Raw genomic sequence first — 72,089 nt, 5'->3', positions numbered from 1 at the left:
TAATGTCCTTTCCAACGGTATATGGAAAGGTGACACTCTCACCCGTTTTCACAGTGGGCCCCAACATTTGACTATGCATTTTTTTCGTATAAATTTTACTAAAAGGACCGTATATGGATATTTCTAATATATTTAGGGCTATACCCAATACATTTTCTGAAAGTCCTTTTAATGTCCTTTCCAACTCTCACCCGTTTTCGTGGTGGACCTCGACTTTTTACTTCCAGATTCTTTATTTCTTTCCACACTTACTGCATCACCTTTACATTTTTCTGTGATTGTAGCTAGTTGAATACTCCAATTAAAATTTATAAAAATAATATTTTTTATCATTTTTTCTCAAACATACATCAATTTATTAACATTTATGTGTTCTAAATACGAATTTAATTATGTTATACTGTGTACCAAAACTGTTATACTGGCCGCAACACCAAAGGTGGTGTGCGTCTTCGCTAAAAAAAATTCGAATTTATTTTCACACACATTTGTGACAGATCATTTGTTCCATAAGCCGAGCCCAAAAAGACTTCCAGACGCGTCGGTCTTGCGTGCAGCTCTTCCAATTTGAAATACCATGTGCCAAAATGTTCTCTTCCACTTGATATTTCCATGTAATTCATGGCCTTCCCTTCTGCGCGAGTTATCAGTTGGGTCGCTTTTATATGTCTTTTGTGCTGGGGTATCCTCGTCCTTTCTCACAACATAACCTAGCCCACGTAGTCGCTGCTGCTTGATACGTTTGACACTGCCGATGTCGGAGAATATATGGTATATTCGACGGCGATATTCACCGTCAACGCAGTTCGGCCCACGGATATTTCGGATAATTTTTCTCTCAAACACTCCAAGAGCTGATTCTTCAGCTTGCGCAAGTACCAATGCTTCAGATCCACATAACAACATGGGTAGTATCAGCGTCTTGTAGAGTGTGAGTTTGGTATGGCGGTAGGTGGCCTTGTTTCATAACTGCTTACTTTTACCATAGTAGCATCTGTTGGAAAATACTATCCTTCTCCGAATTTCAAAACTGATGTCATTAGTTCTATTTATGGCGGTACCAAGGTATATAAAATCTTTAATTACCTTGAAGTTGTAATTCTCAAGTTCCACAGTTGGTCGGAGTCTACTGGACGTCTTGCGCGTTGATACCATCAGATTGGTCTTCTCGCCTTTTACTGCCAGACGCACTTTGGCAGACTCCTTCTCAATTTGTTCAAAGGTGGCTGTTACCGCTCGCAATGTTCGACCCATTATATCGATGTCATCGGCGAGGGGCGAGTAACATGTGTTGTTTGGTGTACAGAGTGCCATTTCTGTTCACTTTGGCTCCCGTATTACCTTTCACAGCAGGATGTTAAAAAGATTACACGACAAACTGTCACCTTGTCTGAATCCTCGTTCGGTTTTAAAGGGCTCAGATAGGTCCTTTCCGACATTAACTGCCGTGTGGCAGTTAAAGTTATCCTACATAGCCGTATTAATTTAACAGGAATGTCGAAAGTAGACATGGCTCTAAACACTTTTGAACGGATATGGCGGCTTTGTAGTTGACAAATAGGTGGAATGTGTCTATGTGTTTTTCGTGTTTTTCGTGTTTTTTTTCCAGGGTTTGGCGCAGAGTGAAAATCTGGTCTATGGTGGATTTGCCAGGTACTACGCCGCATTGGTATGGTCCAATAATGTCATTGACCATTGGCACCTGCGGCTTTATTATTCTTTAGCCGATGATTACTATTCTAACCTCAAATAATGCATTCTAAATACTTCTTTATATCCATAAGGTGTAGTGTATGTTCCGTTTGCAACGCCTCGATATATTCATTTCCGACCCATAAAGCATATATTACTGATCAGAATAATAATAATTCGGACGGGGCTTACTTAACGACGTTTTAATTGGTTTTTTAACATAATATTCTTCAAGGGTTACACTGCTCGACAATTCTCTGTGAGATCATCATCAAAAATGTCTGATGAAGAGAAAAAAGAGAATACGTCTTTAGCCATAACCGCTATCGTACTATTTTGAGCATTCGTGGTCTAGGCAACCGCTTCTCCTCTACTACTATGGATGGTGGGTGGTCTCCGAGTATATCATTTATACAGTATTATTCTACTGCCTGGGCGATTGCATTGGAATCTTATTTGGGCCTACCTGTTGGTCTAAATAAATATCGGTTCTTTTTTAATTTATTCGTGTGTAAAAATGCAACGTAGAATGTTTCTCTGTATATTCCTGATCTACAGGTTCAATCATGTACCGTTGGACCTTTCACTCTCTCTAGAAGATCTCTCCTGAGGTGCCTCGGCAGACGAAGTCTGGCCATAAGGCTATGACAGTGATGTTCCCGACAATAACACCCAAGCAGGTACTGCATCTACAGCATTTGATTGTACCGATTGACGATTATGATCTTCGTCTCCCAATGAGGATTGTCCACTGGTGTCATGAGGAGATACCTTGTTGCAGTTCTCAGAGCGCCAGCACTGTATATACTTCCGCTGTGTATCATTTACATTCGCAAACCACAATGTCGATAAATAGTCATATTGCATATTGCTTCATAAGAGGTGAACAAGGTATCCTTGGCAGCAGTTAAAATCCCGCCAGCTAGGGGCTTGAGGACCTTGTTTCTAACTCCTCATCTTATCGAAGTGGCTGCACGGACAATTTGAAAAGGCGGTTGAAAGTTACACGCAAAATATTGGGTTGGTGGTCGGAATATTCCCACGGAGATACAATCCCATGGCAGAGGGTTATATGCACAGGCTTGACTCGTGGGGAAATTTCGACCAGAGGCTACTACCTCATCCATTTCAAGGACATGGATTTCATAGAACTTTGTAGTTCGATTTGCTTAAATGTAGACCACGGTTTTAGTAATCTTGTCTTCATTTAATACTTAACTAAGTAATTAATGTACTGGTAGCAGTAAACTTTCTTCAGATAAAGCTTCACTTCCAATTTGCTCTGCCACTATATTTCAGTGTGGCTCCATGCGTTGAATACTTCGGAAAATTTTGCGCGTTTCCTCCCCACATGAGACGATGTGTAGGAGAGAGCTCGCATTTGTTAGAGTTCCTTTTTTCGGATTTCTCAAACAAATTGGTATGCAAATCCAACTCTCGTTGTACGTCTTCGAAATTCCACGTGAGGACTATATATCACTGTGAGGACTAATTATGGTATAAATCCAAGTGGAGCCCCTAAACCTGAGTTGTTCCCAATCTAGGACGGGTGACTTTATATCAAGTCGCGTACTATAAATTCAAAAGCGGTTCATGTAAATTTCATGACTTACGACAAGACTTTATTGGGTTCCAGATTATAGTAAAATAAATGGGAATGAAATGGCTGATACGTCTGGCCATTGTTAGTACAATTTTTTTATTTCTCCGGAGACTCCAGCTAAACAAATTGTGGTGTATCACTGAGAAATTACACTCTTACCTTGCATACGCAGGTACATTCGCTACATGACTAGTTTGGCGACCCACGTGATCGATTTGCTTTTTTTCGTGCTCATACTGTGGTGATTTTATAAACCTCTTTCAAAGTCCCGTGTTGGTATCATTTTCAAAAGTTCAAATTGTGATTATCCCTAATATAAATTTGGTATTTTTATATCCTACACAACTATGATTTCAGGGTATTATAGCTTTGTGCAGCCCCAAAAGTTTGTAACGCCGCGAAATATTGGTCCTAAGTATACCGATCGTCATATCTCGACTAGCTGAGTCGATCTAGACATGTGTGTCCGTCCGTCTGTCCATTATAATTTGTAAACACGATGCAGGTCACAGTTATTGACCAATCTTCACGAAATTTTGCATGTAGGATGGGTTCTGGCCAATGAAGACCCCTATTGCTTTTGGGAAAGATCGGTTAATATTTAGGGGATGAAATGGACCAAATACTAAATTTTTGTCGGTTTTTCTGGTCGCTCCACAGGCCGCAATAATGGCCCGAACATCGTGAAATTTTGCATGGAGAAGGTGGTCGGGCCAAAGAATACGCATGCTTGTTTTGATAAAGATCGGTCAATATTTAGCGGGTCAAATGGACCCTGACTTTTGTGTGAAAAATTACAAAATTTGTATTCTATAGCGTATATATTTACCCCTGAAGGACATAGACCCGAAAAGTTTATATTATATCCAAGAGGAGTGGTTGACCTTTAAATTAAGACCAATTATATTGTTGCATGTGCTCTGATGTGGGAGTTACACCTAAATATTTACAGGTATCTCCGTATTTGTATGTTATTTAGTAACCCATTATCACTCTAGAGAGCCGAACATAGCGCTGATCGCTTTGAAATGTTTCATGAAGTTCCAGTTATGGTCAAGGACAACGCCAATAATCTTCGGTGATGATCAGATAATAATTTTGGAATTATGTGGACCGAAAACTTAATTTTTTGTGTTATTTTCGAGTCGATCTACAACAACACAACCCACGTACTCGTAATATTCGGAAAATATGTCAGTGTGAGGAAGAGGTGCTGTTTACCTCTAATCGGGCAAGAGTGTGCAAATATCACGAAATATTGCCAAGGCTCGGAATACAGTGGCAGTTGTGTAGGGTATCGTATGGTCGGCCCCGTCCGACTATACTGCTCCGCTCACTGGTTAAAACTTGGAAAAGGCTTTTTTTAATTTTTCTAATAAAATTTAAAAACTTATGACAACATAAAATTTCAAAGAAAATGATTCTGTTTTGCTTTGTAATTAATTACCAGGTGAAATTTTATTTTCTATTAAATATTTATTTTTCAATGAAAATGCCGCTCTTGTCTGGTATATTTTATTTCCTCATGAATTTCCAAAAGATACGCGTGGCATACACCGCCTGAATGCCGGCAAGCGAGTGTGTGTAATATTCGCACATGTTTTATTTTCGCTTTAGATAACATTTTAAATGTTTTCCGTCATACTTAACACATTTCAAGTGTTTCTCATAATTCGCAAAGAATTTTGATTTGCCCACTTTTGGAATAAGGCAATGAAAATTATGTATATCACTAGGTCAATAGTCGTAAGAGGAGGAATTTTAATGGGATTCAATTGATTCCTTAGAACTGTTCACTTCGCACTATATTTCAGACTATTGCCTTCTGACAAGGGGAAGACTAAAGGGGAAACACATAAGAGGTCTTCAGGCTTGGCATGTTAAGTTTGCTTCTTTTATTGTAAATTAACAAAGAAGAATGGCGCCCAAATGCAAGTTTGACTCTGATATTCCTTTATAAATTGACATTTCATACAAAGGACAGGCCTAAATCCTCGAATGTGTGTCCCACTTAAGAAGTGGACCTATACTAAAATCTCCGAAAATTTGCTTGTTTAGACATTCTACATACGTATTAGCAAACTTCCGATATGTTCTATAAAAAAGCTAAAATTTCCCGATAACATAATTCGTTGAATAATATTGATACACACATTAATAGAGAGACAAACAAATATACATAAATAGAATTTCATTTGAAGATTTTTTATTTATTTTTATTTTTTTCTAAAAACGAACACAAAACAGCTTTGTGAACAGGTAGTATCTAATGTCAATACTGCTGCTGCTATGTGTTGTACAACATGACAGTAGTAAACATATCCGATCTGTATCTCCAAGAATCTAGAAATTCTAATGAATTTCAATGATATACGCATACATATCGTATATATGCGGGTATGTAGATCGATAAATAAACAAAACAAACAAGGGGGGTCTAAGAAATAAATATTGCAAATAGGCAGCAAATGAACAATAAAACGACCCTGTCATTCTGTAAATACATAACAACAAATAGGCAGAACGACAGAGAATCGATTTTATATATCTAAGCAACCAACAAATAACTCATCCGGTGTAATTTGAATAAATGCGTCGTCGCATTGTCGACAGACAATGACCCAGTTTCGATCTGACCGTATTAGTTGTATCGCTTCCACTTGGTGACAATTGAGAAAATATGCAAATAATTGTAAAAATGGTGTAGAGCATGATCGTATTTCCCTATACTTGTATGTTTGGAGTAACTTAAGTGGACTTCGAGAAAAGTTTTATGTTAGAAAAAAACTTTAAAAATTTGATTTCTAGAAACCTTCTCCACAACTCAAAATAAATGAAATCAGTCGGTTCTTAAATGGGTGCTACGTCAAAACATGGACCAACATTGTCTGTCTGAAGCTGGAACTTTCATATGAGGGCTATATGAAAACATTGGCCTAGATTGAAAATGCTCTGTAAATATGTTTCACGCTTCAAGAAACCGGAATGCTAAATTACAAGCACTTCGATAAAAAATTAGCTTAGGACCATGAAAATACCAAAATAATATAGGATTTTTATATGTGCGCCAAGTCAAAATATGGACCTATATGGAATATTTTCCGCCTCCTGACTAAACATCCCAGGGTAGTAGCACTACATGTGCAAAATTTCAGAACTCTATACAAATCCTTGATTATAATCCTGAAAGTTCCTAATAAGAACCCTTATATGAACATTTTCTTAAGAATCGATTATAGTCCTACAATAGTTGTGCAAAAATATTCTTCAAATAAGTAATGAGAGTCAGTCGTATTGCTGAAAGATATATACTCTCAGCCTATGGTTTGACAGAGAGAGAGAGAGATATGATGGACCTAACAAGCCGATAATTAAATCTATATTTAGTATAGATATTAAGGTTTGCCATCTTTAGGCCACATAGGATTCGCTATTCGCTTAGTATGTGGGTTGGTAGCAATTTCAACAAAACGCAATAACGTCATTCAAGTCTCAATTTGATACGTGTTACTCGGACCAAAATTAGGAGTTATGCAAAATCGGGCGAATATATATGTATATGTGGGAGCTATATTGGAATCTGAACCGATTTTTCCGAAACTTACCACATATCGTTCTCGACTTAATTCAGTGCGATATGCCAAATTTCCTGCAAATCGAAAGTTATATAGGGACTTTGGTGCACCATTTACATAAAATCGAACGAAAATATATATGGGAGCTATATCTAAATCTGAAACGATGTTCGCGAAATTTAACACACATCGTTCTATACTTAATTCAGTACGTTATACCAAATTTCGTGCAAATCGAAAGATATATAGGGACTTTGGTGCCCCACTTACCTTAAATCGAACGAAAATATATATGGGAGTAATATATAAATCTGACCTGATTTTTTTCGAAACTTGGCACACGTTATTCTAAACTCAATTCAGTATACTATGCAAAATTTCGTGCAGATCGAAATATATATAGGGACTTTGGTACACCATTTACATAAAATCGGACAAAACTATATATGAGAGCTATATCTAAATCTGAACCGATTTTCACGAAAGTTAGCATACATCATTCTAGACTCAGTTCAGTACCCTATGTCAAATTTCTTACAAATCGAAAGGTATATAGGGATTTTGGTGCCCCTTTTACCTTAAATCGGAGGAAACTATATACGGAACCTATATCTAAATCTGAACCGATTTTCACGAAACTTGGCACACATCATTCTGGAACTAATTCAGTACTCTGTGTATCGGAATCTGAACCGATTTTTCCGAAACTTACTCACATTGTTCTAGACTTTATTCATTACGATATGCCAAATTTCGTGCAAATCGAAAGATATATAGGGACTTTGGTGCCCCTTTTACCTTAAAACGGACGAAACTATATACGGGAGCTATATCTAAATCTGAACCAATTTTCTTAAATTTCAATAGGGTACATAAATATCTATGGTATCCTTTCCAATTAAGATAAACACCATTGACGCACGAGATAATTATTATAAGACCTAAAATTAATGTTGGCTATCAAATAACATTTGTGACATATAAATTTGTTTTTTTTTGTACAATCAAATGACATAGCATAAAGTCCATTTAAAATTGCAAAGTATAACAAAAGAAGAATCTTCCAAATGTACGTCAAGTCTGTCAAAACAAATACTAAAAAAAAAACTTAATAAAAACACTTTTGTTATTTGTTGTTGTTATTATTAAAATTTATTTTATCAAAGCCACGCGTTTATAAACAAAAATAAAAATGAATAAACATAGAACATACATAGTAATGGACCACACTGAAGTACAGAAGTATGGAGACAGCAAGATCACTCACATTCTAAATAATAAAACAAACAACAATGGGGAGGGGTGAGCAGGGTAATTTTATTAAAATACTACGTACAACTTTATTGATGGCAGACATTTGAAAATCAAAACAAATCATCACATGAGTTGGAAGGAAATCACCACGACATTGCCTTTTGTGTGCTTCCCAAATAAATTATGTACGTACATGCATATCATGAATAGGAGGAGGTGGAGGACCAAAAGCAATCCCAAAACAAAATTTGATTTTGTTTACAATAAAATTTAAGTTACGGCCAAACCGCTTTAAAATCGTCTAAAAAAGGCCAAGGCAATGGTTTCCTGTTGGTGGTTGTAACGTAATCTATCAAAAATGGGAAATGAACACGGGGAAATTATTAATAACAACAAACGACCATCACAAGAAATGTTGTATCAAATAAACACAGAGAAATAAAATATGAAAATTAGAAAATAAATCACCTTGTGACCTAGTCTCGAAATATGTTATTTTTAAATTAAAAATATACAAATTTAGAATAAGACCTTGGAAAAAATATTCGTTTGCACTTCAAGGATATGAAAAATATATAAAAAAAATTGAAAAACTATTCTTTAAAAATCCAAGACCATGTCCTTGAAAAAATATCCTTCAGAAATCCTCACTTATATTTGTAATAGTCTTTGAAAATATTCCTTTTAAAATCCACGTCTTTATTGTGATAGTCCTTAAAATACAAACTTTAAAAATCCACGGCTATATTTGTGATAGTCCTTAAAAAATAAACTTCAAAAATTCACACTTTTATTTGTGATAGTCCTTGAAAAAATAACCTTTAAAAATCCACGCCTCATATCTGTGGTAGTCCTTTAAATACTTCAAAATCGTCGCTTATATCTGTGGTGGACCTTGAAAAAAAAAATCTTCAATTTTTTTGTCTATGGTAGCCCTTTTAAAAACCAGGCTTATGTTATTATACCCTACACAACTATGTTGTCAGGGTATTATAGCTTTGTGCAGCCTCAAGAGTTTTTAACGCCGCGAAATATTGGTCCTAGACCCTCCTTTAAGTATACCGATCGTCATATCACGACTAGCTGAGTCGATCTAGACATGTGTGTCCATCCGTCTGTCCATTATAATTTGTAAACATGATACAGGCCACATTTATGGACCAATCTTCACGAAATTTTGCATGTAGAATGGGTTTAATATTTGTTTTTGGAAAAGATCGAATATTTAGAAATGAAATGAACCAATAACTTTATTTTTGTCTGATTTTCTGGTCGCTCCAGAGGCCGCAATTATGGCCCGAACATCGTGAAATTTTACATGGAGAAGAGGATCGGGCCAAAGAATAAGCATGCCAGTTTTGATAAAGATCAGTAAATATTTAGCGGGTCAAATGGACTTTTGTGTGAAAAATTACAAAATTTGTATTCTATTTATTTGGACATAGACCGGAGAAGTTGATAGTATGCCCAAGAGGAGTGGTTGACCTTTCAATTGATACCATTTATATTGTCGTATGTAATCGGATGTGGGAGTTACACTTAAATATTTACAGGTGCTTACGTACTCATATATTATTTAGTAATCCATTACCACACTAGAGGGCGGAAATATAGCGCTGATCGCTTTAAAATTTTCCATGAGGTTCCCCTTATGGTCAAGGACAACGCCTATAATATTCGGTGGCGATCAGATTATAATTATGGGATGAAGTGGACAGAATACTTATTTTTAATAAGCCGAACATCACAACACAACCGACGGTGAAGGAAATCTGAGCAATTAATTACGAGGGCAGTACTGAATATAAATAGTAATATTCGGAAAATACGTCAGTGTAAGGAAGAGGTGCTGTTGACCTGAAGAAATATTGCACAGGCTCGGAATAAACATCCGCAGAAAGTTAGAGTTCCGTGGTAGTTGTGTAGGGTATAGTATGGTCGGCCCATCCGACTATACTGCTCCGCACACTGGTTAAACAGTTAGGCTTTTATATGTGTCCTCAGAAAATTATCCTTTAATAATACACGCTTTATAACGATGATAGCCCTTGAAAAAATAGCCTTTAAAACAATCAGTCCTTCAAAAAAAAAAAAAAAAAAAAAAAAAAAAATGAAATGAAAAATTTTCACAGTAAATTTATGTCTGCAACAGCGAATTTTTTCATTTTGTACTACCGGGCCTCCCCCCCGAAATGAAATCCTGTGTACGTTGCTGCTTTGTACATATGTTTGTAACCGGCAAAAGTCGGTTCAGATTTAGATATAGCTCCCATATATAGTTTCGGCCGAGTTTGTCCGATTGGGACAAAATTTTGCACAGAGTACTAATTTAGGTGAAGACTGATGTCTGCGAAGTTTTGTTAAAATCGGTTCAGATTTAGTTATAGCTCCCATATATAGTTTCGTCCGATTTTATGTGAATGATGCACGAAACTCCCAATATTTGTCCAATTGGGACAACATTTTTTTCGGCTAAGTTTTTTTTTAATCGGTTCAGATTTAGATATAGATTTTAAAATAAATTTTCAAGGCGTGGACTTTTAAAATATTTTTTTTTCAAGGCGTGGACTTTTAAATTTTTTTTTTCAAGGCGTGGACTTTTAAATTTTTTTTTCAAGGCGTGGACTTTTAAAATAATTTTTTCAAGGCGTGGACTTTTAAAATAATTTTTTCAAGGCGTGGACTTTTAAAATATTTTTTTCAAGGCGGGGACTTTTAAAATAATTTTTTCAAGGCGTGGACTTTTAAAAAAATTTTTTCAAGGCGTGGACTTTTAAAAAAATTTTTTCAAGGCGTGGACTTTTAAAATAATTTTTTCAAGGCGTGGACTTTTAAAATAATTTTTCCAAGGCGGGGACTTTTAAAATAATTTTTTCAAGGCGTGGACTTTTAAAGTATTTTTTTCAAGACGTGGACTTTTAAAATAATTTTTTCAAGGCGTGGACTTTTAAAGTATTTTTTTCAAGGCGTGGACTTTTAAAGTATTTTTTTCAAGACGTGGACTTTTAAAATAATTTTTTCAAGGCGTGGACTTTTAAAATAATTTTTTCAAGGCGTGGACTTTTAAAATAATTTTTTCAAGGCGTGGACTTTTAAAATAATTTTTTCAAGGCGTGGACTTTTAAAATAATTTTTTCAAGGCGTGGACTTTTAAAATATTTTTTTTCGAAAAATTTATATTTTTTTAATACGCGTGGGCGTGATCTGGATTTTTATGAGAAATAATAAAAGTGATCTGGATCACTTTTTCATTATTCCATCATGCCAAAAAATCACAACCTTTGTTTTAAACAAATAAGCAATCATTGGAAAAGGAACATAAAATGTTTCAACAATTTTCAATAATAAAAAAACTCTGAAATTTTTCTTTCGCCATAAAGAGAAATAGAGAAAAAGAAACACCTGCAAAAAAGACACGAATTGTTGTAAAATATTACCTACCAAGAATTTTAACAATAAAAAAAATAAAAGTCTATCCCAAATATTATTCGCGAATGAGAAAAAAAAAACGAAAACGATAAACTTTTTTTTAGAGAAAACAATTGCTGGTGATTCCATTTTTTATTTTTTTTTTTTTTAAAGAGATCAATGGGTAATGAGAGTAATGAAATGGTCAAGTTCATTATAAACATAAAAACACAATGTACCACCAACCAAACGACCACACATAGTTTTCTTCTGATTCTGCCGAAGAAGCAGACGACGAAAAGGAAGGAAACCCCCACATGTTTTGCATGAGAGACGGTTGCTATTGTGGTGGTGGTGGTGGTGGCCACAATAAAATACTCTCCAAATGGGGACCCCTAAATGCCGAATAATATTCGGTTTTCCTTTCAGCGAGAGATGATCATGTGTGTGGGATCAATCAAATAGATGGCCTGGTGGTGGTAAAGAGCGAATGCTGAGAAGATCCCACCCAATAGCCATCAAAGTTGCTGGCGAATCACAGACATTTAGCAAGGAACTGTTTTGAACATTTTTAGTATGCCGGGGCTTTTCACAATGTGCGGTTCATTGCAAGCTAATAAAGTGAAATAGAACAATTTTGAAATACATTTTTTTGGTAACAACAAAACAAAAACGAAAAAAAACATATACGGAAGGAAGTGGCAAAAAACAAAAAGTGCATATAAAAAATACGACAAAAATTTCAAATATAAAAACAAGTGATTAAATAATCGAATTTCTATTAAGCCAAGATTCGAAAAAAAACGCCAACACAGCATTAATTAATTTATACAGAATTAAATCTCATTAGCATACCTATCTACAAGTGTTAATAAATAAAAAAATACAACAAAAATAATTGTTGTTGTGAGGAAAACAGAAACCAATCTTCATAAATTGTATAATTGTGAATTATTTAAATTTATAAATTTTTTTCATTTGCATTTGAAATCAATTATGAAAGGTATGTATTAATTACAAACAACAATAACAACAAGTTGATATAATTTAATTATAATTTGCGGTAAACTATATCGAGAACAACAAAACTGGGAATCTGAAAGCTGAAAATTATAACACAACCTGTCTAGACAATTATCGGATAATTTGCATAAAAATGGCCAAGTGTTAATGACAGTTTGATTATTTTTATTTCATTGATAGAAATAGTTGAAATACTGATAGCATTATTTGGACTAAATACCAGAAACATATATCTATAACTGGATTGGTTCTGATTACTCTTAATGATATTGTTCGGATAATTTTAGCCTCAATGGCAGAATTGTATTAATTGAAACATCCTCCATATTTTCCAAAAACGTATGATTAACGACACTACTCATACGCCTAGAAGGTATTCGCCAGCGAATATTACAAGACTAATTTATGTTTTTAAATACTTTTTCCAAGCGTTTCAATAAGTCGTGGATTTTTTAAAGAATATTTTTTTTTCAAGTTCTCTGTAAAACTTGAATTTTACACATACCTTTTAAGGATTAATAAAATTGAGGATTTGTAAACTATTATTTATTACAAGGCGTGAATTTTGTAAATTTTTTCCAAGTCCTCGATATGATAGGAGATTTTAAAGAATTTTTCCCAGGGTGAAGATTTTAAGATATTTTTTCCAAGATCTGTAGGAGGTGTGGGTTTGTTAAATAAGGTTTTGCATATCTAAAGGCTTGAATTAAAAAAAATGTTTTAAGTCCCATTCCAAGGCGTGGAATTTAAAAATGTTTAATGCCAATAGGAAGTCGTTTTTAAGTGAGGACTTTTTTAATTTTTTTTTCCAAATTTACATTTTTAATAATTTGTTTAACACCCACAGTAAGGCGTGAATATTTTAATTATTTTTCAAGACCTATTTGGAGGTGAGGATTTTTTTAATAATTTTTTTTCAAAACCTATTTGAAGGCGTGGATTTTTTTTAATAATTTTTTTCAAAACTTGTTTGAAGGCGTGCATTTCTTAAATATTTTTTTCAAAACCTATTTGATGGCGTGGATTTCTTAAATAATTTTTTTCCAAGACCTTTTTGAAAGCGAGGATTTTGCTTTTTAATAATTTGTTAACACCCATCGTAAGGCGTGAACATTTTAATAATTTTTTTTCAAGACCTGTTTGGAGGCGTGGATTTTTTAAATCATTTTTTTCAAGACCTATTTGAAGGCATGGATTTTTTAATATTTTTTTTAAAACCTATTTGAAGGCGGGATTTTTTAAATCATTTTTTTCAAGACCTATTTGAAGGCATGGATTTTTTTAAATATTTTTTTTAAAACCTATTTGAAGGCGGGATTTTTTAAATCATTTTTTTCAAGACCTATTTGAAGGCATGGATTTTTTTAAACCTATTTGAAAGCGATTGTGGATTTTTTTTTTTTATATTTTATCAAAAGCCTACCTACAGGCGTGGATTTTACGATGTTGTGGGTTTTATAAATATTTTTTTCAAGATGCAGGCGTGGTTTTTACGATGTTTTGGATTTTATAAATATTTTTTTCAAGATGTAGGCGTGGATTTTACGATGTTGTGGATTTTATAAATATTTTTTTTTTCAAGATGTATCTGAAGGTGTAAATTTTTTAAATAACTTTTTAGGGCCTATCCCTAAGCGTAGTTTTTTTTAAATATTTTTTTTTATTGCCTATCCGATGTTGTAGGATTATTATACCCTACACAACTATGTTGTCAGGGTATTATAACTTTGTGCAGCCCCAAGAGTTTGTAACGCCGCGAAATATTGATCCTAGACCCAACGATCGTCATATCTCGACTAGCTGAGTCGATCTAGATATGTGTGTCCGTCCGTCTGTCCATTATAATTTGTAAACACGATACAGGCTACAGTTATGGACCAATCTTCACGGAATTTTGCATGTAGGATGGGTTAGGGTCAATGAAGATCGCTATTGTTTTTAATAAAGATCGGTTAATATTTAGGGGATGATATGGACCTAAAACAAAATTTTTGTTCGATTTTCTTGTCGCTCTAGAGACCGCAATTATGGCCCAAACATCGCGAATTTGTATTCCATGGCGTATATATTTACTCCTGAAGGACATAGACCCGAGAAGTTGATAGTATATCCAAGAGGAGTGGATGGCCTTTAAATTTATACCAATTATATTTTCGTATGTACTCGGATGTGGGAGTTACATATAAATATTTACAGGTGCTTACGTACTCATATATTATTTAGTAACCCATTACCACACTAGAGGGCGGAAATATAGCGCTGATCGCTTTTAAACTATGCATTGTGCATGAGGTTCCAATTATGGTCAAGGATAACGCCTATAATTTTCGGTAATGATCAGATAATAATATTGGGATGCAGTGGACCGAAAACATAATTTTTACTTTTTTTTCGAGTCGATCTATAGGCCACAATTGAAAGCCGAACATCACAACACAACCCACGGTGAAGGGAATCTGGACAAGTAATTAAAAGGGCTGTACTGGATATTAGTAATATTGGCTGAACTCTAGAGGTCAAGAGGTTTCATATATCGCGAAATATTGGCCAAGCTCAGACTAAAGACCCACACAAATTTACATTTCCGTGGATGTTGTGTAGGGTATCATATGGTCGGCCCCGTTCGACTATACTGCTCCGCTCACTGGTTTTTATAATTTTTTCTGTGCCTATCCGAAGTTGTAGATTTTTTAAATATTTTTTTTTAAAGCTATCAGTCTATCAGATATATCCGATTTTATTTTTTTTAAGATCTATTTTTTTTTAATTTTCAATTTTATTTTCGATGCTTTTCCAAAGACGTGGATTTTTTTAATTGTATTTTTTATTTTTTTTAATGCCTGTCCAAATGCGAGATTTTTTTTTAATATTTTTCAAGTCCACATCCTGTGGGCGTATGGCTAACGACGCTACTCATACGCCAAGAAGGTATTTGCCACAGAGAAATATAAGAATTGCTCAAAAATACAAAAAGGCAAGTTTTTAAACATTTTTCAATGCCTTCAAAAATGCAGGTTTTTCAACTGTTTCTGATTTTTTGCAGATTTTTAAAATATTTTTTCAAGAACTTTTCAAGATGGGCATTTTTAAATATTCACATATTATGTTAAGGAATTTTTTCCGTGGTTTCTGCAAAGCGTGGAGTTTTAAAGGTTTTTCAAAAACTTCTTCAAATTGTGGGGATTTTAGGGAATTTTTTTCAAGGCCACTACAAGGCTGGGAAGTTTAAAAATATTTCTTCAAAGGCCTCTATAAGGCCTGGAGACTTTAATTTTTTTTTATAATTTTTCCAGGGCTTCCACAAGGCGTGGAAATTGTAAGGCGTGGGTTATTTAAATAATTGTTTTCAACACAGCAAGGCTTCAAAAGGTTAAGGAATTAATTTCCAAAGACTCTGCAATAGTTATCATCATTATGACCCTTTTTGAATAGTTATGATCATTTTGAAATCTCTGCTCAGCTTTACCCGAATTTAATTAACTAATACGAACATATTTCAAATTGTATAAGGTACCATATAGTCGGCTCTACATGACATTGATCCTTTTCTTAATTATTTTTACGTTATTTGAATTAATTGATACTGATATAGAGGTCACGCCACAAGTGAAATTAGATCAAAACGTAATGGAATATTTTCACTTAAAATTTATTTTGTTTTCAATGCAAATTTTATTCCATCTTCTATTGTTGTTGTTGTTTTTTTTTTTTGTCATTAATTGGCAATTCAAAAACTTTCCATATATACAACGTAGCAGAGAATTTTTTTATAATATAATTAAATAAAATATTTTATTCATGAAACAATTAAGGAGATTAGTATCACGTTTTAACAAAACCCAAATAAAACATGGCTATTGTTTCATTGTGATATTTTTAGTTTTGTATATAAATGTATTTATTCTTTGTACATATGTATGTATATAAAATAAAAAAAGTATTACATAAAGGCATTTCATTCAATAATTGAATTGTTCCCTTAGAAAAAAAAAAGCAAATCGTAATTTTGAATATGACCAATTACGTTGTTTCGTGTCTACTCATTGTGTGATTATTTGGTTGTTATTATTACAATGAAAATAATTTCGAAATAAATAAATAGAATTTTTTAAATTTGCATTGGCGGAAACATGTGAGAGAAAGTGAATAAAAAAAATACAAATTATAAGCTCTAAAAGGGGATTATTCCCAGTCAATTATATTTATGTATGTAATGGTAGTTATTCTGAAATACTATATACAGGAGTCTTGGCGAATATTGTTCGCGAAACTTTGCCCAGACTCGGGAATTAGGCCTGCAGAAATCAGTGTTTTGCCTTATGGATTTTCTTAGATTTGTCTAAGAGGTTTTTATTTACTTTTTTTTATTACAAAGTCGCAACTTTAACTTTTCCCAATTGCATTCTTTTTTCGTTGTATTCGCTGTATTTGCAATTAAATCTAAAATTACTTAAACGCCACCTGCATTTTTTCTTTTGCACTTAGAGTTCAAGGTATTTCAATTGAATGATCTTTTCGTTTATAGTTTTTTTTGCCTGTTGTCTGGTCTTTTTTTCAACTTGGACACTTGTCAAAAAATAAGAAGAATCGTGTATCGACAAGTAAATCACTTGAATGCCATATTTCACTAACAACGCATATGTCTTACACTGAAGAATGTGTATTGAATTCATCTAAATGAAATGTGTACTCGTATGCATGACGTAGTGTGGCGTTCCGAAACATGTTTCTGGTTATTGAAATCCACCAAAAAATTATTGCTTTGAACTTGGCATATATATTCTCTGGGTCAAAAATGGTTCATGGTTTTGTTGGTTTTAGAGGTTAATAACACTATGCGACATATGGAAAACTTTAAAAAACTTAATGAGAAAAAGATGAAACCTCTTGTGATTTTGCAATACAAATGCGAAATAGTTTAAACCAGTGATAAGTATAGTCGGACGGGGCCGACCATATGATACCATACACAACTTCCACGAAAATCTAACTTTCTGTGGTTCTATATTCTGAACTTGGGCAATATTTCGCGATATTTGCACCCTCTAACATTACAAGTTAAATGTTAACATATATTTCTAATATTCAGTAGACGGGGGCTGTAATTGTCCTGATTCTCTTTACCATAGTTATGTTGTGATGTTGGGCTTTCAATTGTAGCCTATAGATCGGCTCAAAAAAAAAAAAAAAAAAAAAAAAAACACAGAAAATTAATTTTTTGGTCCATTCATCCCAAAATTATTATCTGATCATCACCGAAAATTAAAGGCGTTCCTGGATCCTCATGAAAAATGTCAAAGTGATCAAAGCTATGTTTCCGCCCTCCAGTGTGGTGAATACGTAAGCACCAGTAAATATTTAAGTGTAACTCCCACATCTGAGTACATCTGAGACAATGTAATTGGTATCAATTTAAAGGTCAACCACTCCTCTTGGGCTATCAACTTCTCGGGTCTATGCCCTTCAGTGGTAAATCTATACGCTATAGAATACAAATTTGTATGCATGCTTATTCTTTGGCTCGATCCCCTTCTCCATGTAAAAATTCGGATCATAATTGCGGCCTCTGGAGCGACCAGAAAAACAGACAAAAATTAAGTATTTGGTCCATCTCATCCCCTAATTATTAACCGATCTTTACCAAAAACAATAGGGGTCTTCATTGACCAGAACCCATCCTACAAGCAAAATTTCGTGAAGAATGGTCCATAACTGTGGCCTGTATCGTGTTTACAAATTATAATGGACAGAATTCGGATTTTTTGACACACATTATAGATCGATAGCTAAAATATGTCCAAGGTCTACAAAAGTGGTAGATTTATTTTACGGCTTTTACAAACTCTTGGGGCTGCACAAAGCTATAATACCCTGACAACATAGTTGTGTAGGTATAAAAACATATATAACTCCGGAAAAGATTTGAAAATTTTACTTAACGTTATTATGTTCGGACTTGACTGTCTTTTAACAAATATACAAAATACCTAAAATTGGAACCTTATTTCGAGACACTTAAGTTGGACAAATCCTAAAAGTCCTAGCATTCAACATACCTTAAATTGAATGTGGCTTTATGAAGGGGCCATGTCAAAAATCGGATCTATATTGAAATTTTTTTCGACGTTTTTTTACTCACCAAGAGCCTTGTATGCCAAATGATTGCTACTACCATTGTAAATTGAGTTGTAAACCTTAAAAATAAACCAAATTTGGTCGTATAATTAATTGGGCGCCATATAAACAGGTAGTCCTAAATTTAAGTTTTTCTGTGAAGAAGATTTTTTAAGCTCCCAAAAATCCTGGACTGACAAATTGCCGGTACTTTGGTTGGAAAATGAGGATAAAATTTTAAAATTAACGAAAATTCGACTGGTCATTCATATGTTAAAATTAGGCAATGATATTTTTACCCTCCAACAGTCGGTAATGAAAATTACATTTCCTTGGGTTGTGAAAATGAGACTAAGAGCCTTCAAAGTCCTTAAATAGCGGTACATCCTTAATATAGACAATATGTAAAAACATGGATCTATATTTAAAATTTGCTTCCTACAAATATTAAAAGGTCCTCAATTTCGCGGAATTGACTGTTATTTGGATTTTTTTTGGGTTCATATTGGAGAGAACATTTTTTCAAGGTCTATAAAAATTGTGGATTTTTAAACTATTTGCTATTATGCAAGGTCTAGACAAAGTGTGAATTTTTAAAAAATTTCTTCCGAGTTATCTATAAGACGAGCAAATTACAAGAACAAAATCGCCGATTTTTTGACCAAAAACCAAATAAGGAAGATCTTCATCGATTGACTTTTACATAGTTCATACGATAGCTATACACTCACAGAGAAACGTGTAAAAATTTGAATCGATTGGGTTATTAGTTTTTGAGTTATCGTGCCCGCCATTCGCAAATGAGAAAAACGCGTTTAAAGTTTGAGAAGCCCTTTAGCCGTCACTTGATGCTGACACAGTAAATCGGCTATATCTTCAAGAGTTCTTGAGATTTTCACTTGAAATATTGTAGGGACATTCTTGAATTAGTGTAGATTAAAAGGCGTGTGAATTTTAAATATTTTTTTTCAATGCTTCTATAAGACATGGAGATTTGCCTACCAAAAATAATCAATATCGGTCCACGTTTTAGTATACCTCCCATACAGTATAGCTCCCATTTTTTGGTATTTTTAGGATTTCAGTCATGTTCTTTATATGAAATCTGAAGTTCTTACAGGGCCGAAAATCTTCCTATTAAAAATTATAAATATTAGTCGATTCTTGAGTTTAATCCCCATATAAATGTATAGCCCTCTGTTGGGGTATTTTGATGATTTTTGGTACAATTTCTAACCTAAGTGAATACATGTTAGCATTACGAAGTGGCTGTAATATGTAATTTTTAAGTCCATATTTCTACATATATTTAAGGGAGTCCTGAGAACTGGTGTCCTTGTTTACATTTATCAATAAGCCCGTTCTCTACGTACTCTTTTAGTAAGACATTTCATATGGCGGGTTCTTATTTACTCTCCGAGCATTTTCTCTCTTCATATCTCTATTTTATGGTCTTAGCCCGCTTTTCGGACCAGAGTGTCTGTAGTTTGGTATTTCGATTTCTCCTGGCAGCAATTTACCATTGCATAGCCCCTATATAAAAATTTGGATCACAGTTTCAGAGCCCACATTATAGTGGAGGGTATAGGATGCACGGCCCGACCGAACATAATGTTTTATAGCCACTTATGAAAAAAATGTATCAAAGTTTTTTAGAAAATATTTTGTGTTGCATCTAAAAGGCCACTCCGTGAATTTTTTTGTAGAAAAATATTGAACAATTTCCTCTACGAAGCACGGTTTTTATTATAACACTGCAGGTCGAAAACGTATAAACCGACCAGCATTTATTTTTATTCTACATTTATTTTATTCTACATTCTACAAAAAACATATACATATTTAAGAAAATTGTATGAATTTGGATTTTAACGAAAAATTCAAAATTTTATTTTAAAGTCTACCGCTTTAGGAAAAGATTTTTATGTGTATAATAATCCCACTAAAACGTATTGAAATCGATTCATCCGTTTTTGAGCTATAGTGGGCACCGCTACCAAAAACCCCATTTAGAAAGAAAACACGAAAAGTCTTATAAGTCCGAAAATCCAATTTTCGTTATCATTATTTTAAAAATACAACAACCAATTTCCAGATGCAATGCACTCTTTGGGAAATATTCATCTGCTTCTACGAAATAAAAATACAAATGTTATTCAACCCATTGAAAAAACTATCAATTGAATTATTAGTATTAACCACAAGGCGGCGATAAATATATTTTTATTAACATTGTCGACAATCTAATACCAAAAATAATTCCAATTAAACATTTCAAATATTTACGTAAATTTTCTTCTTTTTTCCTTTTTTCTTCAAATGCCAGTGCGATCGGCGATGATCATGATTTGCAGAAAAGAAAAACAACAACAAATTCACTTGAACTTCATGCCGAGTGTAATGAACTCTTCAAGTGGTTTTTCTTTTTTTTGCTTTTTTCCATTACACAAGGAAACCCAACCGGCCGGTACACCACTTCAAATTTATTTTTAGAAATTATTTTGAAGAAGAAAAAAAAAAAAACGCTTTACAAATGTTTTGGAAAATGTTTGTACTTTTTGTTTTCTTCAAAACAAATGATAATGGGACAAGGTTAAGGTTGGTTAGTGGCACTCTATGGAATAATTAACATAATTTATTAAATTCCGCATTCCACATGGATGTAATTACAACATCATTATCATCGCCCTCTAATGTAATATATCACTTAGTATTTGCGTTTATTTTTTTTTTGTTGACTGTTGTTGCAAACTACCTTGAATTTGCTTTTAACGGTAGTTTTGCACAAAAAATCTAAACAAATTATTTGTTTTTAATTTATTTTTGTTGAACATCGTCAACAACATCAACTTATATATGCATTTTCGATTCATTAAACAGCTGTTTTGAAATCGAATTCTGTATTCCATTTTCAGTTATTTCAACAGGGCGTTTTGAATAGCGGTTTGTTTTGATAATTCTCAAAGCGTATCATTGTCAAGACAAAGTAGCGTATCAAACAATGCCAAAAATAATAATGAATAGACAATCTCATTGTATTCCGAACTGCGAATTTGTTAGCATGTAGTTGTTAACAATCGATAACAATGATGCGCCATGTATGGTGTGGAGGAGGCAGTTTGAATATGATAGGGGGAACAAGGAAAAATAAAAATCAATCTCTCTTTTAAAGCTTCTCTTTGGGAGACAATATCTCAGTTCGAAAATTGGTTTTAGTTTAAATCGATGTTGTCAATTTGGCGCTTATAAAAAAGTCAATTTAGCGGAAATTAAATCTATGCTTAATTACAAAATTAAAAAATACCCAAGGTAAGGTATAACCTAGGATAAACAGGAAAAAATATTTTCAGTTCCGAAATGCTTAAGCGGCTTCTCTTTTCCACTGATGAACGTGACATTTTTTGCAAAGGATACAAAAGTAATTTTTGGGGCGAATTGTCATCGTTAAGTATTATGTTTATTTGTAACAAGTTCGTTATAACCGAATTAAAATAAATGAAAACTGAAAGTTGGGACCGAATAAATAGCTCGTTATAAAGAAAGTTCGCTATATCCATAATTCGCTATAAAAGTAAAGATTTGTATGAAAAATCGGTCTTAAAACTTCGGGACCAGAAAATTTGTTCGCTACAAGGAAAGTTCGTTATAACTGGTGTTCGTTATAAGCGCACTCGACTGTATTTGAAAACTAGCAACAACTTTGGTAAATTCGACTAGGCTGAGCTATTTTTATTTCACCATGTGATGGACATTCAACATTACTAAGAGCGATCGAGACTTTTTATATGACGGGCATGGCAAATTGCATGGCATAATTATGAAAGATAGTCTCATTTGAAAAAAATGATAATTGCAAACCTTTTTATATTTTTTATATTTCCTGAAGATTTAACCATTATTGTTACAACTTCTATTTATAAGTTTTAGAGACAAGGAACTTCAACATATTTATAAATATAAACCAGTGAGAGGAGCAGTATAGTCGGACGGGGCCGACCATATGATACCCTACACAACTTCCTCGAAAGTCTAACTTCCTGTGGCTTTATGTTCTGAGTATGGGCAATATTTCACGATATTTGCACCCTCTTGGCGGGCTAGAGGTAAAAAAAAATTACTAATATTCAGTACAGCCTTTCTAATTACTTGTCCAGATTCCCTTCACCCTTTGTGTTGTGAAGTACGGCTATCAATTGTGGCCTATAGATCGACTCCAAATTACACAAAAAATCAAATTTTCGGTCCACTTATCCCAAAACTATTTTCTGATCAATGCCTTGACCATACCTGGATCCTCATGGAATATTTCAAAGCGAACAACTCTATATTTCCGCCCTCTAGTGTGGTAATGGGTTACTAAATAATATATTAATACGTAACCACCTGTAAAAATTTATGTGTAACCCCCACATCCCGGTACATACGGTACAACCACTCATCTTCGATATACTATCAACATTATGGGTCAATGTCCTTCAAGAGTAAATATATACGTTATAGAAGACAAATTTTGACATTTTTCACACAAAAGTCAGGGTCCGATCATTATCAAAACAGGCATGCTTATTCTTTGGCCCTATTCCCTTCTCCCGGTAAAATTCGCGATGTTTGGGCCATAATTGCGGCCTCTGGAGCGACCAGAAAAACCGACAAAAATTTAGTATTTGGTCCATTTCATCCCCTAAATATTAACCGATCTTTACCAAAAAATATAGGGGTCTTCATTGGCCAGAACCCATTCTACATTAAAAATTTCGTGAAGATTGGTCCATAACTGTGGCCTGTATCGTGTTTACAAATTATAATGGACAGATGGACGGACGGACACACATGTCTAGATCAACTCAACTAGTCGAGATATAACGATCGGTATACTTAAAGGTGGTCTAGGACCAATATTTCGCGGCGTTACAAACTCTTGGGGCTGCACAAAGCTATAATACCCTGGCAACATAGTTGTGTAGGGTATAATGATTTTGCCACTAAACACATGTTATGCGTACATTTCGAAAGAAGATATTTTCATTTAAATTTTGAAAGCTGAATACAGTCAAAGGCAGATTTATGATAAAATTGGAAAAATATAACTGCATGAGACTACCTTGTATAATTAATTATGCCATGACCAAACTTTTGCCAGGAGAAAACAAAATATCAAAGTATAGACACTCAGGTTGGAAGAACAGACCAAGGGCCTTGAACATACTGCAAATTACAGATACTTCAACTGGAACATACAACTCGAACTATCAAAATCCCTAGATAAGGAAGGGAGGTATACCTAAAGATCGACAGAAATTTATAAGTTTTGATAAGAAAATATGAGAACACAAAATATCAGTTTAGAGCCAAGTTGGATGAAAAACGTATCTGAAATCCTCAAAATAACGAAAATTAGGTGGTATTTAAGGAGTATATCTTATCATGGACCGATATTGATAGTAAGGATTATTTGCCAAGACTTGCTATCCAATGAGAAACCAAAATATTAAATTACAGTCAATTCAGTTGAAAAACGTGTGCAAACATCCCAAAATTCCGAAATTGGGGAGGTACTGTTGTATGGGGCCTAAGCTAAAAATTTGAACCAGTGTTGATCATTTGAGATTTTAAGATTTGATACCCAATGTGAACCCAAATTGAAAAACGAGCGCAAACACATAAAAATACCGAAATTGTGGAGATGCCGGCATATGGGCCCTAATAGAAATTTCCTTTCGTGGACCGGTATTGCTAATTTTTCCAAAACGTGGACCGGTATTGCTAATTTTTGGTAAGGAGATTTGACAACCAATATGAACCCAAAATATCAAATTACACCAATTCGTTTTGAATAAAATGCCTAAAATACCGAAATTTGGAAAGTACCATTATATGGGATCTACCCTAAAAATAAAATCAATATTTCGAATTTTTAGTAGGAAGATTTGCTATCCAATGATAATCCAAAATACCGAATTACATCCAATTTGGTTGAATAATATTTCCAAACTATCAAAAATTTTCGGAGGTTCCTTTATATGGTTGCTATCGTGAGAAGTAGATTAATACTGGTAATTTTTGGTGGGTAGATTAGCCACTTTATGAGAACCCACAATTCCAAACAAATATTTTGCTTAGAAAATGTTCCCAAAATACGGAATAATGGGGATACAGGTATATGGGTTACATTCAGGATTTTCAAAACACCGAAAAGACCACGGAAATTTATATGGGAGTTATGTAAAAATATGAATCTATCGGGCATGTTCTGGCATTCACTACAACGGCAGAAGTGTATCGAACACACGCCGAGGTGTTCTGTAACACACTTTACACCCATTTGAGGTGTATTCTTAAACTTACATTTTCATAGTGAGAGTCGGGCGTATTCATGTTTTTCTATATAAAAGAAAATTATTTTTGAAATAAAAAATGCACATGATGATAGATTAACATGTTTAAAATCATAAAATTAAGATGAAACGTCATAAAAACCCAATTTTAATAACATACTTAGGTTTGTGTTGTATTTATTCTGAATGAATCTCTCGCTTGACACAAACAGCTGATTTGCAAAAAGATCGTACAAGATAGGGTTACCAAATGTTCCCCTTAAATCAATCAACAAATTAATGATATTAAAGAATCTTTCGTACATATATTTTATGTTGCAAATAATAAAATATTAAAAAATAATAAAATTATCGTTAGAATTTACGAAATTACTAAAAATAACAGAAACAATGTTAAAAACGAATACAGTGTATATTGTATGGCAACACTTTTTTTGCAAAGTACCATGTCGGCGTTTATTTTTGTCGCAGTTCGAAAATTTCAATTCACGTGAGATTCAGAACAGGAGGTAACTTCTGAGGTGAAGTGTATGTGAGTTCCAGAACACACCCGTATATTGAAAATGTTCTAAGAACAAGTTGTTTACCGACAAAGTACAGTGGTAGTCCGGCACTTCGGTTGCAATATTGCATCTAGAACCATAAAAATGCTTAAAATGGGATGGATCTATATTGATTCCTTTTCTGTGAAGAAGTTGTTTACTTACTACACAGAAAAACATCTTTAATGAATATTTTCATTCATAATTGTTTTTTGATATTGTACATGTACCTTGCCTAGAATATAAGTAAAAATGTTTAAAATCATAAGAAGCCACTACTTTTTTTTCAAAAAATGTAAACATTTCATTAATATCACAACTGTTTTTCTACTTCGCTCAACTTTACTACTATTTGCGCTCATTTTCTCTCTCTCTCTCACACACTTTTGACAAAAACAAATGTATTCTTTTCACTCGATTGTGGTTAGTTTTGCCTTCCATTGTTTCTTTATTTCACACACTCTTACCGTGTTGCAAAATTCTCATATGCATATTCCAAATTATTTCGATATAAATTCCAAATACAATACATAAAAAACAAGTGTTAATCCGAAAAATTTTTTGTGTAAGATGGGTTTTCTGTGTATGATGGGTCCTTTATATTGTACCATGTTTTGACAGGATTTTTTTCTTCTATTCTATTCCATTGATAGAATACAAAGTACAGGTCTTCTATAGATAAAAAGGCTAAGGTTTTCTATAAATATTCTATATTTGTTAGTTCTTCTATGCATAAATGACCTTATTTAGGTCTTCTATAGATTGAATATCCACTGTAGATCTCTCAAAGACCTTGTCAACATGTTGAAATCAAACGTTTCCACAAAAAACTCAAAAATTTCGTTCAAAGCTTTATTAAAAAGTATTTTTTAATATTTCTTTAAGTTTTTTTTTTTTAATTTGAAAACATTTAAGAAGAAATGTCACCAAGTTGTCAACATCGTTTCCACACTCAACTCAATTCAATGTGAGATAGTCTGTCTGTGGGATCTACGCTACACTTCGCTCTGCTCCGCAACTTAGCTTCTCAACAACTTGTGTTGTACAGCGTTTATATGGTTTATGGACTCAGTTCGGTTCGTCGTTCAATTTGAATGAAAATGTTTCAGTTCAGTACGTGCTCTCTTGACGTCGAAACGTGTGCGTGTGTGTCCGGTTGAGGATCGATTCGATCGGTTGTATTCAACTTCTGAAGTTCTGAGGTAAAAAGTGGCTAAAGAGATGCACAAAAACAACAACAATGTGAATGCATTTATTTGTAAATTGTAGAAAATTAAAACACCTTCGCGGAAAATATGCAAATATTAGCAAAAATGTTTTATAACACGTGTAAAAAATTTTGCCAACACTTTTTTTGAAGCACGTGGTAAATGTGTGTGTGTATGTCTGTTTGGTGGTTTTGTTGCCATAAATGCGAAATTAAATGGTGGTATACGAGTGAGTGTGACTGTGGCTGTGAAGTGGGATTTTTAATCTGGAATTTCCGCATTTCTAATTTGTTTTATACAATAGCAAACATGTCTCTTTATATACATAAATATATACAATTGATATACATATTTATATAGCAAAATAATGTTGGTGTAATGTGAAAATTATAATATTTTATTTAAAAAAATTAAATGGTGTTAATTTTCTTGTAAAATTTACACGTTCTGCAACATCTCTCGTTTGTTTTTGGAATTCATGTCAACGAAGTATTTAAAAAGAATTTTGAATTTGTGTGCTCTTTTTGTGTATTTATATTTGCGATTGGGGTCAAACTAAAAAATTGCAATATGATTTTTTTTATATATATATATATATAAAGTGAATATCATTTATAACAAATAAAAAATTTGCTCTTTGCGGGAAAATCCGCTGAGAGCAAAATTTGGTTTTCCCACATTTCTTTAACATTTATCATCTTATAATTTTCCTGCATTGTGAAAAGTTTTATGTTTTTTTTTTTTTTTGTGAAATTCTTTCACAAATTTTTATTCATCGTATCGTGTTTTGTGTTTGTTGTTGTCAGCTTGTATCTTCTATTAAATATTCATCGATCATGTCGTTAGCAGCCTCTCGCCTACCCTGTCTCCCTCCGCCTTTTTATCTTGTGAATCAACAATTGACTCATCCTACATTGGGTTATACCGCGGCGATGTTTGTTGTGTCTTCTTCTTGGGCCTTTTATGAGCGAGCCGACATTCCGATCGATGTCTCTTCTGCTGTGTGCAATCAAAGAAGCAAATGAAAAAAACAATCATTAATACCAAAAATAAACTTGTGTAGTGTGTATGTGTGCATATTTCATGAATGACAACAAAAATAATATTTGAAACTTGTACATACCATACATATCTAAAGAAAATTCAGTTCAATAACCGATTATTTTTTGTACATTTATTTAAAAACTGATTTGTACTGATTTGATTCTTTCGATAAATGTCTATTCGGGCATTTTCAGAAATTTCTTACTTACTGAATACATGCAAAAATGACGTTCTGTGATTCGGCAGCAGAGATTTTCAGAATGAAAATCGTTAAGTTCGATCAAGCCGAAATTTGATACTTTACACATAAGGTGCAAATACCTAAAATCGTAGGAAAGTTTTATATGTGGACTATATAATTGTAAATTATCTGTTAGTAGATTGTTTATAATCGGGAAAAAATAAATACGAAATTACAGAGAAACTTGCCTCAAAATATTGAAAAGCCAAGATATATAAAACAACTAAAAGTGGATTAGAAGAAACCCATCTACAATTACAGAATACTTCGAGAGGGGTTTCAGATTTTTTTTCGGAAAAGGACAATTCGTACTTCCATTTAATGGAATGTGTACATAAAAGAGCCGTATCGAATATCTACCAAAAAACTAATGTTAGTGAGTGTTCTTATTTAGAAAAAAAATATCTAAATATGTTAATATGAGACGAAACCTTTTATAGATATGCTTTTCATACAGATAATCCTTAGAATGCATGACCTATATAGCCATTCAAAAAAATCTTTTGTGAACAAACTACCTTCTTAAGTTCCTCTATACATATTGTAGATAAAAGAGATTTGCTATGTGTTACAGATTTCTACTGATCTTCTATGAATTCGAGATTATTTGACTAATAATATTATGGCTATCAACCGCGGACCGCAACCACTCACCCGATTGCGGTTACTTTTGCATTCTATTGTTTGTTTATTTCAGACACTCTTAGCGTGTAATTAAAATTCGCATATGTATATTGCAAATTATTTCGATATAAATCGAAAAATTCAATATATAAAACCAGTGAGCGGAGCAGTATAGTCGGACGGGGCCGACCATATGATACCCTACACAACTTCCACGAAAATCTAACTTTCTGTGGTTCTATATTCTGAGCATGGAAAATATTTCCCGATATTTGCACTCTTGACCGACTAGAGGTCAACAAATATTACTAATATTCATTCATATTCTAATTACTTGTCCAAATTCCCTTCACCGTGGATTTTGTTGTGGTGTTTTTTTGGTCTATAGATCGACTCGAAAAAACCACAAAAAATTAAGTTTTCAATCCACTTCATCCCAATGTTATTATCTGATAATCACCGAAAGTTATAGGCATTGTCCTTGACCATACCTGGATTATCATGCAAAATTTCAAAGCGACCAGCGGTAGTGTGATAATGGTTTACTAAATAATATCTGAATACGTAAGCACCTATAAATATTTACGTGTAACTCCCACATCCGAGTACATACGACAATATAATTGGTATCAATTTAAAGGTCAACCACTCCTCTTGGATGTACTATCAACTTCTCTGGTCTATGTCATTCAGGTGTAAATATATATGCCATAGAATACAAATTTTGTAATTTTTCACACAAAAGTCAGGGTCCATTTTACCCACTGAATATTGGCCGATCTTTAGCAAAACTGGTATGCTTATTCTTTGGCCCGATCCTCTTCTCCATGTAACAATTCGCTATGTTTGGGCCATAATTGCGGCCTCTGTAGCGTTCAGAAAAACCGAAAAAATTAAGTATTTGGTCCATTTCATGCACTAAATATTAACCGATCTTTACGAAAAGCAATAGGGGTCTTCATTGGCCAGAACCCATCCTACATGCAAAATTTCGCGAAGATTGGTCCATAACTGTGGACTGTATCGTGTTTACAAATTATAATGGACGGACGGAGGGACGGACGGACGGCGTTACAAACTCCTGTGGCAACACAAAGCTATAATACCCTGACAACATTGTTGTGTAGGGTATAATAAAAATTCTTTTAATGTTTTGTATTACAAATGGAATTATTTTAATGTTTTTTTACAAATGGAATTATTTGAATTACAAATGGAATCATTTGAATTACAAATGGGATTATTTGAATTACAAATGAAATCATTTGAATTACAAATGGAATTATTTGAATAACAAATGGAATTATTTGAATAACCAATGGAATTATTTAAATTACTTCCGAATTTTAAATAGAATAATTTTGAATTGCAAATTAAATTCTCGAATTACAATTGTAAAAGAATTTACCAATTACAAATAAATTGTGATGTTTTGAGTTATATTTGAAAATGATGTGGGTAGTAATAATGTCAAATTTAGATGTACGGAAGATGACATTCCTAGGTAACTCTATACAATATTGTATTTTTTACTAGACTCATTAGTGTTGCAAGTTTCGAATCAGAACTAATATAATTGAGATGTTAGACGATATTGAGTGTTGATTTTTTATTAACATACACAATATTAACATACACATTAGTGGGAGTTTATAAATAGACCGGAAGTGTACACATATTTTAAATGGTGGCTAATTCATAATTCCAAGAAATTCAAATATATTTATTTTAAATAATTTTAAAGACAATTTCCATGAAAATTCTTTCATATGACAGGTGGGTATATTACCTTTAAATTAAACTACAAATTACACTAAATTGTTTATATTCTCATTAACAAAAATAAAAAGAAAAACACATCTCGATATTCGCCATGTCATTGTCTATTTTTGTATCAGGCGCCTAACTTCATTTAAATGCAATTAGATATGTGATCATGAGGCTATATAGCATTGGCTCCTAATGGCTAAAATCGAATTGATTATGTTTATTGTTATGTCTTATTGTTGTTGCTGTGCCTTTTGTATATTTACTTAAGACAGCAACAACAACAACAAATACTAGCAAGTTCATGTATAATTAAAAGAAATTACTGCAAAAATATTTATTTAAATCATTTTCATGGTATTTCTTGTTGTTGTTGTTGTAGTATAATTTAAGTACCAAAACAAGGCAATCGGTTAGTGGGCGTTTAGAAGCCCACAAACAGGAGCAAATGCAAAAACATTTAAAAATGTTTAAAGAAATTTATTTACTAAATTTTTTGGATAAAATAAAATTTTGCAAATTGAGAAGTGTTAAAATTTTCAAATGAAGAAAAAAATGCTTATTTTGTATCAGAAGAGTTTAATTCAAAAATTGTAATTTAGCACCTTATCTATTGGAAAATATTATTTAGAATTTTAATTAACCATTAAGTAGGCATGCAATTGAAATGTATATTATGGCATGTGCGGTAAATTGTTTTGAATTCCTATATTTTTGACAATAAACAGAAACCACAATTTGTCGATGGAGTGAAAAAATGAAACACACCAAATTTCAACTAGACCTGCTGGAATACATTCACCTTTGGATGGTTAATTGTATACACCAACTAAATACTATATTTTTTCTTCTGTTTCTTTTTTGGAAGATTATAAACAATTTAAATAATAATTTACTAAAAATAGATAATTATTTTGTTATGAAAATATGCATTTCCTTTCTCTGTTTTTTTTGCTCTTCTTCGCATAGAAAGTTGCAAAAATATAAACACAAATTCTTGGTTTTTATTTATATGACGTTAAAAAAATCATTATAAACACCTAATAAAAAATAATTTATGAAGAAGTATACGGGTATGTTATAGTACGTTTACATTTAACCGGATTTCGTTAACCCAGTGGGTTTCAATTGTCATTTTCTTTGCATATATGTCAAATAAATCCTCATAAAGTAGGTTAACCCGGTAAAAAGTTCTAATGTACAAGGAGTTTTATGGAACAGACGGTTAGTTTTTTACACTTCACCTCGGAAGTTACCTACTGTACTGCTGCCTCTCACGTGAATTGATATTTCGAACTGCGACCAAAATAAACGTCAACATGGTACTTTGCAGAAATAGTGTTGCCATACAATATAAACTGTATTCGTTTTTAACATTGTTTCTGTCATTGTTTAGTTATTTCGTTATTTCTAATGATAATTTTATTATTATTTTTTAAATATTTTATTATTCACAACATAAAATGCATGTATAAAAGACTCTGTACTATCATTAATTTGTTGATTTAAGGGAACCATTTGGTAACCCCATCTTCTTCGGCTTTACTTCAAACAGCTGTTTGTGTCAATCGAGAAATTCCGTTGAAGAAAATGCAACACAAACCTCAGAATCTATTTAAAATTAGTTTTTAATTGTGTTTCATGTTAATTTTGTGATTTTAAACAAATTATACACAATAATAATATATTAATCTGCATTCAAAAAATAATCTTTTATATATGAAATTATGAATACACCCGACTCTAACTCTAATTTAAAACCCTATATCGACCATTATTAAAATTTTAGAACCATATATTACATATGTTCTCCTATAGTACGTTTTTCAAATCTACCTCTATATCTCAACCCTACACACCCATTCCGACCAAAACAGAAATCTACCTCTATACTAAATTTGGTGCCATTTTTTACCCTTTGTACTCTTGTAATACTTATTTTGAAAAAAATCAAATATAGCTTCACCCAAATCCAAATTGAGTATCAGTTAGTGCACATTAATATAAATGTCTATAACTACCTACTTTAACAATCATAAGTACGAATTTCCAACACTTACCACATACCCTAATCTAAATTCTAAATTTCAGGATTCTATCGGTTCACCTAAATCCAATTTGTATCAATTGAAATCATGAATTAGATAAAATCTTAATTATAATCCAAATAGTATCAAATTTAGTACACAGTAGTACGAGTTTCCAAAACTTCCTACTTAACCCAAACATACACTCCCACAGTGATGCTAAATCTATGTTTCAGGATTCCAGCTCTATTGGTTCACCCGCAATTCAAATTGTACCAAATTAAGTACAAAGTAGTACGAATTTCCAAAACTTCCTACATACCCCAATCCTACACCTCCACAGTAATACTGAATCAAAATTTCAGGATTCAAACTTTATCGCTTCACCCACAATTTAAATTGTACCGAATTTAGTACACTTAGTACAAATTTCTAAAACTTCCTACATATCTCAATCTTACACCTCAACAGTGATCCTGACTCCAAATTTCATGATTCTAGCTCTATTGGTTCACCTAAAATTCAAATTGTACCAAATTTAGTACCAATTAGTGCCCATAAGTATTAATTTGTTAAACTGAATCCTGACCCTAATCCTAAATCCCTACAATGATCCTAACTCCAAACTGCATTGTTTCAGCTCTATCGGTTCACCCAAATCCAAATTGTACCAAATCCAAATTGTAAACAATTTCCAAAACTACGTACATATCCCAATCCTACACTCCGACGGTAATGCTAATTTCATTTTCAGGATTCCAGCTCGATTTGTACCTCCAAATCAAATGTGTACCAAATATAGTACCATATTGTACTTTTCGTACACATGAGTACACGCTTTTCAAACTCTCCTCATATCGACCCTACTTCTAAACGTTAATTTACATTCCAAATTTCAATTTTTAGCTCAATCCATTCACATGCTACGAAATTGTACCAAATTTAGTACATTTCAGTACTTTTCGGATACTTATAGTTCGAATTTCCAAAAAGCCCTTTGCTGCATCTATTCTACACTCCATCAGTGACCCTCAATCCAAATTTCAGAGTTCTTGCTCTACTGGTTCGCCAAATACAAATCATACCATATTTAGTTCTTGCTAGTACTTTTCGTACCGTTCTAGTACGAATTTCTAAAAACCCAGCCTTATCTGACACCTTTGGACCAAGAGTGAACCTCACCTAAAATTTCAAGATTCTAGTTTCAGCCGTTTCGTCTGGGCGTTGATGAATCGTTACATCAGTCAGTCAATCACTTTACTCTTTTATTTGTATAGATACAAAGCTGTATAAACCTCCAAAGTCCTCTTCTGCAGATAGGAAATTTTATGTACCTTCCGACGATCTCTAAAAATTGGTGTCATTCTATATATGAGCCGTTTATTTTGAAAGTGTTTTTTAGAAAAGTTTATAAAACATATTACGTTATATATTCCATTTTTTGAAAATTAGCAGATTCAATCTCAAGCTAATATTTTTAGTAAACCAAGATCAAATCCGAATATTGAACTCATCGGTCCACTTATACTGGGAAATCCTCCACAAAGGATCAATATTTTGAAAAAATCCCATATCAAACAAAGGGATTGTCCAATTGGATCCAAATTGTGCAGATTGTAACATTTAGGCCAAGACTAGACCTTTCCTAAAGATGGGACCCATCAATCCACCACAAAATTTCAACATTTTGAACTAAAGCACTGCACCTAGTTCCTTTATCGGAATAGTTCGAATGAACTAGTTCGTTCTGAAACTAGCCAATTCTAGTGGTTATATCCTTTCGATTACTTATTTACATAGGTGACTTGTTACAGAACATTTGTTCCATAAGCCGAGCTTAAAAAAAAAGGTTTTCAGTCATGTCGGTCTTGCGCGTAGTTCTTCCAGTTTGAAAGACCATGTCTCGACTACATTTATTGTAAACTGAACATAGATTTATCAAATTTAATGAAATTTTCACACCAAGGCCACAATATCTACATGTCTCAGGGATCTATTTCAATTTTTAGCATAGAAAACCACAAATGACCTATGAATTCCAAGGTATGACAACTCAACTTGCCGCTATCTGTTGACTTTACATGTTTCTTTAGAGCCTACACAAATCGAAATGATTTCTTGACCTTCAATGGAATGCGCCATAAAACAAAAAACCGAAATCATATGAATATTTTCTCGTTTTCCGCAAACCCATAAAGCATATTTTGATGAAAACCAAATTGTATATGAATATTAATTTTCAATATTTATTTATAAAACAGACACAAGAAAATATAATTTATTTTATAACACATGAATGAAATGGAATGATGGACGACTTCTGTTCTTTTGTGGCAAAGAAAACATGAATATTGACCATCATCAACATTATTGAGTAACGAGCGAATGGTGAATAAGCAAAAAAAAAAAAAAAACATGCTACAACTGCTTAAAAAACTTCAAGAACCACAAAATAGATAAATGTGTTGATATATTAAATCAATTTCTTTTTTTTTTGGTATTTAAAAAGGCAGAAAAATAACAGCTACACAAAGATCAGACAGACGGACAGCCACCCATCCATCATTCAGTTGTTATATGGCTGTTTCATTCTTTTGACCATGTGAATGTCAGATTTTGATTCGTGTTTTTATTTTTTAAATAAATTATTAATGAAAAAAAAAACACTTGAATGGAATTTTGCGGAGGGAAATTGTAATTGTATTATTATTTTTTTAACACAATTATGCCAAGTGGAAATTTTGTTTTGTTTTCAATTAAGGAACAAGTTCATAAACATTTTTGTAAAAAATTAAATTTAGAGAAGCCACGAAATATAAAAAAGTAAATTTAAATTGTAATACAAATTTACAAAAAAAAATGGTTCTATATTCAGCTTGGGCAATATTTCGCGATATTTGCACCCTCTAGACCGACTAGATGTCAACAAATATTTCTAATATTCAGTAGACGAGGGCCGCACTTGTCCAGATTCTCTTTACCTTGAGTTATGTTGTGATGTTGAGCTTTCCATTGTGGCCTGTAGACCTGTTTGAAAAAAAACCACAAAAAATTAAGTTTTCGGTCCACTTCATTCCAATATTATTATCTGATCATCCCCGAAAATTTATATTGTCCTTGACCATAACTAGAACCTCATGGAATATTTCAAAGCGATCAGCGCTATATTTCCGCCCTCTAGTGGGGTAATGGGTTACTAAATAATATCTGAATATGTAAGCACCCGTAAATATTTAAGTGCAACTCCCGCATCCGAGTACATACGACAATATAATTGGCATCAATTTAAAGGTCAACAACTCCTTTTGGATATGCTATCAACATCTGGGTTCTATGTCATTCAGGAGTAAATATACACACAAAAGTCATGGTCCATTTGACCCGCTAAATATTGACCGATCTTTATCAAAATAGGCATGCTTATTATTTTCCAGATGTTTGGGTCATAATTGCGGCCTCTGGAGCGACCAGAAAAACCGACAAAAATTAACTTTTTGGTCCATTTCATCCCCTAAATATTAACCGATCTTTACCAAAAACAATAGGGGTCTTCATTGGGCCGAACCCATCCTACATGCATTATTTCGTGAAGATTTGTCCATAACTGTGGCCTGTATCGTGTTTACAACGGACGGACACACATGTCTAGATCGACTCAGCTAGTCGAGATATGACGATCGGTATACTTAAAGGTGGGTCTAGGACCAATACAAACTCTTGGGGCTGCACAAAGCTATAATATCCTGACAACATAGTTGTGTAGGGTATAAAAATATATATTGTATATATTGAGAATCAGAATAAAATATAGATATAAAGAAAATCCATTCGAAACTATATACGACAGATGTCATCTAAGACTAGACCTCCAAATTTCTGTAGAAATTACTTCTCACTTGATGTTATTAGCGATGTCAATAAAATCGATTTCAAATATAAAATACAATAATTCTTCTCCTAAACACTAGGAACTTTGTGGCTTTCAAACTTCATTACAAAATTTAATTTCGCATTTGGTTTTAAAAATCTTCCACTCATCTTCTTATCTTCCACTCATCTTAAATATCTCCTGCCTCATTAAAAATAAAGTAAATTTGAAGTCAATATCATTTCAATATAGTCTTTCAAATAAACATAAACATTTACATATTTATAATAAAGAGCTCGTGCGCATGCCCTGGCCTCATGATACATTGTATATATCAAAATTCAGATCAGACAATATTTCAAGTAAGATAAATTTCAATATTTATTTTTCGACAAAAAAATTGTCAAATAAACATTCTGTTCAAAACGTGTGCGCATCCAAACTGCCTCAAAGCATAGCCTGGTCATTCTCCAAGCATATGCAAGAAATTTGAGCTGCTTGAAGCGAGAAGAGACATAACACAGCAAAGAAGAAAATGATTTATTGAAATTTGACTAAAATTTATTTAAGACAAGATGATAATCAGTTCAGACTACGGTCCACTTGTTTTTTTAAATGAAATGAACGTTTGTGTGTGTGAGTTTCTTGCAATTGAAGTTTGTAGATTTCAGTATTTACATCTTAATTAAAATTAATCCTTTAAATTAATTATTAATTAATTAATTTTGATTTTTTCCTATCATTTCAGTATTTCAATGGGGTGACTTGTGAAATTTAGTTTTACTCCTGAACCCGGGACAAAAAAGGTAATGTATCTTTATTTAGATTTTTTTAAGACAGGAGAGGTATAACTGCGTCTATAATAGCTCAGAAAACGCATTGAAAGTATTTTATTGATAAAATATTTATAAAAGAATCTCTAACTAAAAAGGCATTTAAAAAATCATCTATTTTGTAGATGAACAGATTTTGTCGATGCAGAAAGTATTTTGTCGATGGGGAAATTTCATTGTTGAAAAATCTATCGACAATTTTCGTACTTGTAGTCATCAATGAAATATATAGAAACTCAATTAAATTTTTCAATTTCGTCGAAATTATGTGAGCTGTGGGAGTTACCAGAAGAAGTGGACGAATAGATCCCATAATCGACCATAAAAAGTTTATGCAAATTATGGTATTACAGTTATACAATTATTCCTAATTTTGACTAATTTATGTTAAACCAATTTATATCCCGTTAAGTCGGCTGGGCCGAAGTTTTTATACCCTCCACTATAAGGTGGACATTTAAAAAAACTGTTAATATGGCAAGTTATGTCATGGTAAATTCTTGGTAGCATAATTTGACACCTAATTAGAACCAATTTGGTCCATAAACCCCAAAATACGGGATAATACAGGGTACCTTTTAAGCGGAAAAATCTAATCTTTCTAAAGGGTGGACCAATATTAAGAATTTTTTCAGTCAATTCAGATGAAAAATATGTCCAAACTCCCCAAAAAACAGAAATTTGGGAGGTGCCGTTATATAAGGACTATCTTGAAAAGGGGCTAAAATTGGAAAGAAACTTGCCAAAAATCGCAAAAATACAAAAAAATTGGGGTACCGTCATATAGGGGCTATACTAAATTGGTAATTTTTTTAGGAAGTTGGATTACCAGAAATGCAATTTCAGAACATTTTTCGATTTATATTTTATCTCCTAAATCTTTAGATAAACGCTTGCGGTGTCTTCAGTTTTGAGTAGAGCTAAAAAACAGCGAGGTTCAAGTCGGGTGAATAGGGTTGAAGCATCATAACGGTTTTGTTTTGGACCAACAACTTACGCACAAGCATTGATGTGTGAGCTGGTGCTCTTCTGGACGTTTACATTGGTATGATTGAGTTTTGATTTCAATGGCATAGCCATAGACCCTGATTCATCACCAGTTGTGACCTTTTTGAGGAAATCTGAATCGTCGGTGACGCACGTAAAAATTGCATGGTATGAGCCGAACTATATGCCAATATCGACAATTATCCAAACCAACTAGTTCACCACTTTAATTTTTTCATCGGTTGTTGAAGTGTTCGGTCGACCAGGTCATTGATGTCTTCTCGACCTTCCGTAAACCGGTTATGTCCCAATTGGACTTGTATCCTGTTCATAGTAGACTCGCCAAGCGCCAAATATGCTTGAGAAATTAATTTCTTTGATCGAACATTAAATCAGTAAGCGAAGCTGTATAGTCGGACGGGGCCGTCCATATGATACCCTATACAACTACGACGATAATCTAACTTTCTGCGGTTCTACATTCTGAGTCTGGGCTAATTTCGCGATATTAGCACCCTCTTGGCCGATTATAGGTCAACATCTCCACTCTCTAACCCTGACATATTTTCCAAATATTATGTGCCGAGGTGAATTTTAAATTTCACCATCACCGTGCAAAATATTTGACGTTCTGCATATAATAATGGCCTCATGAGCGACTAGAAAATCTGACAAAAATAAAGTTTTCAGAACATTGCATTACCGCACTATCAGCACAACATCACCGAAAATTATAGGCGTCGTCCTTGGCCATAATCGGAATTTCATGTAAAATTTCAAAGCGATCAGAGCGACATGTCCGATTGTTATGAAACGAGCCATGATAGTGCCTTGGTCAAATCACTTTCCCCATGTAAAATTTTGTAATGCTCGGCCAGAAAAACATACAGAAATTAAGTTTTTGGTCTATTTCATCCCCTAAACATTAACGGATCATTATCGAAAACAATGGGGGTCTTCTTTAGCCAGAATCCATCCTACATGGAAAATTTCGTGTCGATTGTTCCATAACTTTGGTCCGTATCGTGTTTACAAATTATAATGATCAGACGGACGGATTGGCACACTTGTCTAGATCGACTCACGGTATACTTAAAAGTGGGTCTGGGATCAATATTTATCGGCGTTACAAACTCTTGGGGCTGCACAAAGCTATAATACCCTGAAAACATAGAAACACTTTTTATCTGTAAAAAAAAACTGGCAATCCAAAATAACAGAAATAAATTCGAAAATCGAACATACTTAACTCACGAAATTTGAAATTAATGGTTATTTGTAATCAAATCCAAACCCTATGGATTGATTCCATGGCATTTCATACAAATGTTCCTCTTTTGTGCCTGATTCCAATTAAAGTGCATTCTTTTTTGGACCGAGATCAGGATTTTCATCATATTCACCTTCATTCAATATTGACCCTTAAATTTCAATCTAAATAATCCACTCTGTAATCCAGTGTAATATTAGCTAACAATATAAATAAACCGCAATTGTCAGTACACCTTGAACTTGAACATTACGACGAACAACAGCAACAGCAATCAAATTCCGCATATCTAGAAGTCATTTTTAATTTGTTTACAATTCCAATCACTTTTAGTCTCATGATAGCCATTTTCAAATTTTTTTACAGCACATCTCGTGTTCAGAAAAGAAACTGACGATGGCGATGATAATAACGATGTACAGATTGCTGTTTTAGCTGAAAATGAAATGAAATGAAAAACGCAATAATTTTTCTCATTTCACGAGCTTAATTGATTTTAATGATCGTTAATTCAATATCGTCTATTCAATATTGATTTGTTTGTTTAATATCCATAAGTAATTGTTGTAATCTTTTCAAATCGATTTTCAATGTTGTTTTTGAAATACAACAACAACAAAACATTATTTAAACAAAAAACAAAACAACTAGAGCAAATAGGAATACCAACACGAGCGTTTACTTTTTCCCACCGGCCAGCCAGCCAGCCAAAACGGCCAACAACAACAACTCAATTTGAAATTTGGATTTGTTTACATGTTTTTAATGTCTGGGAAAAAAAAACATTTTAATATCCCGAGATTTTTCAAATTTTCTTGTTTTTGGCAAATTCCTGTTTGTGTTTCCGGCGGGAGGGTGGCGGCAGTAAGCTTTGTAGGCATTTAGTGTCTCTGTCTGAATTTTGATGCCTTTTGATGTATGAAAAAAAATTACAAATCATATCAATACTATAATTTTTTCGGAATCAATATTTACATTTGATGCAATCCACGGACACATACGAGTATTTCCACATATGCAGATTTTATGGACCGTCATAAATTTCAACAATATCCCCAATTTTTGGCATAAAGACATTAATTACTGTTTCGAAAGTTTACGATACCATTCAGATAAACTGGAAAACTTCGCACTATATTTTATTCAAATTTGAAAATCTAATAAGAAAGTGTGGATATATCTAAAAAAATAAAATAAGAGAAATTGGAAGAAAATTCCTTCATTCATTCTTATCATTCTTGTTGTGGTTAGGGAGGACCTCCCACTGTTTAACTTCTCTTTTGAAAAAGAAAAAAGAAAACAAAAAATGTTCTTCTCTAAAAAGTCATTATATGTGGAACAATAAAATAAATCGCTTTTAATTATAAACAAATGAGCAGCAGCATTTAATTCAATTGGGCCAGAATTGTTATTAAAAATTAACAAAAATGAAGAGAGAGAAAAAACAAGCAAAAAAAAAAACAATAAACAAAGAAGAAATGAAAAATGTTTATTATTCTTTTTTTTTCAAATAAACTAAAACACTTTTTTTTTATAATCTCCAAAATGCAGGAAACTGGAGACGTGATGGACCCTATATAATTTGTATACCCTTCACCAAACAGTGGTACAGGGTATAATTTCTTTGTGCATATATTTGCATCAAGGTACAGGTCGCATTTATAATCCGAATTGCCTAAAATTTAACACAGCTCATTTATTTGCCCCAAGGACGAATCCTATTGAAATGGGTAAAATCGGTTCAGATTTAGATATACCTCTCATATATATATTTTCGTACGATTTTATGTTAATGGAGCACCAAAGTATCTACCTTACTTTCGATTTGCACGAATAGCGTACTTAATTATGTCTGAATTGATGTGTGTTAAGTTTCGTGAAAATCGGTTTAGATTTAGATATATCTCCCATATATTTTTTCGTCCGATTCTATGTTAATGGAGCATCAAAGCCTGTATGAAGTCTAGAAAGATGTTTGCAAATTTTGATATAGTTTCCATATTTTTTAATAAATTGTGCAACAAACTCCTAATGTTTGTCAGATTGACGCGCTTCCATATATATTTCGAACGAGTCCTTTTGGGTTCCTAATAAACTCGCCAAGTGCTTTCATCCACCTCGATTTTGTGTCAGTGAAGCAGAATTCCATGCTCTCAGACTATTTGCAAAATTTAAAAAAAATTAACAATTTTATTAAAAAAAAAAAGTGAGCGGAACATTAGTCAATCGGGGTCGATCATACTATACCCTACGCAACTACTACAGATCTCTAATTTTCTGCGGATGTTTATTCCGAGCCTGGGCAATATTTCGTTATATTTGCACCCTCTTGCCTGATTAGAGGTCAACATCACGTCTTCCTTACACTGGCACATTTTTCGAATATTACTAATATTGAGTAAAGCCATTTTGATCACTTATGCAGATTCCGCTAATAATTGTGACCAACTCAAAAAAAAAACGCACACACACATCCCAAAATTATTATCGGATCATCACCGAAAATTAAAGGCATTGTCCTTGAGCATATCTAGAACCTCATGGAAAATTTCAAAGCGATAAGCGCTAAATTTCCGTCCTCTAGAGTGGTAATGGGTTACAAAATAGTATTGTAATACGTTACGTTGGCATAAAGACATTAATTACTGTTTCGAAAGTTTACGATACCATTCAGATAAACTGGAAAACTTCGCACTATATTTTATTCAAATTTGAAAATCTAATAAGAAAGTGTGGATATATCTAAAAAAATAAAATAAGAGAAATTGGAAGAAAATTCCTTCATTCATTCTTATCATTCTTGTTGTGGTTAGGGAGGACCTCCCACTGTTTAACTTCTCTTTTGAAAAAGAAAAAAGAAAACAAAAAATGTTCTTCTCTAAAAAGTCATTATATGTGGAACAATAAAATAAATCGCTTTTAATTATAAACAAATGAGCAGCAGCATTTAATTCAATTGGGCCAGAATTGTTATTAAAAATTAACAAAAATGAAGAGAGAGAAAAAACAAGCAAAAAAAAAAACAATAAACAAAGAAGAAATGAAAAATGTTTATTATTCTTTTTTTTTCAAATAAACTAAAACACTTTTTTTTTATAATCTCCAAAATGCAGGAAACTGGAGACGTGATGGACCCTATATAATTTGTATACCCTTCACCAAACAGTGGTACAGGGTATAATTTCTTTGTGCATATATTTGCATCAAGGTACAGGTCGCATTTATAATCCGAATTGCCTAAAATTTAACACAGCTCATTTATTTGCCCCAAGGACGAATCCTATTGAAATGGGTAAAATCGGTTCAGATTTAGATATACCTCTCATATATATATTTTCGTACGATTTTATGTTAATGGAGCACCAAAGTATCTACCTTACTTTCGATTTGCACGAATAGCGTACTTAATTATGTCTGAATTGATGTGTGTTAAGTTTCGTGAAAATCGGTTTAGATTTAGATATATCTCCCATATATTTTTTCGTCCGATTCTATGTTAATGGAGCATCAAAGCCTGTATGAAGTCTAGAAAGATGTTTGCAAATTTTGATATAGTTTCCATATTTTTTAATAAATTGTGCAACAAACTCCTAATGTTTGTCAGATTGACGCGCTTCCATATATATTTCGAACGAGTCCTTTTGGGTTCCTAATAAACTCGCCAAGTGCTTTCATCCACCTCGATTTTGTGTCAGTGAAGCAGAATTCCATGCTCTCAGACTATTTGCAAAATTTAAAAAAAAATTAACAATTTTATTAAAAAAAAACATTAGTCAATCGGGGTCGATCATACTATACCCTACGCAACTACTACAGATCTCTAATTTTCTGCGGATGTTTATTCCGAGCCTGGGCAATATTTCGTTATATTTGCACCCTCTTGCCTGATTAGAGGTCAACATCACGTCTTCCTTACACTGGCACATTTTTCGAATATTACTAATATTGAGTAAAGCCATTTTGATCACTTATGCAGATTCCGCTAATAATTGCGGCCAACATAAAAAAAGAAAAACACACACACACATCCCAAAATTATTATCTGATCATCACCGAAAATTATAGGCGTTGTCCTTGAGCATAACTAGAACCTCATGGAAAATTTCAAAGCGATAAGCGCTATATGTCCGTCCTCTAGAGTGGTAATGGGTTACAAAATAATATTGTAATACGTTACGTTGCAACTCACACATCTGAGTAGAATATAATTGGTATAAATTTAAAGGCCAATCACTCAGCCGGATATACTATCAACTTCCCGGGTCTATGTCCTTAAGGAGTAAATTTATACGCCATAGAATACAAATTTTATCAATTTTCACACATAAGTCAGGGTTAATTTCATAAGTCCCGGGTCTATGTCCTTCAGGAGTAAATTTATACGCCATAGAATAACAATTTTGTCAATTTTCACACACAAGTGAGGGTTCATTTCACCTTCTAAATATTGACCGATCTTTATCACAACAGGCATGCTTATTCTTTGGCACGATCCCCTTCTCCATTTAAAATTTCGGGGCGACCAGAAAAATCGTCAGAAATTAAGTATTTGGTCCATTTCATCCCCTAATATTTAACAACAACAATAGGGGTCTTCATTGTTCAGAACCCATCCCTACATTCAAAATTTAATTAAAATTTGTCCATAACTGTGGCCTGTAAACACAATACAAAATATAGTGGACAAACGGACGGACGGACGGACACAAATGTCTAGGACGACTCAAAGGTGGGTCTAGGGCCAATATTTCGCGGCGTTACAAACTCTTGGAACTACACAATGCTATAATACTCTGACAACATCGATGTGTAGGGTATAAAAAAATAGTTATAAAATCTCTATTTTCTTTCTCCTTGAAATGTGGCAATGACTTTTCCAAAAAACAACCATTTACTTAAGGATTATTTAATAGCTAAAGAAGTAAATAAAAAAATCATCCTAAGTTTTGTCTATTTTCTTAAAACTAATTAACGATTTTAGACTATGAACCTAGAGAAATGTTATGATTAAAAAATGTTCTGTTATGATTTCAAATAAATAATCACTACAATATGTTTTTTTTTTTTTTAATTTTCTGGAAATTCTTTCCTGCCATAGACGAAGAAAAATTTGAATTAAAATTGTTTTCACTTTTTTTTTGCCCCCCTTTCATTTATTCTTTATTCGTTAAGCATTATAACAATTGGCATAAACAAATAAATTCTGATTGGCTCGTAAATTTTTCAAAATTTTGATGTTGTTTTGAAAAAAAAAAAATCATCGAAAGAAATTCATATTTGTTTGTGGTATTTTTCCTATCGGCTTCTCTAAAACTTTTTAAGCGCGTAGCATTTTTTTGCCACAAAATATTTGTTTTTATTTATTGGTACACGAGTACTTAATTGTCTACACAATTATTTATCATATCTTTTTTCGTTTAAAGGGAGCGGTGGTGCGGTAAAAGTTGAATTAACCATAAATTCCCATATTTTTTTTTAATTTATTTCATGTTTCATATGTACATACATATATCAAAATTTTATTATCACTTCAAATCAGGAAATTGTATCATTAAATAACAATTTATTATATTTTTTTTATAATTCTGGATAGAAATCCTCAATTTTCTTTGGCAAAATAAAATTTTTAAAAGAATGTTGCTAAAAAGAAATATTTCTCTTAAGTATTAACAATTAAAAATGAATTAAATTATTCAACAAGAACTGATGGAAATTCCGGGAATCACCTCTGCAAATTTCCATTTAATATTTATTATTATTTTTTGCGATTATTGGCTCCACCAGGAATTTTAAATATCTAAAAAGTATTAAGTTATTTATTAATACAATTGAATAAATTATTATTATTATTTATTTTAATAAACATTTTTATGAAATACTTCTATTAAAAAAAACTAAATCGTTCGAATGTATGTGTAAACATTTACACCATCCTTTGTGTATAATTTAATACACAGGATTGTGGAGTCAAAGCAGTCCTGATTTTTATTATGAATGTCAAAGATAAGGTTTATGAAAAAATCCAATATTTTTACTTTCATATATAAATTATAGAAAATTTTTATTAAGGGAACCCCCCCCCCATTCTCGATTTTATTTTTTCAAGATTTTCAATGGGCTGGTAAATCAATACCAATGCTTGTTAAGGTTTATAACTTTGCACATATATAATTGAAGATTTAAAAGAGAAGAAAAATAATTTACAAAAAAATTTTGTTATTGTTTTGTTGTTGTTTTTTGTAATTAAAGAAAAGTCCTTATTTTTGATGGCGGGCATGATAACTCCTCACTGGAACATCGGAATCCGAAAATTCCAACGGTGTTAGAAAGAGTACATGTCTGACTCTCGTATGAACTAGGATTATTGACTTCGCTCTAAAATTAAGAAAATGGTGGCCCTTTAAAAAATATTTTTGAAAAATCGCGGATTTTTTACCAAAAAACCAAGTTAAAAAATAAGGAAGATCTTCACCGATTGGCTTTATCCTAGTTCATACGAGAGCTATACACTCCCAGAGAAACGTTGCAAAATTTGGAACCGATTGGATTATTAGTTTTTGAGTTATCGTGCCCGCCATTCGCAAAAAAATGTTTAGAGAAAAACGCGTTTAAAGTTTGAGAAGCCCTTCAGCCGTCACTTGATGCTGACACAATAAATCGGATATATCTTCAACAGTTCATGAGATTTTCACTTGAAATTTTGTAGAGACATTCTTTAATCAGTGTAGATTCGAATTATATCAACAAAAATTTTGACCCCGAGAATGGGGGGGGGGGGGTCCCCTTAAATGTATTATTACTCAAAATTTATATATTGTGGATAAGTTACTATAAGACGTGGATTTAGCAAATAAATACATTTAGGTCGATTAGGACCTGCAAAATACCAAAAAAAAAAAAAAAAACTCTACACAACTACACCTTTTTCAAATGTTATTCAAAACATTTCAATTGCAATTCGAGAATTTCATTTGTAATTCGAAAAATCAATTTGCAATTCATAACATTTACTTGTAATTCGAGTATGTTATTTGTAATTCACAACATTTCATTTGTAATTTTAAACTTTTCGTATGAAATTCAAAAAATGACATTTGAAATTTAAAAAATTTCATTCGTAATTCGAATATTTCAATTTGAATTTCATAGAGTTTCATTTGAAATTCAAAGAAATCCATTTGAAATTCAAAGAATCCAATTTGTAATTCATAAAATTTCAGTTGTAATTCATAACAATTCATTTCAAATTCATACATATTCCTTTTGTGTTACCAATAACGTTTTTCGAATTTAAAATTAAATGTTATGAAAAATAAATGGAATGTTATGTATTTCAAATCAAATGTTAAGAATTTCAAAATGAATTATTTAAATTTCAAATGAAATTTTATTAATTTCAAGTTGAATTTTATGAATTTCAAACGCAAATACTTGGAATTTCAAATGGAAGTTTATGAATTTCAAATGGAGTTCTATGAATTTCGAAAGGTATTCTCGGAATTACAAATGAAATTCTCGAATTGCAGCTGATATGTTGTGAATTGCAAATGGAATTCTCGAATTGCAAATTATATGTTGTGAATTACAAATGGAATTCTCGAATTACATTTGATATATTTTTAATAACATGTGAAAAAGGTGTATTTTGTCAGGGTATTACAGCTTTGTGCAGCCCCAAGCATTTGTAACGCCGCGAAATATTGGTCACAGACCCACCTTTTAGTATACCGATCGTCATATCTCGACTAGCTGAGTCGATCTAGACATGTGTGTCCGCCCGTCCGTCTACCCATTACAATTTGTAAACACGATACAGTCCAGAGATTTGGACCAATCGTTACGAAATTTTGCATGTAGGATGGGTTCTGGCCAAAGAAGACCATATTGTGTTTGGTAATGATCCGTTAATATTTAGGATATGCTTTTCTGGTCGGTTAGAGGCCACAATTATGACCCGAATACCACGAGGAAGGGAATCTGACCAAAGAATATGCATGATGGTTTTGATGAAGGTCGGTCAATATTTACCGGGTCAAATGGACCCAGACTTTTGTGTGAATGAGAAAAAAATGACAACATTTTTATTCTGGGGCGTATATAGTTATTCCTGAAGGACATGGACCCCACAGATGTTGATAGTATATCCAAGAGGAGTTGTTGACCATTAAATTGATACCACATCTGAGTACATATAGCCATATAGTATGTACTCGGATGTGGGAGTTATACTTAAATATTTACAGGGGTCTATGTGTTGTGATATGGTTTAGTATTACTATTATCACTCTAGAGGGAGGGAATGTCGCGCCGAAAGCTTTGCATGAAGTTTCGGTTATGGTCAAAGATGACACCTATAATTTTCGGCGATGTAAAAATTATATTTAGGGGGTGCAATGAACCGAACACTTTATTTTTGTCAGATTTTTCTCTTCGCTCTAGAGGGCATTATTATATTCAGAACATCACATATTTTACACGGTGAAGGGGATCCGAACAATTACTTCGAAAAGCCGTCATATGATACGGAACGATCAATATTCCGTGGGTTAAATTAGGGATAAGTAAATCGACTTTCGACCAAGCTATTATCCGACTTTTTGTGTTGAAAAGTCTAAAAATCAAGGTCGATACTTGCTTAACAATCTCAAAGACCAAATTTCTCAAAAATTACACATTCTAGAACTTTATTTTATCTGTTGACAATAATTAATTTTAAAAAATCAATTTTTAGTCGATTTGGAATTAGTCGGAAAAAGTTGAATATAGTTTTTGAACAGGTTTGACAAAATTCAAAGATCGAAAAGTCGACTTTTTAGTGAAGTCTAAATATCGACTTTTTGTTCAGCGGCAAAAATCGAAATGCCTAAAAGTCGAATCAGCTAAATCAAAGCTCGAATCAGCCAAAACCTAGGTCAAATCAGCCAAAAGCTAAACTGAGCCAATTTTTATTTTATGGCGTAGAAAGTAGTGCTGTTGACCTATAATCGGTAAAAAGGGTGCAATAATCGCGAAATATTGCCCAGGCTCAGAATATAGATCTGCAGAAAGTTCCATTTACATGGTAGTTGTGTAGGATATCATATGATCGGCCCCATCTGACTATACTGCACCGCTCACTGGTTTTTAATAATCCATCCTGGGTGTCAGGTTGCAGTATGGAATTTTCTTGTCTCCTGGCAGCAGTTCATCATGACATCCACCTAATAATAGTTCCGATCGAATTAATATGTATTGAATGGCTATTTGCTGTCATTAATTCCCATTTAAATATCTCAAAATTATATCCTCAGCAGCAGTTCACCATGACATCCACCTAATAATAGTCCCGATCGAATTTATATGTATTGAATGGCTATTTTTTGTCATTAATTCCCATTTAAATATCTCAAAATTATATCCTATTTGCCTATAAGACAACTATTCCAAAATACAGTATCTCATAGCATTACTGATAACATTATTTTATTTAATTGTTAAACATATTTCGTGATGCGTTGATTTTACTCTCTTTCTTTGGCGCCTTTTTTGTTGTTTTTGGTCTTCTGTTACTGTTGATGGTACCACAAAAGAAATTGGTGGAATTTGCAAGAATTCTCTTAGCTATCAACTGATAAGGACTGTTTCGAGTCGCATACCTCAGAAACGCTCTCTAGCAAAATATTTCGTATTTCTATTTTGCTCACAAAAAAAGAGATCCATTGTTATATTTTGTTGTTGTTGTTATTTCACTAATAATAACAATAATTTCTGATAGGTCGGATCGCTTGTTTCTTCTAAGTAGAAAATATTTTAAAACATAAGACAGTCTGTCACAGAATACAGTGAAGATAAACACGTCAAAGTCAAAGCAAGTCAACGCGTTGTGAAATTAAAAAAAAATTCATTTATTAACTGAAATTTGATACTAAACCTTTGAATTCCATCAAGACGGAATACTTTTTATATAATTAATTACAAAAAATTGGTACAAATTTTATAAAAAAAATCCGCTACAAAGGTGAGTGTTTAAAAATGAAAAAATAGTCTCTTTTTCTGTGAAAAGTGAAAGGGATTTGAATACATTTCCCGCAGTTTTCAAATATTAATTAAAAAAGCTCGCATGTGAAAATTCGTTATAATTGCGGATCTCTTAAAAAGTGTCAAGTTTTGTTTTTTGACAAAATATCCACGTGTCTAATATCAAAAAAGAAAAACTTTCTTCTTCTAATTTTTTGAAAATATTCTCACCATTAAATAGTTTATAGATAAAAATCGGGATTCCTATTACGGCAACAGAAATTTGAAAACAGAAAACTTATCTTTATGAATACTTACATACTACCCACAACATTTGATTTGTATGACAAATTAGCAGCAGTAGTAGTATAATTAAATTGTATATAATTTCTAATCTCGTTATCATTGAAAATAAAATACACATTGCGGTGATTCATTACAAAAAAAATCCCCATGGATTTTAAAATTTGACTAATTTAATCTCTTGGCGCATTTTTATCAGAAACTTTTTTTAAAACGTAAAACGTGACCACAATTTATATATAGAACACGCGAAAATGGATCAAAGATCCCGAATACGTCCTTGATCAATTATATATGAACCGATTTGAATAGGATTTAGTTCGAGATTAAATTCAGTTATACATTTCATATTAATTTGATGCATTAAATTTTGAACTGTACTAACTACATTAGGAGCTAAGCGAAAATCCGAATACATAAAATGGCTCGGATCAAGTTTTGGCCTAAACAACAATCGTTTCCATTTTATGTTTCAAAACCCTATAAAGAGAAGATACTTCGGCTTGACTTTCGGCCAAATTAATACATTTTTTGAAAGATAGGCGGTGGTGTTTTCAAGCATTAGTTTTGGATTCCACACAAGGTGAGGATTTCATAAAAATGAATTTTAAGGCTCCAAATAAGGTGAAGATATTTTAGAAGCTATTTTTAAGTTTCCACATAAGTTGAGGCTTTTTTAAAATTATTTTTACGGTTCCACCCAAGGTGAGGAATTTTTGTTTAATTATTTTAAAGGTGAGCTGAGGTTTTTTAATTATTTTAGGGGTCCCCCAAAAAGCGTGGATTTAAAAATAATACTTTTAACGGTCTACCACAAGGCATGCATTTTTTAAAAATTATTTTTAAGGCTCCACTCAATTTGGGGATTTTTTAAAACTATTTTTAAAGTTCCACACAGGTGAGGATTGTTTACAAACAATTTTTAGGGTTCCACATAAGTTGAGCATTTTTAAAAATTATTTTTAAGAGTCTACCACAAGGTGAGGATTTTTTTTAACTATTTTAGCGGTCCTCCTAAAAGCATGGTTAAAAAAATATTTTAAAGGGTCTACCACAAGGCACTGATTTTTTAAAATTATTTTTATGGTTCTAGACAAGTTGAGGTGATGTTTTAAAAATTATTTTTAGGGTTCTTCAAATAGGCTTAGATTTTTATACCCTACACAACTATGTTGTCAGGGTATTATAGCTTTGTGCAGCCCCAAAAGTTTGTAACGCCGCGAAATATTGGTCCTAGACCCAACTTTAAGTATATCGATCGTCATATTTCGACTAGCTGAGTCGATCTAGACATGTGTGTCCGTCCGTCCGTCTGTCCATTATAACTTGTAAACACGATACAGGCCACAGTTATGGACCAATCTTCACGAAATTTTGCATGTAGGATGGGTTCTGGCTAATGAAGACCCCTATTATGGCCCAAACACCGCGAATTTTTGCATGGAGAGGGGGATCGGGCCAAAGAATAAGCATGCCTGTTTTGATAAAGATTGGTCAATATTTAGCGGGTCAAATGGACCCAGACTTTTGTGTGGAAAATGACAAATTTTGTATTCTATGGCGTATATATTTACTCCTGAAGGACATAGACTGATGATAATATATCCAAGAGGACTGGTTTACCTCTAAATTGATACCAATTGCATTGTCGTGTGTACTCGCATGTGGGAGTTACACTTAAATATTTACAGGTCTTTACGTATTCATATATTATTTAGTAACGCATTACCACACTAGAGGGCGGAAATATATCGCGGATCGCTTTGAAATTTCCCATGAGGATCCAGGTATAGTCATGGACTAATTTTCGGTGATGATCAGATAATATTGTTTTTTTTATGAGTCCATTTATAGACCACTATTGAAAGCCGGACATCACAACACAACCCACGGTGAAGGGGATCTGTACAAGTAATTAGAAGAGCTGTACTGAATATTAGTAATATTTACAGACGGTCAAGGGGGGTACAAATATCGCTAAATATTGCCCAAGCTCAGATTATCGAACCATAGAAAATTAGATTTTCGTGGAAGTTGTGTAGGGTATCATATGGTCGGCCCCGTCCGACTATACTGCTCCGCTCACTGATTTTAAAATTATAAGGTGGGATTTTTTTTAAAAATAATTCTTAAGGTTCCCCACCAGGTGAGCAGTTTTTAAAAATTATGTTTAAGGTTCCACAGAAGACGTGGGTTTTTAAAAATTGTTTTTTAAGATTATATGATATTTTTTATCAATTCCGCATACGTTTGTTCTTGATCTTTTTTGAGTTGTGATTTCAATCAACATAGAATTTTAATATATCTTCGACGAATAATTCGAGTTACTTCTATAGTAATCTGAATTTTTACTATTTCCAGGCCTTTTAGAATGAAAATATTGTGATAGTGTTCAAAATAGTCCTAAGTTTCAATGGCCACCTCTTCATTCTACTAAAATGTCATATCTGCGACAATTCTTTTAAGATCCGAGAAAATAAAGCATTGACCGGACCGAATCTATAGAATACGGCACATCGTTTTTACTGACTTGCATCCAGTGTTGCCGAAAGTGGGCATTTATGCCCAAAAGTGGGCATAAATAATGTAATATTTTGGACTTGGGCGGATTTTGGGCATATTTTTCGTTTCCGGCCATGGTATAATAATAAAAGGTAACAGCAAGTGTTGTTGTACAAAAAACGATACAACAACCACATGGAAATTTGTTGTTGTAAGTTCTACTAGTGTCAACTCATTTGACAGAAAAATGTAAACAAACAAACAAATTATCATCAAATTATTTTTATTTTGAAAATGGAATATTTTCGAATCCTCAAAATAAAAATTGAAAAACATGAATGAAAATCTATCAAATTTATATTTCTATCGCTTCCACATTTTTCCTTTAATTATACCATTGCCATATATATGGGTAACACATATGACAATGCTGGGAATAGCGAGTTATTCCTTCAAGAAAGATTTGCTTCCTCAAACTTTCCCAGCAGGCAGATTGAGTAAATTGAATACGGGAGCACATTAATAAAGAACAATTTCAAATTGTATGCGTTCCCAATTTTCCTGTTGGGTGATTTTTAAAAACATAATTTGTCAAATTCATATTGACACTAGTATTACGTTGGAATCAAATCAGCTGGGATTTGCTGTTACCTTTAATAATTGTACCATGGTTTCCGGCGCATTTATTTTTTTGTGTATTTGTTTACGCTACACAAATATTTTTTGAGAAATAGTTTTCTGTAGTGATCCGACAATCATTATAGGATAAAATTGACCAAAATATTTATTAATGTCTTATTCTAATCGCTCTATAGATCATAAGCATGATCCGAATATCATATAATTTATCCGGGAAGTGGATCTGGGCATCGATGAACATAACAATCTATGGTGGACATGTTTTATCCAGGAACATATTAAATAAAATCATTTGTACTTTGAAATCATCTCAACTATCTTGACTTATGTGTTGGGATATACCAAAATGCTCATATGTGGACAAACATTCACTGAAAATGTTTGTCCAGTGGTATTTGTCAACCCCTTCCGAATATCTGCTCCGCTTACTGGTTTTCTTTTAGGTCATTCTGTTGGGTTTCCCGACATATATACTACCTCAATATGGTTTGCTGTGGTCTCTATTGCCAAGGTGGAACATTTTTATTATATTGTGACCGATTATTGCCCTAAATTTATATTAATTATAAATATTAAGGCCTTTCATGTTTAGACTACACAGTATTTACCATTCGCTTTATTTAAGGTATATGTTTTTATTAAAGAGTTGTGCCCTAGGGGCCATTTATTCGGATTTAATGCAGATTTGGTAACATATTATGATGTGGAATCAATGCATGAAATCAACATTTACAACCATTTAAAATATTGACCCTGAAGCAATGAATTTAATCTAGGTTCCGTTCAACTGATATTGGATGAACAAATTTTAAAAATTTCGGCACTTTGTGGGGAACTTGATTTAAATTTGGAAGAAAAATATGTGTTAAGTTTGGATTAAATCGGTTACTTCTTTCGAATGATATCGTGCGCACCAGTCATCCAGACGGTTATTTGTTAATGGACTCCAAATTGAATCGGATTTGATCCAAAGACACATGGGGACTAAACGAATATTTCGATGAGGTACTTTTTCCGCAACATAGTACAAATTTTTAAAACAAAGACATTAAAAAACTATTTAAAAATAAAAAATCAATTTTGCTATTATTTTCCCCATATTTCCATGCCGCAAAACAGTGTACTTTTTTGCATTTGAAAAAATGTAGAACAAAAAGGACACTCGCTTTTAATACTTAACGTCAGTGTATACCTTTTCAATTCTTGAATTTTTGGGCATAAATTGTTGATTTTGGGCACTTTTTAGGGAAATTTTGGGCGGAAATAAAATTTTCAAACGGCAACACTGCTTGCATCACCTTTTCTTTTCCTTCTTTCAACAATATACGATCATTCATAATTGTTTTGTGGGTGTTTTTTTTTAAGTTTTACTCATAACCACCTGTTTGGATGGTAGATGGGTTCATCGACGCACATTTCAAAATTTCACAAATATTTTATGTTTATTTTCTTTTTCAATAAATTTATACACGCTTCTCTTAAAATTTAGTAACACCATCTATATGTTTAATTATTGTAGCGCCATCTATATGTGAGACTTTCAATTGACCGTTACATTGGTAAACTTATACAAGGCATCTAAAGATCATCTACAAATATGTATATAAATTCTAATGAGAGAATTCCATCTAATTATATAGCCCTGGTTCTTATATCGACTGCTTGAATAACAAATCAATTCATAATAATTATTAAAACACATTTCCTAATCAATATCCTGTTATCCTTTCTTTTATCTTTTCAGGGAATACAAATCAACAGTAAATTTCGTTCCTTTTTTACAAACCAAAAAAAGACAATAACAGAGAATCAACTTTTGTTTTCGGCTACCACAACAACAATTTGGAAATATACAACAACAAATTACAGGAACTTTACGTTCCACCAAAAAATAATCCCCATCTTTTAGAAAATCCGATCCATTAGAATACATCCATAGTCAGACGTCCATAAAGTACTTAAAACTATTTATTACGGAAATCACGCTAACTCTTAATTTATTCAACATCGTCGTCATCGCCATCGTCATCATTCTCCCCCAGATATATATTAACAACAAGTCCACCAAAGAAAATACTTTCTCCGATGACCAAAAAGGTCGTTAATCAAGAGAAAGTGGACACCACCTGCTACTGCTGCTGCTACGGTACGGGCCAAGATATTTGTGCAGTAAACAACAACATTAACATCGTACACAGCATTCTGCTGAACACAGGACACTCATACGCCGCACGAGCAGATCTCAATTATCGTGTTTAAATCAGACGTCAAGTGAAGGAATTGCAAAAAACTCCTGAACCACCAAACCAATTTCTGGTGCACAGCAACGCTGTACTAAATTATTGGACTTCATTTAGTTTTTTTTCGGATTTTTGAACGGCTTCAAAACGGCGGGCACAGTGCTAAAAGTTGTTGGTGCATCATGGCAAAAGACCCGGATTGGGACATACATACTGATCGGTGCCGGTTTACTGGTTATCGGTGCCTTCTTTATCGGTTACATTGAGAGGCCAGAATACGATGGTACCTATTGTGCCACAGCATTTTGGACCAAACAAGTTGGCTTCCAAATTGAATATTGGAAACAACAAAACGATCTTCTTAACATTCCAAAAGGTGCTGCTAGAATATGCTATAAGGATTCCATATATGAAAATGGGTAAGTTGTAATCTCACACACACATGTCGCATCACTGAAATCAATATTAAAAACGTCCCTTCTCTTTTATTCCTTAGCTGGGCTCAAATTGAAATAGAAACTCAACGTTCCTTTCCCGATTGGGTTCAGGCCTATGGTGCTGGTATAATTGAGGGATCTCTAACCTGGCATCAAATCTACAATCAGTGGGTCAAGTATGTACTACTTAAAAATTCCGAAATGATCCACCACTAATCGCCATTTGTGTTTTCTTTACAGCACAATTCAATCATCCTGCGAACGCGATGAGGATGCCCAAAACTTTTGTACCTGGCTGCGAGATCTGTTAACCGAAAACTATGTCAAAATCAAAGAAACTGCACTTCTTCGGCAGGACCTTGAGCACTATTGGCATCAAATCGGTTTGTTCTTCTTTCAATTGGAGGGTCTCGAGACGGGCTATCGCAAAGGAGCCAAACGGGCTCGCTCTGATCTGGAAGAGGAAATACCATTTTCGGATTTCCTATTGATGAATGCAGCCGCCGATATCCAGGATCTGAAAATTTACTATGAAAATTTTGTGCTCAGCAGCGGCAGCAGTGACAGCGCTGGGAATTCAACAACATCCACATCAACTGGGGCGACGGAAACAGTGCCAAGCAAGAATTTCCATTTGCCTATGGCTTCAATGCTGACAAAAATCTTCCCATCGGATAATTCAGGCACTTGGCAGTTATTATTTGGCCATAGCACAGCTGGCAGTTACGCGTCCATGTTGAGAATCCAAAAACGTTATAAATTCCATTATCACTTCGGTCCCAACCAACGGACCAACACAGTGCCCGGTGTCGATATAACATTCACCGGCTATCCGGGCATTCTGGCTTCAACTGATGATTTTTATATTGTAAAGGGTAGACAAGTTCAATCGATTGTGGCAGGAGTGGGCATGAAAAATGAAAATTTGGAACTTTGGAAGTCGGTTGATATCAACCAGGCAATATTGCTATCAGCCCGAGTGATGGCTGCAAATAGGGTGGCCCAAAATCGTCGAACATGGGCCAAGGCTATGTCCAAACATCCATACACCGGTTCCAAACAATGGATCACCGTTGATTTGAATAAACTGGGGCCTTTGAATCCACTCTATCAGACCTTGGCTGAAGATGACAGATTTGATGATAAGCCGGCCCCGCTTGATCCCAAAGATGAAGCAGTCATTTCCGAACTGTACAATCGTTACAAGGGATTGGTATGGATTGCCGAACAATTACCTGGTCGCATGCATATGAAGGATGTTACTGAACGATTTATAAACGACAATAGCACAGCGTGGCTAGCTAATGGGGTACCATACTTCGATGAATTGCAAGAGATTAGCAAAGTGAACGTGGACAGCTATCCCAACGATCTGTTACCGCTAGACAATGAGAAGCTGACTAATTTGGAGGCTGTGGACACATTTCTACGAACTCATGGCTTCCGCGGTGACCTGTTGGGAGATGAGGAATCTCTGGCCTATGGCAATACAGATATCAAACTGTTCGCCTACAATGCCCGCCTCGGTATTAGCGATTACCATGCGTTTGCCGGACCGGTTTTTATGCGTCTGCAACACATGCAGCCTCGCTCTATACCAGAACCATCTAATCCGGAGGGTCCCATAAACTCTTCCATTCTCGATGATCGCTTAAGTGTGACCATCGATGATGCAGCCGAACTGGCAGAAATGGAAATGATCACTGAACGCCGACCAGTTCGCAATGATATGCGGGCAATAGCAATGCGTCAAACTGGGGCTGGTCCCTTCAAATGGTCATCGGTGTATGACAAAATGTCCGACATAAAACATGCGGGTCATCCGGATGAATGGAATTTTGGCAAAGTATCACCGAAATGGGCGTGGTAGCACCGCACCGCACTCACTCCCATCCAGCCAAAACAGTGCCAGCAATCATCTCCTCCTAAGCACTCCTATCGCCTCATTTTAAAGCATCACTACTCCACAATTCATCGACAAAGCAATATTTTTTATAATGTAATTTTTAGTAATTATAGTAACGGAATTTTTTTAGAAAAAAGTTAAAAAAATTATTAAGAAGTACTTTTTTATAGAACAACATTTTTTACAAATATCAAAAAAAAAAGTCATCGTCAAAAACTGGATTTCAATTCAAGAAATTTGTAACAAATTGTAATTTTGCATCCAAAAAGAAACGAAAATTTAAACTTTAGTGCTATATTAGTATGTATATTAAATGTTTATAGAATAACTGTGTTCGTCATCCATAGTTCTAATTGAGTGTGATATACAATAATAAATATATAGATAGAGTTAATTTGTAAATGTGTAAATTATAAATGTTCAAAGTCTTCCAGTTTATAGCGAAACAATTGTGCTTTTTTATAAATATCTACATGTTGAGAAATTGTAAACAAATGTTAAACATCCATTTGATGACGTACGAAGAGAAAAAACAGCAAAAAATAAAAATCGATTGTGAACGAAAAAAGAAATATACCCAAATTTTTAAACAAGAACTTTTGTGTGTTTCAATAACATTTTCTTTAAGTTTCGAATGTATTATGAAGATTTGACTTGTAAGTCTATATTGCATACACATAAATACGAATGGAGGATGCAGCTTTTGGGTGTTTTGCTATAGGAATGTCACAACTGAAACAAACGACCTCTACTAATATTAAGAAAGACAAGTAAAGAGTTGAACATATGCGAAGAAGTACTAGAAGACTTTGGTACCTCCCCCATCTTCGGAGTTAAAGTAGGTTTGGTAAAATATTTCGATTTGCAAACTATGATTCAAATCAGTTATTAAATTCGCTTCAAATTGGATTTGCATGTTTTCAAAAAATTTACCCTTTGTGAGGGAAGTATTAGGAGGAATTGTCCGATAAGTCCCATCTTCCAACATTATACAGAAATGATTAAAATATTAGGTTGTCCAACGTTGTATAGTCCATTCTCATTCTCTCAACATTTTCTGGGAAGCGGTTTTTTTCTAAACAGGAATATAAATTAAAACCATTTCAAATTTTTCTGAAAAAAAATATTTGTCACCCTCCAAGAACCTCGAATTACAGCTACATAGGTTAGAAAATACGGCTAGGAACCCCAAACTGTCAAATACCGGAAGGGGTTATATCGACAATTATTTGAAAAACATATTGTTCACCTTCCAAAAACCTGGTATATGGGGTTTCTTCAGAATTGTCTGTAACCTTTTAACAAACTGTTCTATTAACACAAATAAAATGTCATATTAAATCTAGGTTAAAGAGACAATTTTCAAACATATCCTTCATAAATATTTTTCACATAAAAATATTCATATTTATGAAAATACGGATTTCGAAATAGCCAATAGACTTATTAGCTTTCATATGACACCAAGTGTATTACAATATCACCAGTAGTTCAAAAGTTATGGCCACGTTAAATCGCTTTCGCCATTTCAAACTACCGCATCACTAGATGGCGTTGCGGTCGTCAAATTGTCAGGTCGCTACATATAATCAAGGCATTCTTATAATGTAAATAACTTTTGAACGAATAGTGATTTTTGGAAAATTTAAAATCCGATCATAATTAGGTACGAAAACGAAAGATGTAAGTTTTTCTTCAATGTTCAATAATTTTTGAAATACTTGGAGTATAGTAATAAAATTGGTATCTTATAGAGAGGTAAGAATTATAACTATTACGATATCTGCCCACAAATTTATAAATATGAAATATATACGAAAAATTGTGCTAAATTATTAATACATAATTTAGCCCTAAATAGGGTTTTGAAACTAATGGGTTGATTACGGATGCTAACCATAGTTTAGTGGCGTTGCCAGTTGCTGCGGACTTTTGATCAAACCAAAGCCACTATCGATGATGTTTGGAAGGCCATTTCAGAAGACCTTAACTGCTATGGCCCACCAACACGCATTCCAATCTGAATGGCAAAGAGCGGCGAACATCTTCTTTTGCACCCATGATACGTACGTGTGTGTCATCAATACATCCGACAACACCCGGGAATTTTGTTTTCGAATTGTTTTCCTCCTCTGATAATTTGGAAACAACAGGCCAAACCCATCAACATTGTTGGTTGAGCCATGCCAAGGTTGAAGTCATTGCCATGGGACTTTTGAAAACTTCCCTCTCCCTCAGAGCAGCACACACTTTTAAGAGAGGAGGAAATGCTGTTGACCGCCGGGTTTTTCGGAAAACCGGGTTTAAGGCTTCAACTAAGTACACAAAGGCATCTTTTGGTAACCGAAAATACGCCTTCAAGCTAAAATGAGCAGTTGATTGAAAAATTTCTCTAAACATAAGCATCTACTCACAGAACTGATGGTAGTTCTAATAGATTTATCTCTTAAATGCCTTCTAATAGATGTCACGCCTTGAACATAATTTTCATCATCAAAAAATACTTCCAATGTTGAACATAATTTTCATCATCAAAAAATAGTTCCAAAGTTGCAGAAGTGTCAAACCATCTTATCGACCGCAAAAGTTGATATTCATAATGTTAAGTTTTATTTCAGTGGCGTTGCCAGTGAAATCATAACTGGAGTTTGGAGTTTCGACCCATAAATTTGTAGATACCATATATACCAAGAAAAAAATGCTCCCTTAAAAAACTTAAACTATGAGTTCTTGATATATTCACCAAGGTCATTTATCCCCAATTTGTCATAAATTGTCCACCATCAGACCGTAGATAAGCTCCTTTTTTGCATGCTGTTATTGAACACACCTAACGGTTGCTATAGCCTTTGAGTCGACCTTATAGCCTTTATTAATAAATAAAAATACATTTGATATGCTGATTTTATTAAGAATGTAAATTTATTAAACATAAATTTGGAAAACATTTGTAGTTTTGCCAGCATCATGGACAATTTTTTCTGGTTACAATTTACCCACTTCGTACATATAAGCACCCAAAAGTTTAGTCTAAGGAAAACAGATTAATTAATTAAATTATAAATTTTGTATTAAAAACAACTTACCCCTTCAATATAATTGTACACATCGATCTTTTCATTTTGTGAATGGGCACCATCATCACAAGCCCCCAATGGTATTAGAATAACATTTTTACCAGTGGCCTCTTGCAAAGACAATGCAATAGAAACAGAACAACCCTCTCTGGTCATATCAGGTTCGACATTGTAAACATGTCTAATCGCAGTCTTAGCTGCCTCGTAATGTGGATGATGGGGATTTTCGGTCCATGGCTTGACGGTTGAAACCAAAGAAACATTCAATATATTGGGTGATCCTCGTTCAGCCCATTTCTCATTTAAATACTTTGTAACACATTCGTTTATATGTTCAATATCTTGATTGGGTACCAATCGAATCGAGAATTTACCAATAACCTTGCCTGGGATAACAGTTTTGAAACCAGGCTCATAGTAGGCACCTTCAATGCCATGTATAGACAGCGCTGGATAACGCCATCTGGCCATTAATATACGTGTTTTGTTTTCATTGTGTGGCAATCTGTTGGCGCCAACAACATTTCTGAAAAAGAACAACAACAAAATTTATTAATCCATGATACACTAATGCTAAAAATGTCCATTTATACCTATGTATACTTACTTGTAATCTTGAACATCGTAATCAATACTTTCATACATTTCATTTTCGATGGGCAGCAAAGGAACAATCTGGAAATAAAATACAAGGAAATGAATATGTAAATAAAAGGAGGTAATCGTTTAAACTTACATCTCTCTCAATGCCGGGTATGGTAATGTTCGTCTCTTTATCCACCAAAGTGCTTAGTAACCAGCATAAATCAGACATTGCCTCATATACACTGCCACCAAATACACCACTGTGCAAATCTTGGCGTGCACATTCCACTTCCACGTTATAACATACAATACCGCGTAGACCATACCCAAGACAGGGTCGATTCTTACCCAGCCAATAGTTATCGGTGATACACACAAAATCGGTGTTGGCGAGGAAATCATTTTTACGCGCTTCCACAAGATTCACTAGCAGCTCATCTCTGTCACTTTCTTCCATGCCCTCAAATATAAATTTTACATTGACAGGTAGTTCAATGCCGAGTTTTTGGTACGCTTCAATGACATTCATCCAGCAAACTACTGGTCCTTTGTTATCAGTCGCGCCGCGACCGTATAGCTTACCATCTTTTTCGGTTAATTCAAATGGTTCCGTATTCCAACCATCTTCCTTCGAGGCAGGTTGCACATCCAAATGGCCATAAACTACGATGGTTTTCTTGTTGGGATCCTTGCCCAAATCGGCGAGAATAACATTTGGGAACGGTATCCTTTTACCATCAACCATCATTTCATGTTCACCAATATCGGCCAATTCGACATCAGCACCCAAAGCTTTTAATTTGTCTGCAGTCCATTCGACCATACGTTGAACTTCGCCGTAATTATTAGGCCACAATGAAACCGATTCTATGGCAACAGCAGTTCGGAGGACATCAATATATGCCCTTTTGTTGTCATCAATATAACTTTAAGAAAATATTTCAAAAAAATATTATTTTGTTTTTGCAAAATAGTCAGGATGAATCCCAGTTTGTTGTTATTATAAAAAAACAACTATTTATTAGTGGGAAATGTATGGCATTGTTTACCGAGGGGTATGGCAGGGAAGACTATAGTTTCGGATCACGCCACTGATCCTCCCTTAGTTTTTTGTTGGGATATTCTCCCCAGAAGCTATTGCTTCTATACAAAAAACCTTTCATACCCAAATGTACAGCAACAAACCAAACCGTTTAACCGTGCCTGCGTCTACAACTTCAGTAGTGTTGGCGGTTTATTGGGGATACCATTTGTATTTTGTTTTTGCAAAATAGTCAGGCTGAATCCCAGTTTGTTGTTTTTATAAAAAACAAAATACAAATGGTATCCCAAATAAACCGCCAACACTACCAAAAATTATTATCGTGCAATTTTTAATTAATTGGTCTGATCCCGTACTACAAGAATCTACTAATTTTGACAAATTTTTTCGATATCATAAATGAAAATTTGTAAAAAATGTTTTGATGATGTTTCGGCTAAAGGTCAATGAAAAACTTTTGTTTTTGTTTTATTTGGGTTTTATTCTTCCAATATTTCGATTGTCATCGACAATCATCATCAGGGATAAAGTTTTTTATAATTTGTAAAGGAAAAGCGTCTACTTAAATTAAACGTCAAAGTCAACAGCAATTTGTAAAAAATATTGTAGTATTGGAACAGGCAAATATACACAACAAGTGGGAAACTTTTTAAGAAATTGAAATAGGAATTGCTCTCCATTAAATCAAAAATTCCAACGTATTTTCGAAAATTTTTGATTTTGAAACATTTTGGCAGTATTTGTGTACCGCAACACAACCACACACATACCTGAATAATTGATTTAAAACAGTAGGTAATTCCGACATATTGACTTTTTTGGATCTATATAAACTTTTTCAATATAAAAAATATCGACAATGACCACTTGCTCGGATAGACTATCCACACACGAATTATATATGGATATGTTAATTGGTGAATCAAACATCAGCGTTTAAATACTCGCCGTTAGGCCGTACTGGAACAAAATAACTAAAATCCCAGCCGATAAACATTTTTGCGGTTATTACGGTGTGAAAACGCAAGACATAAAAAAACACTGTTGTTATCGCAGATAATGCGTACAGTCGACTCCGCTTTACTGTAAGTCGCTTAACTGAAAACTATCGGATAAGTGAAATCGATTTCCTGCATCATTACATTTTAGGTTAATCGCCTACAATTTACTCCGCATAGTGAAACTTCGCATAACTGAAATAGCTTTTGGAGTCAAATATTGCAATGTCCTTTCAAATCATTCCGTATTACTGAAAATCATGAGAATGAAAGATAATGACAGAATATTTTGCATTGAGGAATCACATCTTCAAAGCCCACCATAACAGATATTTTTCTGCAATTAAAGGTTTTTCCAACGTATGGAACAAGTAGATTCTTTCAAAACGGGAACAAACCAATTATTAATAAAATTTTGAGGAGGTCGTCCACTTTTTACTACTCTCAGTTATTATTTAAAGCTTTCAAGATGATACTCAAATTTGAAATAGGAACAGTATAAAAATGTGAATCTACAATGAACAAATATTGCAAAGAAATATGTTACTTATTCACAACCCCATATTACAGACAAGTCAGTTATTAAAAAGACTTAAAACGGCTAGTATGAAACCTTTTCAAAGACATGGACCGATATTTTCTGTTTTCAAAATCAATCAATCTATCATAAATATTATATTATAGACCACATAATATTCGTTACAAGCCGGGCATTTTAATAACACACACAAAAAAGACAGTTCATAATAAAAATACCTTTAACTGTGAACATGTCAACCAGTTTCAATTTCGATCGTCTATTTTCATAAAATTCGAAACCTACGTATTCGATACAAAATATAAATTATTGAAATTCATTCAACTTAAAAATTGTTCGCTTATGAGAAGTTCGGATAACTGAAATTGTTTCAGTTAACCGAACTCCGCTTATGTGAAAACATCGGATAACTGAAACAAACATCCTGATTTTTTCCGTTTCAGTAAAGCGGAGTCGACTGAAGTGTCTAAATTAAATGCCACTGTAAAGGCGCCGAAATTGCGTTTCGAAAAAGGGAAAGAAATAAAACACGAACGTTTTAGTTTCTGATTCCAGAATTTTATTGAAATATTAAATATAAATAATAATGGGGAAAATAAAGAGAATAGGGAAGAACAGATTACCTGTGTTACGAAGCGATCGTGACGAGATGAAGATGAACAATAACAATAATGCTGCAAAGTGACATTGGCGCAAAACAATACTCATTAGAAAACTGACATTTCAATGTTGTAACAATAAGGAGTATGCAGTTTTTTAATGAGTATGCAAACAAACACAATGAACACGAGCGTTCAAAAGATGCATTTCCCAACAATGCATATAAAGGCGATTCTTACTTAAACAGCCACTATAATTTATATTTGGAATTCTTAAAACTACTTTTACAGAAAATGTAACGAATTATCGCAATGGTACGTGCTGATTACAAGTTTTTCTTTTGTGTGCCCCTGTTCTATCAAAAAAAAAAACTCAAAAAAAGGAAAGGACAAACAAGTGAAAAAAACGTTATGTTCGGCCGGGGCGGAGGGTATCCACCTCCACCATAGAAATACTGAAATTTTTTTGAAATGAAAATATAGGTAACATACATTAAGTACAATTCTACCAATTGATTGTTGTAAACCAAATAAAAATTTCAGCAATTTCAATGGGGGTTTTCCCTAAAATCTCAAAACCCCAAAATGTTGACATATATTATAAAGGTAAGGTGAAACATGTGTATAAAATCATGAAAATAATCCAATTTATAGGGCAAATTTATATGATGCATACTAAAGCGGGACCAATATTGAAAACATTGTGTAGGAATTAGTGAATATTTGTTGTTTTTATTATATAAGAGATTATGCCTAATTTAGGGCCGATATAGCTCAAGTACCGAAAATTGGGGGTACCCTTATATTGGGGCTACCCGAAAAAATGGACCTATATACATAATTTTTTGTAGAGAGATGTGGTACCTATTAAGAACTCAAAATAATAAATTACAGCCAATTCGGTGGAAAAAATACGACCAAAACCCTCAAAATACTGAATATTAAGAGGTACCGTTATATGGGGGCTACCAGAAAAAGTGGACCTATACTTATAATTTTTTGTGGAGACATTTTCAGCGAATTCGGCTGAAAAACGCGCTCAAGAACACCAAAATACCGAAATTTGGCGGGTACCCTTATATGGGAGCTATGCCTAAACGTGGACCGATATATCCCATTTTCGACCTGCCTTCAAACAAAAGACAACCCTATGCAAAATTTCAGCACCCTATCTCAATTCTTTCAGAAGATAGCGTGATTACAACAGACGGCGGACATGGCTAGATCGTCTTAGAATTTTACCCTGATCAAGAATATATATACTTTATAGCGTCGGAAATGAATATTTCGATGAGATACGAACGGGATGACAAAATTAATATACCCACCATACTATGGTGGAGGGTATACAATTGTAAATATATTAAAATTCTGGTTTAATTAAAATATGACATAAGATCTGTATGTTTACTCGATATTTGGTAACAATTGTTACTAAATGTTGTCTGTTTACCCAAAAATCCAGTAAAAGAGAGTCAAGTGAGAGATCAAGTTTGACAGGTCAACAACAACAAACTTGCTGGAGTTTACTGAAAGAATTTTATGCAGTAAGATTTTGCAAACTCAGCATTTTTGGATCAGCTGTTTTATGACCAAACACAAAATTATTCAAAACATTTTTTTAATTTGCAAAGCTAAGTTGTATAAAAATTACAGAAAAAGGAAGAAAATTAGTAAGTAATGCAAAGTTTCTTTAAATTAGAAACTAATTCCTTATACGGTAGATATCGGATAAAAGAAACTCAAAAAAGCCGAAGATTTCATTCTTATATGCGTTTTTTTTCTTATATGGAATTATCGGATATAAGAAAGTATAAGCTCGGTGTTTTTGATAATCTTTCTTATATGCGATTTTTTATTATATGAGATGTGCTTATATCTGATATCTACTGTATATTTTTAGGCAAGTTCCAGATAGAGGGCAATGTATTGATGCAGAAAGCTTAAATGATCCCGGGGAACATACCAAATAAATTTTTCTTTTATTGTTCATTTTATTTTTAATATTAAATGCAATACAAATAATTGTGTTTGTCCTTTGTTTGTTAATTTTGGCGCAAATCAAATGTTTTCTTGAATCAGCTGTTTATTTCCTAAATCCTACTAAATGTTGTCTGTTTACTTTTCTCAGTACCATCGCAAAAGAGAGTAAAAACGGCTTACTCTCTGAACTAGAACTTACTGAATAAATGTTACTGGAAAAGTAACCAGACACACCTTCTTTGTGCTCTTCTTTTCCGTATATTAGTCCTGATTTATATTAGGCAAGTTTACTTGCGGCAATTTTTATCGTTCCCTTTTGAACTTGCTCCATGCGTCTATACAAGGCAATTCGGTTTCCAAAATATTTTTTTATTTGTTGTTTTTTCACATTTAAATATATATAAAATGTCAACAAATACGAAATACACAAAACGAATTGCCAGAAAATTGTCGGTACGAGCAATTTTTTTTTTTCATTTCTATACCCCTTGCCCCTCTCTCCTACAAACAAAGACTTGCCGCAAGTAAACTCGCCTAATCTAAATTGAGACTTATTGTTGTTATTTTTGTTTCTTTTAATAATATTAGGCGTGTCTGGTTACTTTTCCAGTAACATTTATTCAGTAAGTTCTAGTTCAGAGAGTAAGCCGTTTTTACTCTCTTTTGTGATAGTACTGAAAAATGTAAACAGACAACATTTAGTAAGATTTAGCAAATAAACAGCTGATTCAAGAAAATATTTTATTTGCGCCAAAATAAAGAACAAACAAAGGACGAACACAATTATTTGTATTGCATTTAATATTAAAAACAAAATGAATAATAAAACAAAAAATGGTTTGGTAAATTTCCCGGGAACATTTAAGCTCTCTGCATCAACACATTGCCATCTATCTGGAACTTGCCTAAAAATATATAAGGAATTAGTTTCTAATTTAATGAAACTTTACATTACTTACGAAGTTTCTTTCATTTTTCTGTAATTTTTATACAACTTAACTTGAAATTGAGCTTTGCAAATTAAAAAAATGTTTTGAATAATTTTTGTGTTTGGTCATAAAAAAGGTGATCCGAAATTGGCTGAGTTTGCAAAATCTTACTGAATAAAATTCTTTCAGTAAACTCCAGTAAGTTTGTTGTTGTTCACCTGTCAAACTTGCTCTCTCACTTGACTCTCTTTTACTGCATTTTTGGGTAAACAGACAACATTTAGTAACATTTGGTAACAATTGTTACCAAATATCGAGTAAACAGACAGATGTATTTTTATTAGCATTTTTTATAGATACAAGTTCAAACGTTGTTTTTTATAATCGTCGAAGCTTACGATGAATTCAAGCGCTCAAACAATAAATGATAAGATGACATTTTTTGGCTGAAGGAATCAAAAAAAAAATCTGCCGAAATAACAAAAATAGATGTTAATAAAAAATGCACGTGTTGGTTATTGCGGTATCCAGTGGCCATGAGATTAATAATGAAAAAATTCAAATATATGCACACAGCACAGGACGACTTTCTGTTGAAACGTATCCTTGGTATAATATGCCTACCACTTTGCACAAGTTTTTTATTCACGGACCCGAAATAGTGTCAAATGCCCTTTTTACATATTGAGCAGTTATCAGAAGTTGGTGATGCTGCGGACAGAGATGGCCTGTCAGAAACAGTGATGTAAATGACATACATTTCCGACGTTTAATACATACATTAGAGACGTCAGAAACCCACTCAAAACCATTAGGTTTTTAATAAAATAACTATTTACATTTATCGATTTGTAAATAACGTATGCTTTACTCAAATCCATATCGAATTTCAAAACTTTTTTTCTCAAAAAAGTTCAGAATTTTTTATCAGTTCTAGTAAAGTTAAAAAAAAAGTAAAAGTTCTATACAGTTAAAATAATATATGTTCTTGAAAATTACTGTATATGGTGATAATATTAAAATAAATGACGCTTACTACATTGTATACACCTTTTGACAGTCGAAAACCTGGCCCACGTTTTGATATAGTCTTCATATAAAGTTGTCACCCCATATTCGGTATTTAGCCACATTTTCACCAGAAATATATATAGAGTAACTTCGGGTAATGTGGGCTATAAATGTTTTCCTAATTAGTGAAAACAAACATCAAACTTGGTTTTTAATAAATAATTGTAATGTTGACAATTTAGTAGTAGAACATGTGGCTCTCATTGTAAAAATGTGTTTTGAACATTTTTTAGCACAATAGTCGAACGTTTTTGCAAAGTATTCGAACAACTTGTTTTTTCGAATATAAGGAAGTTATGTGGGTTTCTTGTTTTCTTTAACAAAAATATACGTTTAGCTGTAATAACAATCGATGATTTTTAATTTTTATTCATTTTTTAAGCCGATAATTATTTTTAAATAAAAATATTCAATGTCGGGTAATGTGGACCACTATAAAAATTGGGACCTTCTCATGAGGACGAGTTCAAAACATGGGCGCATTTAATATGCGAGGAGGTATTCTATCCTCTGAAAACTCGATATGCGAAATTTCAGATGCTTCGGTTGGATAATGAAGCAAGGACCTTCAAAATACTGCAAATGGCGCGGTACCCTTAAATGGAGGCTATTCCAAAACATGAACCCATATATTTTTGCATTCATTTTTACCCAAGAGTGCAATAAATTGAAATTTATCACAACCAATCCACAACCTACGTTTAACTAACTGATCCTCATTACCCACACATACTGGTCCACATTACCCGCCAAGTTATTTTTATACGCAGTTTAGAGTTTTTTGAAATATAATGCAAAAACATTTTTATAGACAAATATATGGGAAATTACAAAATTCTTTTAAAATTTCATAAAAAAATTTGAAAAATTTTTTTGCGAGCACATTCATGATTTTTGGTACATAGGTTAAGAAAAATATGCTGATTCGAAATATGTTCGCGTTCACAAATTCGGATGCTGCAATAGAAGGAAGCGACCTCTACTAATATTAAGAAAGACAAGTAAAGAGTTGAACATATGTGAAGAAGTACCAGAAGACTTTGGTACATCCCCCATCTTCAGAGTTAAAGTAGATTTGGTAAAATATTTCGATTTACAAACTATTAAATTCGCTTCAAATTGGATTTGCATGTTTTCAAAAAATGTACCCTTTGTGAGGGAAGTATTAGGAGGAATTGTCCGATAAGTCCCATCTTCCAACATTATACAGGAATGATTAAAATATTAGGTTGTCCAACGTTTTGTTCAAATTGTATAGTCCATTCTCATTCTCTCAACCTTTTCTGGGAAGCGGTTTTTTTCTAACCATTTCAAATGTTTCTGAAAAAAAATATTTGTCACCCTCCAAGAACCTCGAATGCCGAATTACAGGCTAGGACCCCCAAACTGTCAAATACGGGAAGGGGTTATATCGACAATTATTTGAAAACATATTGTTCACCTTCCAAAATCCTGGTATATGGGGTTTCTTCAGAATTGTCTGTAACCTTTTAACAAACTGTTCTATTAACACAAATAAAATGTCATATTAAAGGAGAGATATTTTCCTTGGTTATATCTAGGTTAAAGAAACAATTTTCAAACATATCGTTCATAAATATTTTTCACATAAAAATATTCATATTTATGAAAATACGGATTTCGAAATAGCCAATAGACTTATTAGCTTTCATATGACACCAAGTGTATTACAATACGACCAGTAGTTCAAAAGTTATGGCCACGTTAAGTCGCTTTCGCCATTTCAAACTACCGCATCAATAGATGGCGTTGCGGTTGTCAAATTGTCAGGTCGCTACATAAAATCAAGGCATTCTTATAATGCAAATAACTTTTGAACGAATTGTGATTTTTGGAACATTTAAAATCCGATCTTAATTAGGTACGAAAACGAAAGATGTAAGTTTTTCTTCAATGTTCAATAATTTTTGAAATACTTGGAGTATAGTAATAAAATTGGTATCTTATAGAGAGGTAAGAATTATAACTATTTCGATATCTGCCCACAAATTTATAAATATGAAGTATATACAAAAAATTGTGCTAAATTATATTTTAAAAAATAACAGCCCTAAATAGGGTTTTGAAACTAATGGGTCGATTACGGATGCTAACCATAGTTTAGTGGCGTTGCCAGTTGCTGCGGACTTTTGATCAAACCAAAGCCACTATCGATGATGTTTGGAAGGCCATTTCAGAAGACCTTAACTGCTATGGCCCACCAACACGCATTCCAATCTGAATGGCAGAGAGCGGCGAACATCTTCTTTTGCACCCATGATATGTACGTGTGTGTCATCAATACATCCGACAACACCCGGGAATTTTGTTTTCGAATTTCTTTCCTTCTCTGTTAATTTGGAAACAACAGGCCAAACCCACCAACATTGTTGGATGAGCCATGCCAAGGTTGAAGTCATTGCCATGGGACTTTTGAAAACTTCCCTCTCCCTCAGAGCAGCACACATTTTTAAGAGGGGAGGAATTGCTGTTGACCGCCGGGCTTTTCGGAAAACAGGGCTTAAGGCTTCAACTAAGTACACAAGGCATCTTTTGGTAACCGAAAATACGTCTTTAAGCTAAAATGAGCAGTTGATTGAAAATTTCTCTAAACTTAAACATCTACTCACAGAACTGATAGTAGTTCTAATAGATTTATCTCTTAAATGCCTTCTAATAGATGTCACGCCTTGAACATCATTTTCATCCTTTCCCTTTCAGTGTCAAAAAAAAAAACTTTGTCGAAATAAAAATCTAAAATTTTGTACTTAAAATCGTATGAAGGCACAGAGTTTAGAAAAAAGCAATTCTTATTTAACCCTTGGACAGTTTTGTCTGTATTTCAGCAAAAACAAAGACATCAATTGTAACGGTACATAGGATAACCGAAGGAAGAGAGTAATTTTAAATGTCGAATATATTCGACAAAAACACTGAAATGGTTAAAAACTAGTTCCACTGAGCTTATCATCACATATAATTAGTTTTTCTGAAATATTATATTCAATTTTTTGTTTGTTGACAATATTTCTAGTTGAAGAAGTGTCAAAACAGTCTTATCGATGGCAAAAGTTGATATTCATAATGTTAAGTTTAATTTCAGTGGCGTTGTCAGTTGAAATCATAACTGGAGTTTGGTGGCTTTCCATAGTCGGCCCATAAATTTGTAGATACCATATATACCAAGAGAAAAATTTTCTCTTAAAAAACTTGAACTATGAGTTCTTGATATATTCACCAAGGTCATTTATCCCCAATTTGTCATAAATTGTCCACCATCAGACCGTAGATAAGCTCCTTTTTTGCATGCTGTTATTGAACACACCTAACGGTTGCTATAGCCTTTGAGTCGACCTTATAGCCTTTATTAATAAATAAAAATACATTTGATATGCTGATTTTATTAAGAATGTAAATTTATTAAACATAAATTTGGAAAACATTTGTAGTTTTTCCAGCATCATGGACAATTTTTAGTATTTTTTTTATTCAATGTTATGTGATGAAACGATTATAACAGTTAAGGGGACCCCCCCCCCCCATTCTCGGGGTCAAAATTTTTGTTGATATAATTCGAATCTACACTGATTAAAGAAGGTCTCTACAAAATTTCAAGTGAAAATCTCAAGAACTCTTGAAGATATAGCCGATTTATTGTGTCAGCATCAAGTGACGGCTGAAGGGCTTCTCAAACTTTAAACGCGTTTTTCTCTAAACATTTTTTTGCGAATGGCGGGCACGATAACTCAAAAACTAATAATCCAATCGGTTCCAAATTTTGCAACGTTTCTCTGGGAGTGTATAGCTCTCGTATGAACTAGGATAAACC

General features: G+C 33.3%; 2 protein-coding genes and 1 long non-coding RNA gene across 3 annotated transcripts; 2 read left to right on the top strand and 1 right to left on the bottom strand.

The window, feature by feature from the left end:
* The first annotated feature begins 26,634 nt into the window (after nucleotides 1-26,634).
* Nucleotides 26,635-37,134, top strand: LOC133327710 (uncharacterized). The gene is made up of 2 exons (XR_009754266.1): nucleotides 26,635-26,748; nucleotides 37,074-37,134. It is a non-coding gene; the product is annotated as an uncharacterized LOC133327710 (long non-coding RNA).
* A 17,806-nt stretch (nucleotides 37,135-54,940) lies between these two features.
* Nucleotides 54,941-57,455, top strand: LOC133327702 (putative phospholipase B-like lamina ancestor). The gene is made up of 4 exons (XM_061536252.1): nucleotides 54,941-55,024; nucleotides 55,213-55,514; nucleotides 55,592-55,708; nucleotides 55,773-57,455. Exons 1-4 carry the CDS (start codon nucleotides 54,941-54,943, stop codon nucleotides 57,400-57,402), a joined length of 2,133 nt encoding a protein of 710 aa, XP_061392236.1. The 3' UTR covers nucleotides 57,403-57,455.
* A 2,968-nt stretch (nucleotides 57,456-60,423) lies between these two features.
* On the bottom strand, nucleotides 60,424-62,950 carry LOC133327709 (cytosolic non-specific dipeptidase-like). Its single transcript, XM_061536258.1, has 5 exons — nucleotides 62,913-62,950; nucleotides 61,252-62,026; nucleotides 61,123-61,190; nucleotides 60,525-61,041; nucleotides 60,424-60,468 (listed from the first exon to the last, which is right to left on the bottom strand). Exons 1-5 carry the CDS (start codon nucleotides 62,948-62,950, stop codon nucleotides 60,424-60,426), a joined length of 1,443 nt encoding a protein of 480 aa, XP_061392242.1.
* Between the last annotated feature and the right edge of the window lie 9,139 nt (nucleotides 62,951-72,089).

The sequence above is a fragment of the Musca vetustissima genome, unplaced genomic scaffold (assembly GCF_032173495.1).
Source record: "Musca vetustissima isolate MV318-11 ecotype Yass unplaced genomic scaffold, APGP_CSIRO_Mvet_v1 utg29964, whole genome shotgun sequence".
Classification (NCBI taxonomy): domain Eukaryota; kingdom Metazoa; phylum Arthropoda; class Insecta; order Diptera; family Muscidae; genus Musca; species Musca vetustissima.
The sequence above is the reverse complement of the archived record's forward strand: the minus strand, read 5'-3'. Positions and strand labels throughout refer to the sequence as shown.

What these genes read in the sequence shown, in the direction of transcription:
- LOC133327702 (XM_061536252.1), top strand. Translation starts at nt 54,941, where the DNA reads ATGACCAAAAAGGTCGTTAATCAAGAGAAAGTGGACACCACCTGCTAC. An exon ending in CGGGCCAAGATATTTGTGCA is followed by an intron (nt 55,025 to 55,212) that starts GTAAACAACAAC and finishes GACTTCATTTAG; the next exon opens with TTTTTTTTCGGATTTTTGAA. An exon ending in ATCTACAATCAGTGGGTCAA is followed by an intron (nt 55,709 to 55,772) that starts GTATGTACTACT and finishes TTTTCTTTACAG; the next exon opens with CACAATTCAATCATCCTGCG.
- LOC133327709 (XM_061536258.1), bottom strand. Translation starts at nt 62,950, where the DNA reads ATGTCGGAATTACCTACTGTTTTAAATCAATTATTCAG. An exon ending in GTTTTAAATCAATTATTCAG is followed by an intron (nt 62,027 to 62,912) that starts GTATGTGTGTGG and finishes ATTTTCTTAAAG; the next exon opens with TTATATTGATGACAACAAAA. An exon ending in TGTACAATTATATTGAAGGG is followed by an intron (nt 60,469 to 60,524) that starts GTAAGTTGTTTT and finishes TGTTTTCCTTAG; the next exon opens with ACTAAACTTTTGGGTGCTTA.